Genomic DNA, 70,757 nt, shown 5'->3' with positions numbered 1-70,757 from the left:
GGCAGGAACTCCCAAATACCTCTCAGTCCTTTGTCTTAAAGTTAACGGACTGAACTCTCCAATTAAGCGACATAGACTGTCTAGTTGGATTAAAAAACAAGACCCTTCTATCTGCTGCCTTCAGGAGTTATATCTTGCCCCTAAAAACAAACACATTATCAATGTTAAAGGTTGGAACAAAATCTACCAAGCAAACGGCCCCCACAAAGAGGCGGAAGTTGCAATCGTAATATCAGATAAAATAGACTTCAAATTAAAATCATGAGAAGAGATAAAGAAGGTCGCTACATACTAATTAAGGGATCTCTCTTTCAGGAGGATATTACAATTCTAAATATCTACTCGACAAACAATGGAGCACCCAAATTTATCAAAGAAACACTACTTTCCCTCAAATCCCATATAAATCCAAAGACATTAATTGTTGGGGATTTTAACACACCACTCTCCCCACCAGATAGATCAACTCGGCAAAAACTCAACAGAGAAACTGCAGATCTAAACAGCTGTACAGATCAACTAGATTTAAAAGATATCTACCGAACATTTCACCCAGCAGCATCAGAATACACGTTTATCTCAGCAGCACATGGAACATTTTCTAAAATAGACCACATTTTAGGCCACAAAGCAAACTTGTCTAAATTCAGAAACATTGAAGTTATACCTTGCATTCTCTCTGACCACAAGGGAATAAAATTAGAACTCAATACCAAAACCCACCAAAGAAAGTCTGGTATCACATGGAGGCTGAACAACACACTGCTGGATCATGAGTGGGTCATGGAAGAGATTAGGAAGGATATTCAAATGTTCATGCTATTCAACCAAAATGAACACACAAATTACCAGCTCCTCTAGGACACAGCAAAGGCAGTACCCAGAGGCAAGTTTATAGCTCTGAGCTCCTACATCAACAAATTGGAAAGATCTGAAACCAACAATTTAATGACACATCTAAACCTCCTTGAAAAAGAGCAGCAAGATAAACCCCAATCCAAAAGATTAACATCGTGAAAATGGCAATACTTCCCAAGGCTATCTACAAATTCAACGCAATACCTATCAAAATTCCACCCTCATTCTTCAAGGAAATAGAAGAGGCAATCCAAAAATTCATATGGAACAATAAAAGACCCCGAATAACAAAAACGCTCCTCAACAGAAAGAACACTGCTGGAGGAATATCAAGACCAAATTTCAAATTCTACTATAAAGCCATAGTAATCAAAACAGCTTGGTTCTGGCACAAGAACAGACCTCAGGACCAATGGAATAGAATCGAAAACCCAGAAATGAACCTACAGACCTATAGCCATCTAATCTTCGACAAGGAAGCTAAAACAATAGAAGACAGCCTCTTCAGTAAATGGTGCTGGCAAAATTGGTTAACTACATGTAGAAAACTAAAGCTAGACCCTTATATATCACCCTGCACCAGAATCAACTCCAAATGGATCAAAGACCTTGAACTCAAAGCAGACACTCTGAAAACATTACAGGATGGAATAGGAGAAACCCTAGGTCTCCTTGGCTGAGGCCCAAATTTTCTGAATACAGACCCGGAAACACAACAAATCAAAGAAAGGTTGGACAAATGGGATTGCATAAGGTTGCAGAGCTTCTGCAGGGCAAATGACATAGCTAGCAAGATCAATAGAAAGCCCACCGATTGGGAGAAGATCTTTACTAGCCATACAACGGACAAGGGTCTCATATCTAAAATATACTTGGAACTCAAAAAATTAAACCACCCAACAACAAATCCTCAAAGAAACAACTGCCCAATAAATAAGTGGGCAAAAGACTTAAAGGGAAGCTTCCCTGAAGAAGAAAGAAGGATGGCCAATAGACACATGAAGAAATGTTCAACATCCCTAGCCATAAAAGAAATGCAAATCAAAACAACATTGAGATATCACCTCACTCCCGTTAGAACAGCAAAAATCAAGAACTCTAACAACAACAGATGCTGGAGGGGATGTGGACAGAAAGGAACCTTTCTTCATTGTTGGTGGGAATGTAAACTTGTTCAACCACTTTGGAAAGCAGTATGGAGGTTCCTCAAAAGACTTCACATAGAACTCCCCTATGACCCAGCAATCCCACTTTTGGACATTTACCCAAATGTTTACAAACAAGACCACACTACAGCTACCAGCACAACTATGTTTATTGCAGCATTATTTACCATAGCTAAGATATGGAACCAACCCAGATGCCCCTCAGTAGATGAATGGATCAAGAAAATGTGGTAGGCTGGGAAGGTGGTTCAGTGGTAGAGCACTTGCCTTGCATGCTCAAGGCCCTGGGTTCGATTCCTCAGCACCACATAAGAAAAAAGCTGGAAGTGGCGCTGTGGCGCAAGTGGTAGAGTGCTAGCCTTGAGCTGAAGAGCTGAGGGACAGTGCCCAGGCCCAGAGTTCAAGCCCCACAACCGGACCCAAAAAAAAAAAAAAAAAAAAAAAAAAAGAAAATGTGGTATATATACACAATGGAATTCTATGCCTCCATCAGAAAGAATGACATTTCCCCATTTGTTAGGAAATGGAAAGGCTTGGAAAATATTATATTAAGTGAAGTAAGCCAGGCCCAAAGAAACATAGGTCCCATGGTTTCCCTTATTTGCAATATCTAGTGTAGGTATGAGTCAAGCGGAAAAGGTCAGATAATGTGATGTTAGGAAAACGAACCCTTAAATATGTATTTTAATGTTTTCGTTTCTTTCATGCATGTGTTTCTAATGCATTTATAAGATTATTTCTTTGTTGCTTTTTATGTCCCTCCCCCACAGTGTAACCCCCGCTTTCACTATATTTGATGTCAGTATAACATGTAGAGGAGATGGGGGCAAACAAGTCGTTTAAGGATTTAGGTAGACCTGTTGCAACAATTAGAAGTACAAAATCTCATGTCAAAATCAGCTTTACAATGTCGGTGGGGGGGGGGAGGGGGGTATAATTGGGTGGGGGGAGGGGGGGGCTGGGAAGGGAGGTGAAGGGTAAACAAAGGAGGAGGCTGCAATGCTTGGTAAGAAATGTATGCATTATCCTGCCCATGTAATTGTAGCCCCTCTGTACAGTATGTTCTCAAGTAAAATAAAATAATATTAAAAAAAAAACCAGCTTTACAATGTCGGTGTGGGGGGGGGAGGAGGGGTATGATTGGGTGGTGGGGAGGAGGGCGGCTGGGAAGGGATGTGAAGGGTAAACAAAGGAGGAGGCTGCGAGGCTTGGTAAGAAATGTACGCATTATCCTGCCCATGTAATTGTAACCCCTCTGTACAGTATGTTCCCAAATGAAATAAAATAAAATTAAAAAAAGGAAAATATTATATTAAGTGAAGTAAGCCAGGCCCAAAGAAACATAGGTCCCATCGTTTCCCTTATTTGCAATATCTTGTATAGGTATGAGTCAAGCGGAAATGGTCAGATAATGTGATGTTAGGAAAACGAACCCTTAAATATGTATTTTAATGTTTTCGTTTCTTTCATGCATGTGTTTCTAACGCATGTATAAGATTATTTCTTTGTTGCTTTGTATGTCCGTCCCCCACAGTGTAACCCCCGCTTTCACTATATTTGTTGTCAGTATAGTGGAGGAAATGGGGACAAACAAGTCGTTTAAGGATTCAGGTGGACGTGTTGCAACAATGAGAAGTAAAAATGTCATGTCAAACCAGCTTTACAATGTCGGGGGGGAGGGGGGTATGATTAGGTGGGGGGGAGGGGGGAGGCTCGGAAGGGAGGTGAAGGGTAAACAAAGGAGGAGGCTGCAATGCTTGGTAAGAAATGTATGCATTGTCCTGCCCATGTAATTGTAACCCCTCTGTACAGTATGTTCTCAAATACAATAAAATAAAATATATAAAAAAATAAAATAAAAAAAGATAAACCCCAATGCAGTAGACGGAAAGAAATAATTAAAATTAAATCACAATTAAATGATTTAGAATCCCAAAAAATTATAGAAAGAATCAACAAAACAAAGCGTTGGTTCTTCGAAAAAATTAACAAAATTGACAGACCCTTAGCAAATCTTGTCAGAAAAAGAAGAGAACACACCCAAATGACTAAACTCAGAGATGAGAATGGAAACATCACCACGAAAACAACCAAGATTCAAAACATTATAAGAGAATACTTCTCAAAACTTTATGCTAATAAGTTTGAGAACTTGACAGAAATGGACCTTTTCCTAGCAAATATTGACATGCCAAAACTAAACCAAGATGAGTTAAACCATCTTAACAGGCCCATATCAAGCACTGAAATAGAAACAGCAATAAGAGGCCATCCAGCTAAGAAAAGTCCAGGACTAGATGGTTTTACAGCGGAATTTTACAAGGCCTTCAAAGTATAGGTCACACCAATACTCCTCCAACTCTTCAATGAAATTGAACGAGAAAGTTCACTACCCAACACATTCTATGAAGTCATCATAACCCTTATCCCAAAACCAGGCAGGGACTCATCAAAGAAAGAGAACTATAGACCCATTTCTTTGATGAACATTGATTCAATACTTCTCAACATAATTTTGGCCAACCGACTTCAACAGTTCATCCAAAAAATCATACACCACGATCAAACAGGATTCATTTCTGGGATGCAAAGCTGGTTCAATATACGCAAATCAATTAATATTATTCATCACATCAACAGGAGCAAGAATAAGAACCACATGGTTATCTCAATAGATGCAGGAAAAGCATTCGACAAGATCCAACACCCCTTTATGATGAAGGTTTTGAAAAAATTAGGAATCCATTGAACATTCCTCATTACAATGAAGGCTGTATATGACAAACCTACAGCCAGCATTATACTTAATGGTGAAAAACTAAAGCCATTTCCTCTTAACTCAGGAACAAGACAAGGATGTCCACTCTCTCCACTTCTCTTCAATCTAGTATTAGAATGCCTAGCTACAGCAATAAGACAAGATGCAGACCTAAAGGGGATCCAAATAGGGAAAGAAGAAATAAAACTCTCCCTCTTTGCAGATGACATGATCTTGTATTTAAAGAATCCCATAGACTCCACTCCCAAATTACTCAAGCTGATTCAAAACTTTGGCAAAATAGCAGGTTATAAAATTAACCCCCCAAAATCAATGGCTTTTCTGTATGCCAACAATGAGAAAAGTGTGGCTGAAATTAGGAAAGCAACTCCATTTGTAATAGCCCCACAAAAATAAAATGCCTAGGAATTAACTTAAGCAAAGAAGTGAAGGACCTCTATGATGAAAACTTTAAAATCTTGAAAAAGGAAATCAACACAGAACTTAAAAAATGACAAAACCTCCCATGCTCCTGGATTGGAAAGATTAACATCTTGAAAATGGCAATTCTTCCCAAGGCTATCTACAAATTCAACGCGATACCTATCAAAATTCCAACCTCATTCTTCAAGGAAATAGAAGAGGCAATCCAAAAATTCATATGGAACAATAAAAGACCCCGAATAGCAAAAACGCTCTTCAATGGAAAGAACACTGCTGGAGGAATATCAATACCAAACGTCAAACTCTATTATAAAGCCATAGTAATCAAAACAGCTTGGTATTGGCATAAGAACAGACCTCAGGACCAATGGAATAGAATCGAAAACCCAGCAATGAACCTACAGACCTATAGCCATCTAATCTTCGATAAGGGAGCTAAGACAATAGAATGGAAGAAAGACAGCCTCTTCAGTAAATGGTGCTGGCAAAATTGGTTAACTACATGTAGAAAACTTAAGTAGATCCTTATATATCACCCTGAACCAGAATCAACTCCAAATGGATCAAAGACCTCGAAGTCAAAGCAGACACTCTGAAAACATTACAGGATGGAATAGGAGAAACCCTAGGTCTCCTTGGCTGAGGCCCAAATTTTCCGAATAGAGACCTGGAAGCACAACAAATCAAACAAAGGTTGGAGAAATGGGATTGCATAAAGTTGCAGAGCTTCTGTATGGCAAAGGACATAGCTCCACACAACAATAGAAAGCCCACCGATTGGGAGAAGATCTTTACTAGCCATACAACGGACAAGGGTCTCATATCTAAAATATACTTGGAACTCCAAAAATTAAATCCACCAACAACAAATCCTCAAAGAAACAACTGCCCAATAAATAAGTGGGCAAAAGACTTAAAGAGAAACTTCTCTGAAGAAGAAAGAAGGATGGCCAATAGACACATGAAGAAATGCTCAACATCCCTAGCCATAAAAGAAATGCAAATCAAAACAACATTGAGATACCACCTCACTCCAGTTAGAATGGCAAAAATCAAGAACTCTAACAACAACAGATTCTGGAGGGGATGTGGACAGAAGGGAACCTTACTTCATTGTTGGTGGGAATGTAAACTTGTTCAGCCACTTTGGAAAGCAGTATGGAGGTTCCTCAAAAGACTTCACATAGAGCTCCCCTATGACCCAGCAATCCCACTTTTGGGCATTTACCCAAATGTTTACAAACAAGACCACACTAAAGCTACCAGCACAACAATGTTTATTGCAGCATTATTTACCATAGTTAAGATATCGAACCAACCCAGATTCCCCTCAGTAAATGAATGGATCAAGAAAATGTGGTATATATACACAATGGAATTCTATGCCTCCATCAGAAAGAATGACATTTCCCCATTTGTTAGGAAATGGAAAGGCTTGGAAAGAATTATATTAAGTGAAGTAAGCCAGGCCCAAAGAAACATAGTTCCTATGGTTTCCCTTATTTGCAATATCTAGTATGTGTATGAGTCCAGCGGAAAAGGTCAGATAATGTGATGTTAGGAAAATGAACATTTAGATATGTATTTTAATGTTTTTTTTCTTTCATGCATGTTTCTAATGCATTTACAAGATTATTTCTTTGTTGCTTTTTATGTCCCTCCCCCACAGTATAACCCCTGCTTTCACTATATTTGATGTCAGTATAACTTGTGGAGGACATGGGGTAAAACAAGTCGTTTAAGGATACAGGTGGACCTGTTGCAACAATGAGGAGTACAAGTTGTCATGCCCAAAATGAGCTTTACAACGTCGGTGCGGGGGGGGGGGGGGAGGAGAAGGCTTGGGATTGGGGGTAGTGGGGAGGCTGGGAAGGGATGTGACGGGTAAAGAAAGGAGGAGGCTGCAATGCTTGGTAAGAAATATACGCATTATCCTGCCTATGTAATTGTAACCCCTCTGTACAGTATGTTCACAAATAAAATAAACAAAAATAAACAAAAATAATGGAATTCTTGTGTGTGTCCTTAAAGACAATAAAATAAATAATGGGAAATAGATTTCAAGTCTTTTTTTCAAATGCTTTTTTTTCGCCATTTCAATTTTTTTAGAAGACCAAAACAAAGAAACAAAAGTCTGTTTTAGGAGACCAGAGTATTTAAACTGGGAAATATAAATATGTAGACTTCTTTTTTGGTTTGTCTTATGTACTTGTTGAGTTACAAAAAAAGTGAACATTGTTCATGTTGTACAGGAGGGAAAGTTTGGAGAAAGTAATATCTAGGACTAGGAAGTAGAATTGCTAGCTAGAATGGGACATTGGAGTATGGCTATTGTTTGAGCATAGAATATCAGCCTAGAACTCACAGACTAAGTTCAATGAGAGAACTAATAAAAATAGAATTTACACCTTGGGACTCTTCCCTGCTTGTACTAAGAACCATCCCCTACGTATACCATACTTTAGTGAATTTGTGTATATCTGTATATGACATTGTATATATTTTCTTACATGTTTATAATTTAGATCAAACTTCCATATATGAGAGAAATAGTGTCCTTTGTCTCTCTGAGCTTGACTTATTTCATTCAATATGTTTTCCAGGTCTAGCCATTTCCCTGCAAATGGCATGTTATAATTTTTCCTGATAAATTAATAAAAATTCCATCATGTAATGGAATTTTTCTTGATCCACTTATTACAGTTCAACAAAATGAATACCAAAAAGCTATAACCTGTGTTGTCAGCAGGTGGAAGGGGAGAAGATAGGTCGCGGGGAGAGGGACAGATGAATGGAGAGAGGAAGGCTTGATAAAAATCAGTCAAAATATTCAATGAATATATGTAAAAATGGAACAAGGCAACTTTACAAATTTTATGAGCTTAGTGAGATGGAAGAGAACAATGGAAGACGAGACATTGATCAAGATACATTTTACTCATAAACTGACAGGATAAATTGAAACCCCTTTGTACAGCTACTTTAAGATTTTAAACAATGTTTTGAAAGTATTTGATTTAAAAAGCTGATTTATTAGTGATATATTTTGATAGCTATGAATTTCTTTAGTTCTCCTCTAAGGTATTTTCACCACCTAAATAATTCTGGCTTTTTCTTTCAATACTGCAATTCTGCCATTCCTCTGTGTCTTGACCTGCAGCATTTTTAATGAATCTGCTAAAATTCTAATTTTTGTTCTTATACATGACAATTTCTTTCTTCTTTGTTAGGCTTCAAGATACTCTCTGTCTTTTTTTTTTTTTTTTGTCGGTTGTAGGGTTTTAACCCTGGGCTTGGGCACTGTCCCTGAGCTCTTCAGCTCTAGGCCAGTGATCTACCGTTTGAGTGCCACTTCTGGTTTTCTGTGGTTTATTGAAGATAAGAGTCTCACGGACTTTCCTGCCCGGGCTGGGTTTGAACCATGATCCTCAGATCTCAGTCTCCTGAGTAGCTAGGATTACAGGCATAAACCACCAATGCCCAGCTTCTCTTTGTCTGTTATTTGGGGAGTTGGGAAGCTGGGACGTTATTCCAAGCTATAGGTGTGTGCATTTTGTTTGTTTTATATTTATCTTGACTGGAGTTTTCTGAGTTGTTGAATCTGTGAATAATCTTTTGGGCTGTTAGTTCTTGTGAATATTTCTTCTCACCCTGCTTCCTGTTTTATCTTCTTCTGAAGTTAAAATTACACACACGGGAGACTTTTGGTGCTGTTTTATAAACTTGTCCACTTTGGTTTTTTTTTTCTTCAAGTATACCAATTTTCCTTTTCTTAGTCTAGTCTGTTAACAGGTTTGTTAAAGGAATTCACTATTTCTATCATGCCCAATTGATTCACACTTCCTATCTTTCTTCTAAAACTCTCTATCTGTTCATATATGTTTACCTTTTACACTTAAGAACACTCTGAAATATACCTTAAAGTCAAGTTACAGCCACACTTTGACCACCTGAACAATAAGAAGCTGATGAAAGTTATCTGGTGGCTGCATAACCAGAGCATGAATATCTCAAGCCAGAATTTCCCCCCATATCCTGCCCAAAGGCAGGAAAAGACAAAGCCTGTTTATATAATTAAGGCCAAAGCAATACAAATTGTAAGAAATGTCTGGTAGAGAAAGTAATTAGGGGAGGGAGCTTAGCAGAGTCCCAGACTTTTAGCTCAAATACCTGGACACATTTGTTTCCAAGACATTCCTAGACATCTCTCCACATGTCATATCATACATATCATACTCACAGGTATATATATATATATATATATATATATATATATATATATATGACAGAGCCCAAAGACTTTATTTTTTATTTTTTGTGAGCCCAAAGACTTTTTAGAGAAGGGAAGGCCACTTTTCTCTTTAAGTAGAGAAGGAGGCTGCTGGGGCTTTTCCCATGTAGCCTGCATTCTAAAAAGCAACTTTCAAGCCATCACTGTGTGTTCCAGGTGAACACATCACATTTTATCATCTATGTTTCAACGTGCTCTATTCTTCATACAAGGGCCATCAATTTCTCCTTTGGTACTGCATATCTTGAATAGCAAGTCTATCCAAAGAGCTGAGAAAGTCTGTGCTTTCTTGTTGCTGGTGATGACTGTTTTTTTTCTTTCCTGTTTTTTTTCTTTTTTTTTTATATTTTATTTTATTTTATTTGAGATGATGACTGTTTTTTTACTCTTAGTTGTCCCAGGCCTGGGGATTCTCTTCCATCCTACATAGTGACCATCAAAGAAAGATTAAACAGGTACCCAAATCTACATGCTGCCAGCCATGTATGATTGTTTTGTATACTAGATACTGAAATAAATATTATATACCTGGAAAGGTAAATGCCTTTTATGGCTCTTCTACTAGATAATTAATATGAGCAGTTGGGTAAAATAAGCATTGAGCTGATTGAAATTTTATTGCTATAGTTACCCCCAAATGAAGCATCAACTTAAAATTCCTCCAGTATCGTCTGTTCCTTAGTTTGGAGGTTAGTATGCTGGTAGGGGTTGTTTTTTTCCTCAATAATTCTTCATCCTCAGATTTAACATGCTTTAGTGGAGGTAAGGTGTCTCTGTTTATTATTCATTTTTTGTTTACCTGTAGTGTTATTATTAATGTATTGTCATTTTTGTGGCTTAGTTTATCATAAGGAGGCCTTGAGTCTGATATTTGAGATATGTTTTATCCCCCAGTGATCTTATATATCTTCCTCACTTATAGCCAAATTATTAATGTTATCAGGAGGTCTTGTAAGGGGTCATTTTCCTTCCCCAACAGTAGTATAGTTATATTGGTTTGTCCCAGAAAAAATTCTGCAACCTGTTGTTGGTAGAAATGTAAACTAGTATAGCCACTCTGAAAGGTGGCTTGAATGTTCCTCAAAAAATGAAATATATAAATTTCCTATACCTAGCCATACCACTCTTGAGCATCTACCCAAATCATTACAAATCAGGACACAAAAAAAGACACTTGCACATCCGTGTTCATTGCTGCACTATTCACAATATCCAAGTTATGGAAACAGGCCAAATGCCCTACAACAGATAAATGGATCAATACAATGTATCTATACACAATGGAATTTTACTCAGCCATTAAAAAGAATAAGATTATGTCATTTGCAGGGAAATGGATGGCCCTAAAACAAATCATGCTAAGTGAGATAAGCCAAGCTCAGAGAGACAAATGGCTCATGTTTTCTTTCATACATGGAAGCTAGATCTAAAATATAATCTGACATAATAACTTGTACAAGAATCTAGCAATTCACAAAGTCAGACTAAAGGAGGGTATGCTTACGGGGGGGGGTACTCAAAGATATAACTTCTCTGAACCTTTAAAATACTATTTATCAAAATGAATTCCAGAAAACGAAGGTGGTTTTGTTATTACAGTTTTTGTTGATATTGATGGTGGTGTTTGTTTTGCTTTGGCGTATCTTAGGGGAGTCAAATGAGAATTCAGGGAGAGGGAAGAAAGGTGAATAAACACAAGCATGTTATTCACTATACATTATGTGGAAAATGAAGTATGTAACTTGTGGGCAGGGACAAGAGAGAGAAACGGGGTAAACAAAGGAAGAGGGAACATTGTCTCCAAAAAAGAAAGGTACTCTTTACCTGATTTATCAAATGGTAATATCTCTCAACACCACCTTAATAATAGTAAAGTTATACTTAAAATTTTTCTGCAACCCATAATCAAAATAATATTTTTGCATTTTTGTTTTTGTTTTGTTAGCCCTTTCCTCAACTACAATACGTTTTACTTTTGTCCTAGAGATGACAGCTTGTTTTTCTTTTCTGAAAAACTTTCTGCCATATGGGTATCCAAAATCCCAGACAGAATTCATTTTCCAGAACTGCACTATCTGGGGTTTTGAGGACTCTGATGTCTACCCAAACTCTCTCATAAGTAACCACTAAAGGCATGTCTGAAGAGATGTCCTCATTGGAACAAAATCCTCTTTTGTCTGTGGTCCTCAAAAGCTCTATATGTCCATTCTAGACCATATTTGGCCTTTACAAATTGATATAGAGTTTTTGCTGAATTCTTCTTGCCCTCTTGAATGGTGACTGGCATCTCTTCCTCCCATGTTCTACCAAAGGTAAGCAGGATTCATGCCCAACCCTTGTAGGGATCTGTCTTCTTTAGAATTCAGGCTCCTGGATTGACCTGAAACCTAAATTTTCTGGTAAAATCAAATTTTCTTCTTGTTAGAATGAGAGCAACACTTTCTAGTTTTCTTAGAACACATATTTATTCATATGAAAACATATGAACACATATTTATTCATATGAAAATACTTTAATAAATATTGAATTTTATAGACTGCAATTACTTAACTTTTGTACAGAATTTATCAATGTGCAAATTTTGAAAATAACTTCTGTAATAGCAGTGCATCTTGAATGTCCAGGCATCATTCATCTATCAGTCTATTTTCACAGCTTTAGCACTCAGTTATTTCATATAAACATAGAATATCCATTTTACTATGTCATCTAGGGTTGTATGTGAAAATTAACAACTTAAAATAATTCTATGTTTTGAAAATCATAGATTTGGACAGGGTTTGCTATGGAGTTTAAAATAGCATGACTAATACCCTCACCTTACTTCCCCAGCACAATTGTGTTTCATTTAAAAAAGCCGTCAACTTTACCACCCCTGCATGCTACTAATATAAAACTGCTGATATCTTTAGGGTGTGGATTAAGTCATTCTACATTTCCAGAACTGATGCAGGTGTATCTCTGTGTTTTTGTTACTGCTTTTTTGCTGGTGACTGGGCTGTTCCTATGGGGAGGGAGGGTGGTACACTGTTTTCTTTTACTTACACAGAGGTCTCCATATTCATCAATACCAGCACCTTGACTCAAAATTATTTTATCCTAGACTCTTCTGCAAACAACCCAAGAAGTCAGGTAATAGAATCCTGGACCAATTTCCTATGAACAGAGGAAAGATAAAGAGATGGAAAGAAGAGACTTAAACAGGCTTTTCTAAAAAACAGAACTGAAAATTAGCCTCATTTCTTTATTCATCACAAATCCATTTTTTTAGGTGTAGCTTGTTACTGAAAATAAAGCTCCATTCAAACACGCTGGAAAAAAATTCCCACACTCTGGGGAGCCGGATGGTCTTTTATTTATAAAATTCTATCACTTCAGGATATTATACAAGTTTTAAACAAACAGAGGCCATAATGTATACTGAATTCCAACTGGAAAAGAAAGTATTTTTAAAATGTCAATACTTATATACTCAGTAAGTCAATGAATATGGATGTTATCTTGACTTTAAACAGCTATAAGAGAATCATTGGCTTTTTTTTTTCATAATTAAGAGTGTTTCCTTTTCTCTTCGAGTGACAGGATAAGAGACAAATAACTGTGTCATGTTCACTAAGATGAAGAAATGAAAAGAGAAAAGTGACACATGGGTTTACTACCTTCAGACATGTAAGTATGACATTTGACGTGTCACTACTCAGAGTTCTCAGAGCTATAGAAAACTTTTACTGTCAATATGGAGCATGTCTATCTAAAGAAACAAATGATAGTGAAAGGAGGACCAAAGAAAGGAAAGAAGGGTAAAAAAGAAGGAAGGAGAGGGAGGAAGAAGAAGAAAGGAAAGGAGGGAGGAAAGAAGGAAAGGAGATGGAGGGTGAGAGGAAGGGGACAATAGGAGAGAGGATGGGTACAGGCAAGAGAGCGGAAGACCTACATACAATAAAATTCGAGTTTTGCTAAAAACCCTTAACAAAAGGTTGGGATTTTTCCTTTATTTATTTATTTTTTTGCTTTGTCTACTAGTACCGATACTCAAACACAGGGCCTCATGCTCACTTGACTTGTTTGCTAAGCTGACACTGTTTTTTTTTTTTTTTTGTCGGTTGTGGGGCTTGAACTCTGGGCTTGGGTGCTATCCCTGTGCTCTTCAGCTCAAGGCAAGCACTCTACTGCTTGAGCCACAACACCACTTCTAGTTCTCTAGTGGTTTATTGGGAATAAAAGTCTCAGACATTTCTGCCTGGGCTGGCTTTGAACCGTGATCCTCAGATCTCAGCCTCCTTATTAGCTAGGATTACAAGCGTGAGCCACCGGTGCCCAGCTAAACCTGACACTATACTACCTGAATTCTAACCCTAGTTTTTGCTGGTTACGTTGGAGACAGTATCTCACACGCTTTTCTGCCTGGGCTGGCTCTGAACCTTCATCTTCCAGACCTCAGCCTGGATTAAATCAAGTAAGTCACTGGTACTGGAATCCAAAGCCTTTGACACAGAGGTGGAGCAAGAAAGCCTGAGTAAGATCCTCAGATAATCCATAGGCATAGTGGCTTTTCACTTGCCAAGCTACAGTGCAAGAGCTAAGGAATTTAGATCCCAGTTTTTAAGATGACACAATAAACACACTCAGGCAGGAAAAGAGTTGCTTATTTCATTCCTCTCCCAATACCAAGTTGCTCAGCATGTTTGACGGAAGGAATGAGAATTAAGTCCAGCACTTAGACTTGAAATCCAGAAGCCCTGTGTTTGGCCTCCACAGTGAGGAGGCAGGGAGGAGGGAGGGAGGAGAAATAGTAGCAACTGAAGAGCTGTACACAAGCTAGAGCTCAGACAATGTCTGACCAGCTCTGGTATGGGGCAGAGAGACTTGTGCAGCAAGACAGACCCAAATTTCAAATACATCAATCCTAGCTTTGGAGTGGCCTAGGGAATATCTCTACATACTAGTCGAGAGTGTGAGACAAAAGTGTGACCCAGTTTAGCAGAAGCCCTGGCAGCTAATAGACTACTCCCATCATTTGTACTAAATCTTGGCCAGCTCAGCTTTCATCAGCCTCACAATAGTGCTGTAGAATTCCATAACATTAGGTAGAAACCTGTGTTTGAATAGAATAAATTCACCTTTCAGCCTGTATCACTATTGGCCTGAAAGTGGGGTTCGGTATCTACCTAGACAGTCCTGGTTTTGCACTATGAGATTTAGTCATGGCTCACATTATCATCAGGGTGAGGGTGGGAGGGATGGTCTTCCTTTACCAATACTACCTCACCCTGAGCAGCATAGTTTAAGACCCCATTCACTGGGGGTAGGACAAGGTAGTAAAACCAAGAGTTTGCCTTGGAATCTAGTACTGGGCTGGTGAAACTTCACACTGGAGAAGTCTTAATATCCCTATCCTCAAGCTTGCCTGTGGACAGAGCCTCTGAAGCAGCTCCCAAACAAGGGGAAGCTATGGTCCTAGTCTATCCATCTTCTACTTCAGCTAGGACCACCAAATGCTGGTTGTACTGGCCTTGAGCCACAAGTCTACCTCAACTATAAGCAAACCATACAAGTGTGGGCCTTGGTCTAGTATGCTAGTGTGCTGCTCTTGGTGGGCTATGGGCTCAGAGTATGACATTGCATGTGGACTTTGGGGGCCACAGGTATAACATTAGTGCTAAGTCTGGCCCAACCATGATAATTATGCCCAGAGCTTGACAGAAATGTTCAGTGTCTGACCACAGGCTGATAAATATGCATAAAAGTTCTGGGTCTTCCCTGTCTCCAGAGAGAGGCTTGTAGGGCAGATTACTCTCCGTCTGAGGGTAGTCTCTAAAGAATAAAGTAGTTTTTATAGCCTCTAATTTCCTGGACACTATACCTATGGACATGGAACATGCACAAATACAGATAAAAATATCAAAGTCTATCCCAAGCTCTCATAGGTAAAATATAAGGAGAAAATTCTCAAGGTGAAGACCACAACAGAAAAACAAATGATCCTCATATCTCAGCTTCCTGAGTAGACGATTATAGGCACAAATCAGAGTGTAGGGCATCCCAGGCAAGAACGTCCAAGAGACTTGTCTATGATTAACCACCAAAAAGCCAGAAGTGGAGCTGTGGCTCAAGTGATAGAGCACTAGCCTTGAGCAAAAATGGTCAGTAATAGAGCCTACATCCTGAGTACAAGGCCCAAGACTAGCATTTTAAAAACAAAAGGGAATACAAAAGACAAAAATAACACATGGGAATGATTTAGTTCTTCTGATAGCAGACTTTCAATTGAAGCCATGAAGCTCAGGATAGTGCATAAGACATTTATAGCACGGAAAATCACCCTTTTATTCAAGCATATTATACCCCCCAAAATCTGTGACTCTACCAAAAAGCTTGGAAAATGTAACTTCATCAGTCCTGGCCCCTAAGAAATGATAAAAGAAATTATACAAACAGAAAGAAAGACCAATGACTAATAAAAATTCACAGGAAATATAAAACTCACAATTATGATTCTAGCTATTCAAGAGCTGTGATCTGAGTTCATAGCCAGCCCAGGAAGAAAAATCACAAGACTTTTATCTACAATTAACTTTAGAAATGGAGGAGTGGCTCAAGTGGTAGAGTACCCCCATAAGCAAAAAAAAGCCAAAGGAGAGGTCAAGGCTCTGAGTTCAACAAAGAAACAAATCTCACTAGTAAAAGTAATTATACAAATTCAGAGCACTCTAATATTTTTAGTATTATAAAAATAATATATAAATTTCTCATATCTTTAGCATGAAGACAATAAAAATAACTATATTAGTGTATCAGGTAATAGAAAATATAGAAAAATGTAGAATAAGATTTCCAAAATTCAAAATGTGGGCTAAAAATGTAACTCAACTGGTAGCACATTTGTCTTGGAAGTTCAAACACCAGCATGATCAGAAGTCAATGGGAGATATACTATCAACCAATCACTAGTAGTATATTTTCTTATTAATATATTTTCTGTTGTTCTTTTTAAACTTTTTTTTGACTTGTTTTGTTGTTGTTGGATTTGAATTCTGTGCCTAGTGCTCTACCACTTTGAGCCACAACTCCACTTCCAATTTTCTGATGATTAATTGGAGAAAAGAGCATCAAGGACTTTCCTGCTTGGGCTTTGCTTTGAACCATGATCCTCAGATCTCAGCTTCCTAAGTAACTAGGATTACAGTTATGAGCCACCAGCGTCGAGCTTCTCTTGTTCTTTTGTTCACTTGTTTCTATTCTTATCTCAACATAATTGTGCTAAGTTCCCATCCTCTCAAAATACTGTGTTATAATTTTAAAAATGATTTATAAGACTTCTGGTAACCACAATGTAAAAATCTAGCACACTATCTAAAACTAAGTAAGGACTCAAACACATTTTAGAGTACTTCATGTAACCAGCAATGGAAACTGTGGAAGAGGGAGAAAGGAGCCACAAAGCTAGGAAAGAAGTTACATAATGAAACAGTAAGATTTTTATCTATCAAGAAATACCTTGAATGTAAATGGATTAAATTCTCTGATTCAAAGTTCAAAGCATCGAAAGGTTCAAAAGATTTTTAAAGAGGGCTGGGAAGGTGGCTCAGTGGTAGAGTGCTTGCCTTGCATGCATGAGGCCCTGGGTTCGATTCCTCAGCATCACATAAGCAAAAAGAAAAAAAAGCCAGAAATGGCGCTGTGGATCAAGTCGTAGAGCACTAGCCTTGAGCTGAAGAGCTGAGGGACAATGCCCAGGCCCAGAGTTCAGGCCCCACGACCAGACCCCCCCCTCAAAAAAAAAGATTTTTAAAGAAAGACACAATCATATGTTGCTCACAAGAATCTCATGTCTGCATGGAATAAAACAGGAACCAAAAGAAACTAGGGGTCAGCATACTGATATCAAATCAAATAGAAGTAAAATAAAAACAGTAAAAAGAAACAAGGAAGGTCATTATATAAAATGACAAACAGGTCAATTCAGCAAGAGGAAGTAATTCTGAATATATCTGCACCATTGTTTGAGCATTAAAAAACCTAAAACAAACATTAATAGGACTAAATGGAGTGAAACATCCTAGCACCATGTTATATAGGGGCCTTAACATCTCACTTTCAACCATGTACAGATAATGTGCAGCAGAAAATCAACAAAAAAGTTAGTTAAATCACATCCTTGACCAAAAGGACCTAACAGTTTTTAAACCATTTCATTCCATATCTGAGTGGAAAGAAAACTGGTGTGTCAGAAATACTTCCCTACCTGTCCACAGGGATGGGACCAAGCGGTCAGTTGTAAATGTGGTCACTTATGGGATGAAAGGGGTTAAGGGCCTAGGCTCCCACCCTTCCCAGCGTCGCTGCCCAGGGCTTCCTGGTACATTCAGGTTAGCGCTTCCAATGCCCTCAAAGTATTTATCTTGACATCCGAAGCACGACATGTGAAGTGCCCATCTTCCAGAACTACCTTATTTTCGAGAATGAAAGATAAGCCTGTTTTAATTAAAATTAACACAACTGTCAGTTGCCAAATATCTCCATTGGTGAGAAGTGTAGTTGACTGTTTTAGTAGCGTAAGAGCTGTGTCCGTGGGCGTCCGTGTCACCACACCGTTGAGCTGTGGAATGCCCTGTCAAATTAAATTTACGTTTAAACGTGCCTGTCAGTGTCTAAACATCATACGCCCCGAGGTCAGGCTCCTCTTAGGAATGCTGGGTGCTATCACCACGTTTGATGTTAGACTTTAAAACTTGAAGTTCATTCTTTTGGGGGGAGGGGGAGATATGCTAAAGTATAGAGTTGAGAGTTACCAGTTGGGGAAAATAGCATTTAAAGTGGTAAGTTGTGTTTGGAAAACTGTGTATGAGTATTTTTTTATTAAAAAAAACTTTAAAGGCCAAAAAAAAGAGAAATACTTCCCTCTCAAATTTCTTGTAGTACTACTTACAATTACGAACAAATGGAAACAACAGATGATTGAATAAAGAACTCATGGTAGATACACACAATAGAATACTATTTTGCCATGAAAAACAATGCCATCCTGTCATTTGTAGCAAGCTGGGTACAAAATAGAAAAAGAAGTACGAGAGGATCTCATGCATGTGTGACATCTTTGAAACTTAATTCCATAGTAATTGAGGGGAGAATGGTGGGAAAGTGATGTGGGGCACGGAGAAGGAATGTTGATCAAAGGATACTTAGTTACATTTAGATTAAGAGCAAGAAGCTCTGAAGTACTGTGTGTGTGTGTGTGTGTGTGTGTGTGTGTGTGTGTGTGTGTGTGTGTGTGTGTGTGTGTATGTGTGTGTTACAGTTCTGAAGTCTGAACTCGAGCCTCCTGCTCTCACCTAATGAGCCATACCTCCACTTCCAGCTTTTTACTAATTAAAGATTTTTTTAATCTCTTGGATTTGTCTGTCTTGGCTGGCTTTGAACCACGTTTCTCAAATCTCAGTCTCCTGAGTAGCTAGGATTACAGGCATGAACCACTGGTACTTAACTTTTGGGATACTAGTGTACAGTATGGTGATATAATACATATGTGTGGCATATTTCAAAAAGCTTGAAGAAAGAATTTTGAAAGGTTTCATCACAAAGAAATGCTTGGTAGATAAAAATCTTCAACCTGATTTAAAGACTATGCAATGCATGCATTGAGCATTAACTAATATCCCATTAATAAGTACAACTTTTGTGTATCAATTAAAAAGTATATCAGTTAAAAATGAAAAGAGCTGGGCATATATGGCTCATTCCAATAATCTTAGCTACTCAAGAGACTAAGATTTCATGGTTGTGTTCAAAGTCAGCCCAGGCAGGAAACTCTTGCCTATAGTTAACTATTAATAAGCTAGAAATGGCGCAGTGGCTCAAAGTTATAGAGTATTAGCATTGAGAGAGAGAAAAAAGTCTTGTGTAAACATATTTTTACAAAGTGATATCTCCAAATGCATCCCTCTGCAAAACATTTTATTACATGTCAGTTTTTATGAATTAAGCTAGTATATCAAAGAAATGTGAGCTTTTGTGGAGCAGTTGCAATGATTTGGATGGAAGTGGTGTGAGCTGGAGTACATGGTGGAGGGCCTGATATTCATAACTAGCCATTTTTGTGTGATGGAAACCTTTGTTCCAAGTACCATCAATTGTAAACATTACTATTGAAATTTATACTTATACATTTTTTATTTCTAATGAGATTGGTGGTGAGTTATGGTGTTTTTTTTTTTTATTGTTTTTAGACTAAGATGACTCAAAAGTTTTGACTCAAGGTTTTCTCTTAGGTTCAAACTACAGAAAGAGAAGCATCTCCCTACCCTGTGACCATCTCAGGCTCTGTTCAGCCACTTTGGACTTGGGATGCTGAAATGTATAACCATTTCTTTGACTCTGAACTTTAAGCCATTCTTATTCCTTTGCCTAAAATGCCCTTCTTCCCCAAACCTTCCTTATCCCTCTCCATTCTATCACTCCATTAAAGAAACTTTCTCTTCATAACTCCTGTTCATTTTACAGAGATAGAAAGACAATGATAGAAAGAGAGAGAGAGAAAGAGAGAGAGAGAGAGAGAGAGAGAGAGAGAGAGAGAGAGAGAGAGAGAGAGAGAGAGAGAGAGAGAGAGAGAGAGAGAGAGAAGGGTATGATCACTAAGGAACACTTAATTTTTATTTTATTTTATTTTTAAAATTTTTATTTTTATTTTTTGTGAACATACTGTACAGAGGGGTTACAATTACATGGGAAAGATAATGAGTACATTTCTTATCAAGCATTGCAGCCTCCTCCTTTGTTTACCCTTCACATCCCTTCCCAGCCTCCCCCCGCCCTCCCCCACCCAATTTCCCCCCCCCCCCCGCACCAAAGTTGTAAAGTTCGTTTTTGACATTACCACTTGTACTTCTCATTGTTGCAACGGGTCCACCTGTATCCTTAAACGACTTGTTTTTCCCCATCTCCTCCACAAATTATACCGACAACAAATATAGTGAAAGCAGGGGTTATACTGTGGGGGAGGGACATACAGACAAAGAAATAATCTTATAAATGCGTTAGAAACAAATGCATGAAAGAAAAAAACATTTAAATACATATCTAAGGGTTCATTTTCCTAACATCACATTATCTGACCTTTTCTGCTTGACTCATACATATACTCAAAGATTTTTTTAACAAGGTTTATTTTCTTCAAGTTTTCTCTCCAAATACTATTATGATCTATAATTTTTTTAGTTTTAAACAAACATTCTAGTTCTCAGCCTTACCATTTATTATAAAACTAAATTATTGAACTGTAGTAAAGTAAGAGAAAATTCTATTCACGGTTAGTATTAGAGCTCAAAACTTGGTACACCAAAGCGTGCCATCTTTGTGTGCTGAATATTCTGATCTGAAGATTGAAAGCTCTCCCAATAAAGTATTTCTAGTGCCATCTTCCATCTTCCATTTCCGACCCTGTTTTCTCCCCTGAAAGAAGAACAAAAACTAGAATTATTCCTCCCTAAAGTCAGATATAGAAACTAGAACTTGTATTTTCTAAAGTAAGCCAAAAAACAGTACTTTCATATGGAATTATGAGTCAGACAGATTTCTTGATTCGATAGTAGTAAAAGTTTCATTTCTAAAAATATCACAAAACATAAGCCAATATAAATGTACAATTAATGGAATCAAAAGTATTTTTATTAGATGCCCAATGGGGCATTAATGATATAGGATATAAAGACATAGTGAAAGACAGTTTCCCTTTATGTTCACCACAAAACTATTCCTTATGGTTTTAATACAGATTCAATCTTCACCATTAATTACTTATTTTAAAAAACCTAAAATTTTCACCTCTAGCTTAGAATTTTCTTCCAGCATCTATCTTTTCTAGATAATCACTTAATGTTCTCACAGAACTGCTTGAAATTCCTCAGAATTGGGCTGGGAAGGTGGCTCAGTAGTAGAGTGTTTGCCTTACATACATGAGGCCCTGGGTTCGATTCCTCAGCACCACATAAGCAGAAAAAGCTGAAAGTGGTGCTGTGGCTCAAGTGGTAGAGGGCTAACCTTGAGCTGAAGAGCTGAGAGACAGTGCTCAGGCCCAGAGTTCTGGCCCCACAACTGACAAAAAAAATCCTCAGAAGTATTTCCTTCCATTGCTCAAATTATTCCCTTGAAGACTTTCTCTTCCCCCTACTCTGCTTGGTGAGTCCTATAAAGTATAAACTCTTCCACTCAACCACTGACTGTAAGAAGACATCCTGATTTCTCAGACAAAGAAACCCTATATGCTACCTGGCTGCTACTCTTTCAGACACATCACTACAGTATGTCTATTGGGAAAGTGCTCATCTCTATCTCACTACATATGCTAAATTAGGTCTTCCTGAATTATGATCTGGTTACAGAGGAGTGTGCCAGTTTTCTCATGTATATATTCTCAGTACCAAGTACCATAGCTTTCATTCACTTATCTATAAGGAACTTAATAGTGAAGGATGAATGAGTAAATAAAAAAAATTGACCCTAAAAGAATGTAAGCTATTATTACAGGCTAAATGTGTCTAGAGTTTGAATGCTGCAAATTTATTTACTGATGCAACACTTTTGAGAGGATGGATCCTTAAGAAGTGGTTAGTAATCATTGTTGCTGATATGGGTAGTCATTATGGATGTGGGTTTCTGAAAAAAAAAGTGTGTGACATTCACACCCTCCTTCCCTGTCACATGAATCCCTCATCATATGATACCTCCCGTCAGCATTATGCACCAGACAGCCTCCACCAGATAGTCCTTTTATAATGGACCTTCTAGAACTATGAACCAATCAAATTTCTGTTCTTTATACGTTATCCATTCCATGAAAATTTGTTATAAAATAAGCAAGAAACTAAGACAGCAATGCTATTCTAATACAGTGTATCATTACATTCTTCAATCTTCAAATACTTTTAACTACGATTTATCCAGCATGCATTGTGAAGAAAGCATTGCACTAGTACTCTGATGCAGAGATAGACTCCTTATTCTGAAGTACTTACAGCTTTTTAGTTAGAAAAAAACAACAAAACAAAATCTTCCTCAAATGCAGTATTCAGAGAGCTGTCTAATTTACCACCTGTTTCTCTTTTACAGCTTCTTTTCTTCACAATTTACTTAACTTTTTTTACTTAATTTCAAAACTTAAGTATAATTTCTTAAACAATTCTGTTTCCTTTGTGTTAATGATGTTTCTGTAATTATTCTATAAGTTCTTTAAGGCAGAAGCAAAATCTTGCACATTTTTGGTATTCTACTTCTTTCCCCATCCTCTTCTCATTTCTGTTGAGGTAGTAATCACTCAGAAGGCTTTCAACACATAATTGATCCTTGAGGTTCTCTTCTTTCCTCTACTCTTTTCTCTTTTTTTTCTTTTTTACTGTGTCCTGTCATACCTACCTAATAGTAGAACTTAATATTTCACTACCTTTAAGTATCACAATGGTAAGGCCATTACCCAGGAGAGTACTTACTATCACTTGCTGTCCTTCAATATTCTACATTTTACCTTCCATCCTGCTTTAATTATTATTAGTGCAGCTTCATAATAAAAAAGTCTCCATTTTGGTGATAAATTACATGCTCACTTTAATTATGAGGAATTGTGCTAGAAAAGATTGAGCAGAGACTCAAACACCAGAAAAGGATCCTATCAACTAGGTAACTGTCCAAGAGGATTCAATGAAAATATAGTAGCTCTGAGCTTATTTTTGTCTTATGTATGTTCTTTTATCCCAAAAAATGAGGCATTTGTCCATATTGTGGCCATATTTCAAAATATTGGCAAGAAGAAAATAAAAAGGTAGTTGGGTACCAAAAGCTAATGCCTATAACCAAAGCTAGCCTGGGTGAAAACCTCTGAGACTATCTCCAAAAATTACAAAAAAAAACCCCAAAAACGTTTAGGCTGGTTGTGTAGAATACCAGCTGAGCAAGCAAGAATAGGACACATAAGGCCTTGAGTTCAAGCTGTGGTACCAGTGGAGGGGGGGATAACATAATAAGGGAAAATGACTTTATTTATCATTTGAATATAGATGTAGAATTATTAGGTAAAATAATCAAACGATATATAAATATTTTTGTGTGTGAAAATACCATACAGAGGGGTTACAATTATATGAGCAAGGTAATGAGTACATTTCTTATCAAGCATTGTTGCCTCCTCCTTTGTTTTTCCTTCCCATCCCTTCCCATCTCCTACCTTCCCAACCTCCCTGCCCCCCACCTCCCCGTCAAAGTTGTAAAGTTGATTTTTCGACATAACGACTTGTACATCTCATTATTACCATGGGTCCACCATATAAATACTTTTATGGACAACCAAAATATTAGGATTGAAAGTAAGATTTAATATTAAGATATCTATTGGTATAGTACACTATTTCAACCTATTAAGGACATAATTTATTTTATATTTTATATCCATTCCTACCAACAATTTCATTTAACTTCATAAAGGCTTTGAAGAATTTCTCATTGTGGTGCAGAGCTGGGCAGGAAAACAAACTCTGACTGGACTTTATCCCATATCTCCACTACAGAATACATACATAACCTGTGAGTCAAAGGGCAACAAGGAGCTGGCTTTAGGGAATTGTTTTTAATTCATTGTTGCTCAGGAAAATAAGTGAGCAGGATGCTGCTTCTTGGGAGGTAGTCAGAATAATATTTCAAACTCATAAATATATCCAAAGAAGGGACAAGAGAATTGAGAAGTCAGATCACAAATATCTAGGGACACCATAATAACTGAATCTGACAGTTGTTCAGAAAATCAGAGATCATGTCCTCTCCTCACCACCATGCCCAATGCCAAGATACCAAGGTTAGAACAAGTAAGAATACAAAAGGGATAGGAGAACATGCAAAGTTACAAAGGGAAAGCATTAATGGAAGATTTAACTCTTATTAAAATATTGGTTTTGTACTCCAAAGTGCCATGCCTACTCCGGTGGAGTCTGCTTAGCATGGGAAACCTGCTTTCAGACCTGAGAATGGGGCTTCACAGAGACCTATCTCTGAGAAAGGGACTTCACCGAAGTCTACCTCAGAGAATGGGGCTTCAAAGAGGCCTACCTCCTGGAAAGGCTGGCAAGCCCCTGGGAAAGATGTGTTTCTGTTCCTGTTTTTCTTTTCTTCACTGCATAGGAGTGCCTATTAATCTTTTACTGTTCCTGCTGCTCATTGTACTTACTCATGCTCAACGTTCCCTTATTCAAGGCTCTTTCTTAAGAGTGTTGACGACTCCAACATCTGATGAGTGTCTTAAAAATATGACTAACTCACCAGAGTTAAGTGCTACCCTGAAAGCCCCTCTTATGGAGGCTAGTAGACAAGTCATAAGTAAATATAAAAGTATTGGGGGTTTCATGACATCACTTCAGCAGAAGGAATTGTTTGTAAGAGATTTACAAGAAGCTGTAGGCGTGGCTAGAGCAGAAAGAGTATGGCTACTGGGGACTTTCCTTTAATCATAAAAACATATACAATAGATTCACATAGATATCCTGTAGGTAAGAAAGATGTAGAGGGATATTTAGACCAAAAGCTAAATAAGATTCCTAAAAGGTTGGTAGGTAAAAGATGACAATGGCTTATCAGAGGAAAATGGTGGGATCCTCCATTATCTAGAGGACCCCAGAGACTTCCCCTAAATCCATAGCCTTTTACAGGTGTGTATGATAAGGATGGCACTTGCAGGAACAACTACTTAGGAGAAAGAACTTCCTGTTACTCTCTTTTATTTACTAAGAGACTTGCTAGATCTAAGCCTCCTTGGTGCTTACTATTAAAGAAGGAACAAGAAAGATCTTATGGGACAGTTAAGGCCTCTATAGAAAAAAGTAAACGATTATGTGAAAGGGTTACAGAAAAGACACTATGAGCTTAAATTTGATATATGGCCAGATTTAACTAAGTATACTGAATATCATGATTTTTGGCCACAAATTGGGAACCCTCTAAGCACAATTGCTTAGAAAAGATTTAAAACGTATAAACAAAACTAAACAAAAGTAACTATGAAGTACTAGAGTTCATGCCTTTCTGTTCAGCACCTTGCCCATATGCTCTGGTTAATGGTTAATTGGTGATAAACATCGAAACCCATTGTATTTCTTAAAAATAGAGGTAAAGCCGAAAACAAGTGCCTATCGTCATAGCTCATCATCAAAAAAAAACAAAAAACAAAAAACAAAAAACAAAAAACAAAAAACAAACAAGATCAGGCGACCAGCTGGTGACCACCCAAGAACGAAGCCCTGCAGCAAGATTGTGTAACCTTTTGCCCTTTCTCATGGAGACTTTTGCTATAAAAGCTTGTTATCCTCTGCATTAACTCGCACTCAGCATCCACTCCTCTTGTGTGTGAGTTGTCTGTTTTCCATCTCCTCACCTATTCCAGTTCCTCCACTAGGTGTCCTCCCATGTCCCTACAGAGCCGGTCCGCGGCACCAAAGTCTAACACAAAGTATCTATATAGGGAACTTGAAGCCTCTGGTGTATTGAAAATTATCATAACAAAAAAATATCTCCAGCCTAGCTTACATCTACCTTGATTCATAGCAACAAAGCCCCAGAAGAAGGAAATGCATTCCAGTTTTCAGAGGGAAGATCCTTTACCTCATTCTCCACTGTTCTACATAATATATAGAGCTCTGAGAAAGAAACAAACATTAAAGGCAACTAAAAGTATATCCATGGAAAATAAATGGTTATCATAGTGACTTGAAATATGATATAGATGTTGGGTCAGATAAAAATTTTAAAATAACTATGTTGCCAGGAACTGGTGGCTCCTGCCTATAATCCTAGCTAATGGGAGGGTAATAGCTGAGGACTGGTTAAAAGCCAGCTGGATAGGAATGTCCATGAGACTCCAATTAATCAACAAAGAAGTGGAAGAATAGCTGAAGTGGAAGAATGCTAGCCTTGGACAAAATGCTAAGGACAGTGTACAGGCCCTGAGTTCAACCCTCAGTACCAGCACAAAATAAAACTGTTAGGTTTTTTAAAGAAGATGCCGAGTAAGAACAGCACCATGCACATGGTATTTAGTTAAGGGCTAGGTTTATTCAGTAGACCAGCTGGCACCAGGCCAGATTGGTACTCCACGAGGCTGGCAAAGAGGCTGTCTGTCCCTGGGTTATACTTTATCTAGGGTGGGGTGGGGGGAAGGTGTGGCCAGGTAAATGGAGGTGAGACTAGGTAAGAGGAGCAGGCTGGACCAGATGGGAGAAAGATGTGGCTACATCAGATCCAGATGTGACCTCAGCAAATGTGGATGTGACCTCTTACAGGTGTGCCAGTTGACTAGGTAACACAGGTACTTGGTGGGGTCTGCTTGCCATCCAGGAGCCGACCTTACATTCTAGCCTTTTAATAATCATGGAATAGCGCACAGATTCTCTCTGGCTACTTCCTTCTGACAAGGGGCATAGACATTAAGAGTAAAAGGCGAGAACGTGGTCCCCTTCCAGAGAAGGCAGAGAGCAGAAGCTGTCTCTTGGTAGGCATAAATCCTTAGATGAAGTCTGGAGGAGTCAAGTCTCTTGGATGAGGCCTGGAAGAAGTCTTCTCAGGCAGGGGGCTGGACAAAGATGAAAGGAAAAATATTACTGAAAAGAAAAGATTGGATGTCTATAGCTTGGAGGTGACCTAAGGGATGAGGTAGTGAGGTGTGTGGAGAGGATAGAAGCTGGCTCAGTGTTACTTACCCAGATCTTCAGGGATGTGAGATAGCCTTACCTTGGTAGGCCCAAGGGAAAAATAGGTGTATCTTGAAGTCAGTGTTGGTATAAAGGGGCAGGAGCAGGAGCCCTTTTTATTCTTTGTTTTTGTTTTGTTTTGTTTTTTATTATGAAAATACCGTACAGAGGGGTTACAATTACATGAGCAAGACAATGAGTACATTTCTTATCAAGCATTGTTGCCCCCTTACTATCCCTTCCCATCTCCTTCCCCTCTCCCCCCCCCCCACACACACCAAAGTTGTAAAGTTCGTTTTTTGACCTAATGTATTGTACATCTCATTGTTGCAATGGGTCCACCTATATCACTATTTAAACAATTTTTCCCTTTCCTGCCCTTTTCATTCTTTTTTTGTTTTTGTTTTTTTGGATCCAGTCATGGGGCTTGAACTCTGGGCCTGGGCACTGTCCCTCAGCTCTTCAGCTTAAGGCTAGCGCTCTACCAATTGAGCCACAGCAACACTTTTTTCTTTTTTGCTTATGTGGTGCTGAGGAATCAAACCCAGGGCCTGATGCATGCAAGGCAAGCACTCTACCACTGAGCCACCTCCCCAGACCCCCTCTTTATTCTTGACAGATGAATCCACTGTGGCTGTCCCTTGAGCTTGACTGCTGTGGGGGTGGTCAGCAGAACCTGGTGAGGGACTGTCAACTTATTGTGTCAACCAGATGGATTTAGGGTCTTGAGAAATACTTAATCACCAAGCAAAATTAGGGAAGTGGGAAAGGGGCCTTGATGAGGCTGAGGGAGATACTGATCGGCATGTTGGCATAATATGTGCCTAAGAAAGGTTAGGACAGGAAAGTAGTCTATTATTGGAGTCTTAGCATTGTCACTAGGGAAATTACCTAGGAGGAAAGGTCTTCTATACATTAATTCAAAGGGGCTGAGGAAAGTAGGGCTGTGGGGAGAGGCATGTAAGCGGGTGAGCACCAGGGGTAACAGTTCTGGCCAGGATAGCTGGAGCTCTAGAGAAAGTTTAGTAAGTTGTGTTTTGAGGAGCGTGTTAGCTCTTTCAACATTTCCAGAAGACTGAGGCCATAAGGAATGTGAAGATTCCACTGGATGTTTAGAGAGGATGCCACCTGTTGGGTCACTTTGGAGATGAAAACAGGTCTGTTGTTAGATTGAAGTGACCTGGGTAAGCCAAACCTAGGAATAATTTCTTTAATAAGGATAGAAGCAACATTGTCAGCAGTCTCTGACACTGTGGGATAGGCTTCAATCCATCCTGAAAAGGTATCAACCATAGTTGATACCACAGCTGCTTACATCTGGGCATGTGAGTGAAGTGTATCTGCCAGTCTTTCCCTGGGGTATGTCTCGTGCTTGGTGTATGGGAATGCAGCTGGTCAGAGACCACCCTGTGAGGAGGAAAGAGGACATGTGGGGCAGGTTGGGTAATAGCCTTTAGTGGGGTAGTTAGGCTAGGGCAATGGATTAAAGGCTTAAGGTCAGAGAGAGGCTTGTATCCAATGTGCAGTGCCTGGGAAAGAAAGCTGTCTGCTTGTATCTCAGGAAGAAAAACTCATCCTTCTAGGGACCACCATCCCTGTGCTTCCTGAGAGGCTCCCTAGTGGGTAAGTTCCTTGAGATCCTGTGGTGTATAAGAGGGTTGTATTGAAGGCAATACCAGAAACAAGGGAACTGGAACTTGTCCCTGGAGTTGTCTCTGGACTGCTAGCTTTGCCTCCCTGTCTGCTTTTGAATTGCCAACTGTAATGGCATCCAAGCCCATTTGGTGGCCCCTGCAGTGAATGACAGCAACCTGTTGGGGAAGGGAAGCAACTTCTAAAAGCTTAAGAATAAGTGAGGAATTAGTAATGGGAGTCCCTTTGGTGGTCAGGAAGCCATGCTCTTTCCAGATTGCTGCATGCAAATGGAGAATACGATAGGCATATTTTGAATCTGTATAAATATTAATCTTCTGACCCTTGGCTAAAATTAGGGTCTTAGTTAAAGGTATAAATTCTGCCTTTTGTGAGGTAAGGCTAGGGGGTAGAGGACTGCTTTCAAGAATGGTACATTTATTAACGATAGCATAGCCTGCAACTAGACTTCCTGTACAGGTAGATGTGGAACTGCTATCCATGTACCAGGTGCTTGCTTCAGAACTTTAAATGGGGTGTCAATAGGCTTTGTGAGGTCTGGTGGCTCTAGTAAGGAACCCTTGGTTGCCTCATAAAGAGGTTTGGCCAAGGTAGCAAAACCAGATATCCCAATATGAAGGAAGCCCACAAGTCCCAGGAAAGACAGAATGTCCTCCTTGGTCTGTGGGATAGAGAGAGACTCAATGCAGGCTTTTCTATCAAGAGTAATTCGCCTCTATCTAGGAGTTATGGACAAACCCAACTATGTTACCTCTGGCTTTGTTATCTGTGCCTTGGAAGGTGTCACTCTATATCCTTTTGTTAACATAAAGTTGAAGGGGTCAGCTGTATGTTGGCGAGCCAACACCCACATACTGGAGAACAACACTAGGAGACACCTGAAGAGAGGGATCCTTTGCTAAAGCCTGTCCTAAGAAATGGGGACTGTCTCAGAACCCTTGAGGGAGGGTCAGCTGTTGTGCCCTTGAAGTGTCTGGGTCCATCCAAGTAAAAGCAAAGAAGTTTTGGCAGTTAGGATGCAGGGGGATTGTGAAGAATGCATCCTTGACGTCTAGTACCAAGAAGTGGGTGATACTAGGAGGTATCTGTGAAAGGAGAGTATATGGGTTAGGCACAACAGGATGAATGGGAAAGACTGCAGCATTAATAATGCACAGATCCTGGAATAGGTGATAGGTCCCAACAGGTTTAACTACTGGCAGGATAGAGGTGTTAAAGGGGGAGTTGGTAGGTCTGAGAAGTCCTTGTTTAAGAAGGCGAAGGATGATTGGTTTTAAATGTTACCTGTGTCTAAGGGAAATGGGGTATTGGGAAGTGCTAGGGAAATGAGTAGGGTCTTTAAGTTTAATGAGGACAGGAATATGGTGTCTAGCCATAGGAGTGGAAGTATCCCAGATAAGAGGGTTGACAAGATCTGGAGGTAAAGGGAAAGGTCCTAGTTGGGAGGTTAAAAGTGGAGGTTCATCTAAGGATGAAAGTAGAACAGGTGTAGGCTGTTTGGGGATATGGCATGAGAGAGAGACTTGAAATTTAGAGAGCAAGTCTCTCCCTACAAGTAGGGTAGGACAGTGAGATAGGATTAGGAAGGAGTGTGCAAAGGGGAAGTCTTCTATTTTACATGGTACTGGTTCCATAGTTGGGGGACAGGTAGGTAGCCCATCCACAACCTCCACCGAGATCTGGGATGGAAAAGTCTTGCCTGTATATTGAGATAGCACCGATTAAGTTGCTCCCGAATCCAAGAGAAAAGATATTAACTTACCAGCTACGTAGAAACCCGCCCTGGGCTCCGCCATTGTGATGGTCTGGTGGTTGGGAGCTGGCAGTCCTGGGCAACCTCACTCTGTAGCCAAACAGAGAATCTCTGATGGGTCTGGCTCCACCTGCCTGGGTGAGTGGAGTGGAGGAGGGGCTGGTCTACCTTGTGGAGGTGAGGAGGGGCAGTCTACTCCCCAGTGTCCCTGTTGCCCATACCTTGGGCATGGTCCAGGTGGCAGTCATGATGATGGGCAAAATTTTGCTCAGTGGCCCTTTTGCCCACATTTGAAGCATGTTCTAGGTGGTGCATGTTGGGTGCCTCTTCTCAGAAGAGGCCGGCTGGCAACAGCCAGGATTTTATAGCTCTCCCTCTTATGGGCAGTCTTATTGGCACTCTCTTGTTCTTCTCGATTATTAAAAACCTTGAATGCCATACTCACCAGATCTCATTGAGTTTTTAAAAAACTTTTTCCTAATATCGGGGGCTGATTGAGCAATAAAATGAGTATTAAGAACCACCTTTGCCTCTGCTGACTCTGGGTCCAACCTTGTATAGCACTGGAGCGTTACTGTAAAGTGTTCAAGAACAGCCTAGTTTTCATGGGCCTTTCATTGGTTTAATTTGTCATAATTAACAGGAAGATAGGCTGCTTTTTGAAGGTCAGCCACTGAGCAAGTTATCATCCTATTTCTGCTTTTCCCACCCAGGAGCATCATGTTGATAATTCCAACTGGGCTCTTCCCTAGGCCCAACTGTTGCTCTAACTGGAAAGTTAATATCTAAATGGTGAACATCATTGACATGTGCCTGGGTGGCAGTCCACACCCTTTCCTTTTCCTCAACAGTAAGGGTGGAGGAGAGTATTAGCTATATGTCCTGCCAAGTAAGGTCATAGGTCTGAGCCAGGTTCTTAAACTGCTTGATATAGTTATTAGAATCTTGGGCATAAGATCCCAGCCACTTCTCAATCTGAGTAATATCAAATATTGAGAATGATGCATGCACTCTAATTATACCTTCTGGCCCTGCCACCTCTCGCAAAGGGTACATGGGGCCTGGTGGAGGTTGTATACCACCAGTGCGACACTGGGTGTGAGCTGCAGAGTGCTTGCCTTGCATGCATGAGGCCTTGGGTTCCATTCCTCAGCACCACATAAGCAAAAAGAAAAAAACCGGAAAGGGTGCTGTGGCTCAAGTGGTAGAGCGCTAGCCTTGAGCTGAAGAGCTGAGGGGCAGTGCCGAGGCCCAGAGTTCAGGCCCCCGAATGGACCTCCCCATAAAAAATCAAAAAGAGTGTCAGGCACATCAGGCTCCTGAGGGGGCCCTGTGCTCTCAGAGGTGGGTTCTCCAGGTGCCAGGAGGAGTGGAAAAGCTGGGCTAAATTGGCATAGGAGCAGGTTGTCCCAGGGAGCAAAGAATGGCTGAATATAAATGACCTCAGAATATTTACCATTGTGGCAGCAAAAATCAACAAAATCTCTGAGAATGGCATAGTCAAGTCCCATCGAGAGCAATTATCCAGTTGGTGCTGTGGCCAAACTTGAGTGCCATAATAAATTGGCGTTTCTTGTTGATGCAGTCCTCAATGGACAAGACATCCAGGGAGTGCAGGAGGCATTCTAATGGAGTTTCCTCCTTTGGGAGTGACTTACAACAACCCATTAGAAATGCAAGAGAGAAAAACGTATGAGGGAAAATTTAATGAGTGAAGGAGGGTTTACTGAATGGAAGTGGCATCCCGACTTACCACCAAGGGAGGAGGGGCCAAGCAACCAATCAAGTGTCCTGGGCTCCGGAGGTGACCAGCCTTTCAGTTAAAGGCCTAGCAGGAAGCTGGGCACCTTTGGCTCATGCTTTTAATCCTAGCTACTCAGGAGGCTGAGATCTGAGGATCGAGGTTCAAAGCCAGCCCGGGCAGGAAAGACCGTGAGACTTCTATCTCCAATAAACCACTAGAAAATCATAAGTGGCACTGTAGCTCAAGTGGTAGAGCGCTAGCCTTGAGCTGAAGAGCTGAAGGACAGTGCCCAGGCCCAGAGTTCAAGCCCCACAACCGACAAAAAAAAAAAGGCCTAGCTTCTCCAGCATGGTACCATGTCTGGAGAGAGACTGAGTGACAGAGAACCCTTAGAGAATAGTTCACTCCCCAAAATGTAGAAGTGTGGAGGTGGATGCAGAGGCCAGCAGTGGTGTTGATGTGCTGTGTCCGTCCATAGCAGACTGGTTCGCAAAAAGCCTGTCAGAACTGTGGGTATTCCTCAGAGCAAAAAAAGGGGGGAAAGAAAAAAGAAAAAAAACGGAGAGGAATCCCACCTATCCTGACTTTAAACCCTTCATGGTTTCACTGTGTGGAGTGCCAACCTGGCCTGAGGCCAGCCAGTCTACTGAATAAACCTACCCCTTAACTAAATACCACATGAGTGGTGTTGTTCTTACTCGGCATCTTCTTTAAAAACCTAACAAAAGCCACTATGATGACGAGGTGAAAACATCAAAATGAAAGAATAGATAATATTGCTTGGTGCTAGTGGTTCATATCTGTAATCCTAGCTACGCAGGAAATTGAAATGTGAAAGATCATGGTTCAAAGATAGACTGAACTGAAAAGTCCAAGAAACTCCATTGCAAAGCTGGCATGGAGGTATATCTCAAATGGTAGAATACCAGTGATGCAAGCACAAGGCCAGTAAGCATGTTCCAGGTCCTGAATACAAACCATGGTACATTACATAATAAAAAAAAGATAGGTAATTTTGGCCAAGGAATGGAAATTGAGAATAAATTAAAATATGGGAAATGATAACATGTAAGCTAAGAGGAAAAATATTTTGGATAAATTCATTAGTAAGCTCAACCAAACACACCTCAAGAAAAGTTAGTGGATTAAAAAAGACATTGATAGAAATTGGCCAAATTAGAACACAAAGAGAAAAGAGTAGCAAAAACAGAAAAGAACATGCAAGATCTGTGTGAACATGCTAATTCTTCTAACTTGAACATAACTAAGGCCTCAGAAGAAGAAGAGAGAAGAATAGGAAGGGAAAATATTTCAAGAGCTGCATCATAATTTTCCAAAGTTGCCTGTAATCCTAGCTACACAAGAAACTGATGATAGTAGAATCCTAGTTCAAGGCTAGCATGAGTTCGTGAAAACTTGTATCAACCAACAAGTGGACATATGCATCCCGATTATGGCATGCTGAGATTGAGTATATCATGGTTGCAGGCTAGCGTGAGCAAAAGGTGAGACCCTACCTCAAAAATAACCAGAACAAATAGACTGGAGGCATGACTCACATGGTAGAGAGCCTGCTTAGAAAGCATAAAGCCCTGAGTCAAATCCTCAAACTAAATCACAAATCAATTGAAAAGCCCAAATTCAAATGAACTTAAAACACTCGAAATATATTTTAATAGTTAAAAATGAAAAGTCAAAGATTTGATCTTGAAATAAACCACAGTTAAAGAAAGTAAGTGAAAAAAAGCAGAACAATAAGGATACCAAATTATTTAGATTATTATTTATAGTAACAAAGCAGATGGTTCCAAAACCATGCAAGCTAAAAGATAATGGAATGCAATCTGTTGAAGAAGTAAACTGTTAACCCAGAAGTCATTCCTAGTGAAAACTTCTTTCAACCTTAGAGAAATAAAGTATTATAAGACAAAAAAGTTCATGAGCATTGTCAACAGAAATAATGCTAAAGGAAGCAACAAGAAACTTGCACTGGGGATTCTGTCCATAGCTTTTCTTCACCTCAGTTAGAAGAGGCTCCCCAGGGAAGAACAATGGAAGGGGGAGATAGTGATCAAATAAACTGATATATTGAACTGAAACCCCTTTGTACCACAGTTTAAAGATAATGAAAGTTGAAATAAAAAAGAAAAGGAAAAAGAAGAGGTCCCAGGGTTTTACAAATTCTTCTTTTTTTTCATTTTCTTTTCTTCTCCCTTGATTCTCGACTTTCCCAGCATCCTGAATGACAAATGGATAAGACTAATAAATTTATCCAAAGCAATAAAAATCTCTCATGATTCTTCCTGACTAGAATTTCTCCTAACCTTCCTACAAGTCTTACTAAATCCTGCAGCCACAGCACAAGAAATGGGAAGAATATCACAGTTTGACAGGGACAACTCCTGTTTCTCACCTTGTATAAAATGTAGCTGGCAATTAGTACATCTAAAGAGATTAAGTTTTCCATGTGATTCCGTTGGCTTTTCCTCTATTTTAGAGAGCTTTCATATAATATAAATGGTCCTTATAAGTGCTATGAGCCAAAACTGTACATACATTTACGTCCATTGCTCAGTTTAGTTCTCTACTTAATAATGAGATGAGAGACAATAAGATCCCACCCCACACATTTTTTGTGCCGATCCTTGGGCTTGAATTCAGGACCTGGGCACTGTCCTTGACCTTTTTTGCTCCAGGTTAGCATTCTACTACTTGAGCCACAGATTCACTTCTAGGGGATTTTTTTTTATGGTTTTTTTTGGTGGCTAATAAAGATAAACATCTCACAGATTTTCCTGCCTGGGCTGACTTTGAACCACATTCCTCAGATCCGAGCCTCTTCAGTAGGTAAGATTACAGGCTTAAGCCACCAGCACCCAGTAATATCCCCAATTTTATGAGTGAGGTAATCTGTAACATAGAAGTGTTTCTAATTGTCCAATTGACTTGGTTAGTGAGTACCAGTTACAATTTAAACTCTAACCCAATAAGTCTAATCCTAACCCTGTATAATTAACTACTTCACAATGACTAATGTAAGCTAAATGAGGAAATTGTTACCCAGCCAAATGCAACATATGCCATGGATTTTTTAAAATGCAAGCTAACTGCTTAATTCTGGAAATACTTCATGCTGAGTCATAAGAACCATTACTATTAATCCCAACCCGATGTACCTTTCTCCCAACACATGTGGACTTTGCTGACTGCAGATCTGATTGTTAAACTTGAGATCACAATGATCTAGAAAATTTAACTCAAGGTCAATCCACAAATAATGAGAGCAAGGTTTGATAGCGAAGGAAGTAAATATTGTTATTGAGGACCATGGACATTTATCTTAAGATAAAAATCTAGTTCTAGCCAGGTGGCCTGTCTCATGCCAGTAGTCATAGCTCAAGAGGCTGAGATCTGAGGATGATGGTTTGAAGTCAGCTTGGGCAGTATGATGATTTCCCCCTCTCCCCAAAAGAAAGAATATAAAATGTGAAATTATTAGGAGCAGGTCAAATTAAGCAGATGGACCAAGGAAGAAGGAAATTTAACTGGGACAAACAAGTACCAGGTAACCTCAGAAACATAGGTACAGACCCTGAGAATAGAACCAGACTGGAGTCTGGTCTGACAGTTACTGAAACTTGACCATTTGTATTGATTAAGAATAGGGCTAAATGTTAAATATCAAAGATAAAGGCTTAAGTAGAGAGTTAAGATGACTTATCTCACCTCTAGGCCATTTGGGGAGCTAGTCAATGCTTTCAACCATTTGGGGAGGTAATGTTTTGCTAAGGCTATGACATCTCCATTTCTCTGGAGAAGAGCCCTCCTAACTCACAACCCACTGAGCCAGGTACCTGAACTTCAAAAGAAGGCTTATTTCACCTCCAGGCCTTGGAGCTGGATGCACAGCCTCCATTTCCTGCCTAGGCACCAGGATGTCTGCAGGAAATTATTTGGGCTCAGCCACCTTACTTTACTTTGATGCCATTTGTAATCACTAACTGCTAGTCATGCTTTTGTAACTTGCTTCTTTATCAGTTAAGAAACTGCCACTAACCACCTGCTAGTGTTTTCCTCCCCAACCCCCCCCCCCCCCCACTGACTTTGCCCTTAAATACCTTGAGCTTCATTGCTGGCCTTCACTCTCTTGGTATAGTGTAGGTCAGCTGCCATGGCTAATAAAGGATTCCTAGCCTGGATTGACTGAGTGTTGGTGATTCTTTTTGCCAATGGGATAATGCAGACAGGAAAGTCCATGAGACTCTTATGTCTAATACTAATCAGAAAAAACTGGAAGTGGTACTGTGGTTCAAGTGGACAAATGCTAGCCTTGAGAATAAAGAGGCTGAGACCCAGAATTCAAGCTACAGGACTAGCAATAAAAAGAAAACTACAGGTCTTTCCTGGAAGGTGGGAGGAAAGGCTTCTGAATGAAAGTCCAGCATCTTAATGGATTTCCAAATATGTAAGCTGAGGCATAGCTTTGGGCTAGATGGTCAACTGGCTCTACTTGTTTCATGATGTGCATATGTCTGTCTACAGAGTCCTATTGCGTGTTGTTCTGAAAGTTACTTCCTTCCCATGGTCAGTGAGATAAGGAGAGGAATATAGTCACCTTGCCTAGACTGTGAAAGCATTCTTGAGTTCTCTCACATGGGAAAATGGGGATGAGGAGAGAGAGAGGACTATGAGAAATAAAAAGAAAAAATATGTCTTTTAAAAACTTGTATGACTGGTTAGTTCTTTAGCTAAACCTAGAGCTGTACACACAGTTAAGTGTCCTAATTCTGCAGGACAATGTCATGATTCCCTTTTCACCAATAATGGGTCAGCAGTTTAAAAACCAGCTTTGATTTATTGCATGGGAAAATTTCTCTCTCACATTCATCAATAAAGCTAAATTTTTCTCAAAGGAGCCCTCAGGGAAACCTAAGATATTGGTATGAAAATAGAGTTTAACTTCTAATGCATTAAAAGTTAGAATGTCAACAAGAAAGCCACTGGCTCAGAAAATGACATGGACACCTCTCAGGGAAGCACCTTTCTCTCTTTCCCTTTCTCTAGGCCAGTGACCAAAGAGATGCACTGAGCCCAGAGCAAGTAAACATCCACAGTTCCTGACCAGTGTCTTTGTCTGCTCCTCTCACCACATAATACCAAGATTTGATGAGAAGGTGGAACAAGAAAAAACTCCAAATTTTATTGACTTAATGATTTTACTTCAGAAGCCATAAACAACTCCTGCCATCTGGCCTCATTTTATTTCACCAGAGGGAATCTCAGCCTACTATATATTATATTGTATATACATGTATATATTATGTATAATTACTCCTTTTGAAGTAAGGAGGCTGAGCCTAAATAATTTCTTGCAGCCATCCTGGGGTCTAGGCAGGAGTTGGGGGTCATCCACCCATCTCCAAGGCCTAGAGGTAATCATATGCCTGTAATCATAGCTACTCAGAAAGATATGAGAATCATGGTTTAAAGCCAGCCCAGGCAGGAAAGCCTGCAAGATTTTTATCTCCAGTATCCACCGAAAAAAGGCAGAAGTGGAGCTATAGCTCAAGTGGCAGAATGCTAACACTGAGCAAAAATTAGCTCAATGCCCATGCCCTGAGTTCAAAGCCATCCTTTGAAGTGCAGATGCCTGGCTCAATGGTGTGAACTAGAAGGGACCTGTTTTGGAGAAGTGCAGATGTCATAGCCTTAAGAGCACTTTGCATATAGAGAATGCTCTGATTCTGCATTGATTAACTCTCTAAATGACTTGAATCACCAGCCTCTGAGTAGCCTCTAAGCATACCTTATATGAAAGGTTAAGGCCTATCTTCTCTAGATGGAAAAGTTCTTCTGGTACCTGAGTATGTCCATTTAAGGTCTGGCATCTTCTCTTCATGGTGGGGGAGGGGGGATAACCCTAGGTGATAGGCATACCTGGATCCCTGGAGAAAGAGCTGGCACTTAGCTAATAGGTTGCTGAACCTGTCAGCCCAGTGCCTGGGACTGGGAATGTTCTGTGACCTCGCCCCCTGGCTTGACCCTATTTAGGCATGGAAGAGCATAGGTGGGGGGACACCATTCCATATGTGTCTCTCTGTTCCTGTCCTGTGTCCTGTCTCCTGACTTGTCTCTGGTCAGCATGGCATCCCAATTCAGTTCTCCATCGGAGCTGAATTGGTTTGTTGGTATTGTTTTTGTTCTTTCTTTCTTTCCTCTCTGGCCTGTTTTCTAGCTGTGTTAAGTGTATTTGTGGGCTGCAGGCTTTTATAACAACAAGCTGTCTGCACAATGCTAACTGTGTAATAAAGACTCCAAGATTTCATCTTCCAAAATGTGGCTTCTCTGATAAGTTATCTTGTAATGCCCAGAGACTTGAAGCGCCCAAAAAGACCACCATGCCGGCAGCAAGATTCTGGAATTCTTCCTAAGAAGCCTTGAAAGCAGTGAAATGCTCCTATGTTGCAATAACTCAGAACCTCATTCTGAGTGTTCCTGGCAGAGGTCATTCAGCTGAACACAACCGTGGACTAATTAGAGCCAGAAGTAGGCAGTGCCGTCCATACTGCTGGATGGACAGTGGTGGCGTGCCAAACAACTGAGCTCTAGTTCTCAACACTTTCACAAAGTGCCATAAGTTGAGGTTCAACTTACTGCTCCGGTTGAGTAGAGTGTAGCCGTCAAAACTGGAATCAGTAGCACTCAGGTGAGAAGAACGGGAAGCAGATATACCCAGTCCGCTGGCAGTGTTCTACGGGGACCAGCCTATCTGGCTGCCACGCCTGAATGTTTGCAACCGTGGCAGAGCTAGGCAAGCGCAATTGTGTGTCAATGCAAACTGCATAACCTGGCCAAATTTCACGGGTGTAGAAGAAACCACGGGGGATTTACAAGGAGATGTTCACCCGGAACAGCCGGAGGCTTGCTGGCAGCAAGATTCCGGAATTCTTCCTAAGAAGCCTTGAAAGCAGTGAAACGCTCCTATGTGGCAATAACTCAGAACCTCATTCTGAGTGTTCCCGGCAGAGGTCATTCGGCTGAACACAACCGTGGACTAATTAGGGCCAGATGTAGGCAGAGCTATCCATAGTGCTGGATGGACAGTGGTGGCGTGCCAAACAACTGAGCTCTAGTTCTCAACACTTTCACAAAGTGCCATAAGTTGAGGTTCAACTTACTGCTCTGGTTGAGTAGAGTGTAGCCGTCAAAGCTGGAATCAGTAGCATTCAGGTGAGAACGGGAAGCAGATATACCCAGTCCGCTGGCAGTGTCCTATGGGGACCAGACTATCTGGCTGCGACGCATGAATATTTGCAACCACGACAGAGCTAGGCAGGCGCAATTTTGCAGCCATGCAAATTGCATAACCTGGCCAAATGTCACGGGTGTACAAGAAACCACGGGGGATTTACAAGGAGATGTTCACCTAGAACAGCTGGAGGCCTGCTGGCAGCAAGATTCCAGAATTCTTCCTAAGAAGCCTTGAAAGCAGTGAAACGCTCCCGTGTTGCAATAACTCAGAACCTCATTCTGAGTATTCCCGGCAGAGGACATTCAGCTGAACACAACCGTGGACTAATTAGAGCCAGATGTATGCAGTGCCGTCCATAGTGCTTAATGGACAGTGGTGGCGTGCCAAACAACTGAGCTCTAGTTCTCAACACTTTCACAAAGTGCCATCAGTTGAGGTTCAACTTACTGCTCCGGTTGAGTAGAGTGTAGCCGTCAAAGCTGGAATGAATAGCACTCAGGTGAGAAGAACGGGAAGCAGATATACCCAGTCTGCTGGCAGTGTTCTACGGGGACCAGCCTATCTGGCTGCCACGCCTGAATGTTTGCAACCGCGGCACAGCTAGGCAGGTGCAATTGTGCAGCAATGCAAACTGCATAACCTGGCCAAACTTCACGGGTGTACAAGAAACCACGGGGGATTTACAAGGAGATGTTCACCCGTAACAGCCGGAGGCCTGCCGAGAGCAAGATTCCGGAATTCTTCCTAAGAAGCCTTGAAAGCAGTGAAATGCTCCTATGTTGCAATAACTCAGAACCTCATTCTGAGTGTTCGCGGCAGAGGTCATTCGGCTGAACACAACCGTGGACTAATTAGAGCTAGATGTAGGCAGTGCCGTCCATACTGCTGGATGGACAGTGGTCGGGTGCCAAACAACTGAGCTCTAGTTATCCAGACTTTCACAGAGTGCCATAAGTAGAGGATCAACTTACTGTTCCGGTTGAGTAGAATGAAGCCGTCAAAGCTGGAATCAGTAGCACCCAGGTGAGAAGAAAGGGAAGCAGATATACCCAGTCAGCTGGCAGTGTCCTACGGGGACCAGCCTATCTGGGTGCCACGTCTGAATGTTTGCAACCGTGGCAGAGCTATGCAGGCGCAATTGTGCAGCAATGCAAACTGCATACCTTGGCCAAACTTCACGGGTGTAAAGAATCCATGGGGGATTTACAGGGAGATGTTCACCCGGAACAGACGGATGCCTGCCGCTAGCAAGATTCCGGAATTCTTCCTAAGAAGCCTTAATAGCAGTGAAACGCTCCTATGTTGCAATAACTCAGAACCTCATTCTGAGTGTTCCCGGCAGAGGTCATTCGGCTGAACACAACCGTGGACTAATTAAACCCAGATGTGTGCAGAGGACTAATTAGAGCCAGATGTAGGCAATGGACTAATTAGAGGCAGATGTAGGCAATGTTGTCTCGTGCCAAACAACTGAGCTGTAGTTCTCCAAACTTTCAGAGTGCCATAAGTAGAGGTTGAACTTACTGGTCCGGTTGAGTAGAGTGTAGCCGTCAAAGCTGAAATCAGTAGCACTCTTGTGAGAAGAAAGGGAAGCAGATATACCCAGTCAGCTGGCAGTGTCCTCCGGGGACCAGCGTATCTGGCTGCCACGCCTGAATGTTTGCAACCGTGGCAGAGCTATGCAGGCACAATTGTGCAGCAAGGCAACCTGCGAACCCTGGCCAAACTTCACGGGTGTACAAGAAACCACGGGGGATTTACAAGGAGATGTTCACCCGGAACAGCTGGAGGCCTGCCGGCAGCAAGATTCCGGAATTCTTCCTAAGAAGCCTTGAAAGCAGTGAAACACTCCTATGTTGCAATAACTCAGAACCTCATTCTGAGTGTTCCCGGCAGAGGTCATTCGGCTGAACACAAAAGTGGACTAATTAGATCCAGATGTAGGCAGTGGACTAATTAGATCCAGATGTAAGTGTGGCCACGTGCCAAAGAACAGAGTTCTAGTTCTCCAAACTTTCACAGAGTGCCATAAGTAGAGGTTCAGCTTACTGCTCCGGTTGAGTAGATTGTAGCTGTCAAAGCTGGAATCTATAGCACTCAGGTGAGAAGAACGGGAAGCAGATATACCCAGTCCGATTGCAGTGTCCTAAGGGGACCAGCCTATCTGGCTGACACGCATCAATGTTTGCAACTCACCCTCACCCTAACCATCACCCTAACCCTTAGACTCACCCTAAACCTCACCCGAACCCTAATCCACACCTTAACCCTCACCCTCACACTAGACATCAGCCGAATTCTAATCCTAAAACTATCCCTCAGCCTAAACCTAACCCTCACCCTCACCCTGAACATCACCCTCACGCTAACCCTCACAATAACCTGAAACCTAACCCTAAACGTCAACCTAACCCTAACCCTAACCCTCACCCTTACCCTAACCCTAACCCTAACCCTCACCCTCACTCTGTCACCCTAACCCTAACCCTCAACCTCACCCTAACCCTCACACAAACTCAAAACCTCAACCTAACCCTAACCCTCACACTAAACCTAAACCTCACCCTAACCCTAACCCTACCCTTCAACCTCACCGTCACCCTAAACCTAAACCTAACCCTGTTAGGTGAGGTTGAGGGGTAGGGTAGGGTTAGGGTGAGGTTTAGGTTTAGTGTGAGGGTTAGGGTTAGGTTGAGGTTTTGAGTTTGTGTGAGGGTTAGGGTGAGGTTGAGGGTTAGGGTTAGGGTGAAAGTTAAGGTGAGAGTGAGGGTTATGGTTAGGGTGAGGATTAGGGTTCAGGCGAGGTTTAGGATTAGGAGTAGGGTTAGGGTGAGGGCTAGAGTGAGGGTGAGGGTTATGGTTAGGGTCAGGGTTAGGTTTAGGTTTAGGGTGACGGTGAGGTTGAAGGGTAGGGTTAGGGTTAGGGTGAGGTTTAGGTTTAGTGTGAGGGTTAGGGTTAGGTTGAGGTTTTGAGTTTGTGTGAGGGTTAGGGTGAGGTTGAGGGTTAGGGTTAGGGTGACAGAGTGAGGGTGAGGGTTTGGGTTAGGGTTAGGGTTAGGTTGACGTTTAGGGTTAGGGTTCAGGTTATTGTGAGGGTTAGCGTGAGGGTGATGTTCAGGGTGAGGGTGAGGGTTAGGTTTAGGCTGAGGGATAATTTTAGGATTAGAATTCGGCTGATGTCTAGGGTGAGGGTGAGGGTTAAGGTGTGGATTAGGGTTCGGGTGAGGTTTAGGGTGAGTCTAAGGGTTAGGGTGATGGTTAGGGTGAGGGTGAGTTTTAGGGTTAGGTTTAGGGTTCGGGTTCGGGTTAGGGTGAGGGTTAGTGTTAGGTTTAATGTTAGGATGATGGTTAGGCTGAGGGATAGTGTTAGGGCTAGGGTGAGGGTTTCAGGTTAGTATGAGGGTTAGGGTTAGTATTAGGGTTAGGGTGAGGGTAAGTGTTAGGTTGAGCGTTAGGGTGAGGGTGAGGGGTAGGGTTAGCATTAGGGTTAGGGTTAGGGTTATTGTGACGGTTAGGGTGAGGGTGAGGGTAAGAGTTATGTTGAGGTTTATGGTGAGGGTGAGGGTTAGGTTTAGGGTGAGGATAAGTTTTAGGGAGTGGGTTAGAGTGAGGGTGAAGGTTAGGATTAGCATTAGGGTTAGAGTGAGAATGAGGGTTAGGGTTAGGTTTAGGGTTAGGGAGAGGGCTGGGCTGAGGGTGAGGGTTAGTGTTAGGGTGAGGTTGAGGGTTAGGGTGAGTGTTAGGGTTAGGGTTAGGGTTAGGTTTTGGGTGAGGGTTAGGGAGAGTGCGAGGGTTAGGGTGAGGGTGCGGGAGAGGGTTAAGGTGAGGGTTAGGGTTAGAATTAGGGTCAGGGTGACGGCTAGGATGAGGGTGAGGTTTAGGGTTAGGGTGAGGTTTAGGGTTCGGGTTAGGGTGAGTGTTAGGGTGAGTTGTAAGGTTAGGGATAGAGTGCGGCTTTGGTTTAGTTTGTTTGTTAGGGTTAGGTTTAGAGTTAGGGTGAGGATTAGGGTTAGAGTGAGGGTTAGTGTTAGCGTGAGTGTTAGGGTGAGGGTTTTGATGAGGGTGAGGTTGAGGGTTAGGGTTAGGATTAGGTTTAGGGTTAGGATGTGGGTAAGGGTTAGGGTGAGGGTTAGGGTTAGGGTGAGAGTTAAGGTTAGGATTAGGCTTAGGGTGAGCGTTAGGCTGAGGGGTGCGGTTTGGGTTAGGCTGAGCGTGTGTGTGAGGGTGAATGTTCGGGTTCGGGTTAGGGTTATGGTTAAATTGAGGGTTAGGTTTAGTGTGAGGGTTAGGGTTAGGGTTAGGGTTCGAGTGAAGCTAAGGTTTAGGGCGAGGATAAGGGTAAGGGTGATATTTAGGGTGAGGGTGAGGTTTAGGGTTAGGGTTAGGGTTAGGGTGAGGGTTAGGGTGAGGGTGAGGGCTAGGGATAGGGTTATTGTTAGGGTTAGGGTGAGGGTGAGGGTTAGGTTGAAGTTTCGGGTGAGGGTTAGGATGAGGGTTAGTGTTAGGATTAGGGTCAGGGTTAGCTTTAGGCTGAGGGTGAGGGTTAGGGTTTGGCTTAAAATGAGGTTAAGGATTAGGGTGAGGGTTAGGGTGAGGGTCAGGGTTAGGGTTAGGGTAGGGTTAGGGTTGGGGTTAGGCTGAGGGTGAGGGTGACTCTGAGGGTGAGGGTTAGGTTTAGGGTTAGTGTTAGGGTGAGGTTAATGGTTAGGTTGTGGGTTAGGGTGAGGGTGAGGTTTTGGGTTAGTATTAGGGTTAGGGTTAGGCTGAGGGTGATTGTTAGCGTTACGGTGAGGGTTAGGGTTAGGGTTAGGGTGAGGGAAAGTGTGAGGGTGAGGGTTAGGGTGAGGGTGAGGATGAGGGTATCGGTTAGGTAAGGATTAGGGTTAGGGTGAGGATTAGGCAGTGGGTGAGGTTTAGGGTGAGGGTTAGGTTTAGTGTGAGGGTGTGGGATCGGGTTAGGATGAGGGTTAGGGTGTGTGTGAGGGTTAGGGTTAGGGAGAGGGTTAGGGTTAGGTTTAGGGTGTGTGTTAGGGTGTCGGTGAGGGTTACGTTGAGGGTGAAGGTTAAGGTTAGGGTTAGGGTTACAGTTAGGCTGAGGGTGAGGGTGAGTGTGAGGGTTAGGGTTAGTGTGAGGGTTAGGGTTAGGGTTAGGGTGAGGGTGAGGGTGAGGGTTAGGGTTAGGATTAGGGATAGTTTTAGGGTTAGACTGAGGGTGTGGTGAGGGTGAGGGTGAGGGTTAGGGTTAGTGTAAGGGTTAGGCTTAGGGTTAGGGTGAGGGTGAGTGTGAGAGTGAGGCTGAGGGTTAGGGTGAAGGTTAGTGTGAGGGTTTGGTTTAGGGTGATATTTAGGGTGAGGGTGAGGGTTAGTGTGTGGGTAAGGGTTCGGGTGAGACTGAGGGTTAAGGTGTGGGTGAGGGTTTGGATTAAGGTGAGGGTTAGGGTGATGGTGAAGTTTAGGGTGCAGGTGAGGTTTAGGGGTAGGCTTAGGCTGAGGTTAGGGTGAGGGTTAGGGTGAGACTAAGGGTTAGTTTGAGGGTTAGGGTGAGTGTGAGTGTTAGGGGTCGGGATAGGGTGAAGTTTAGAGTGAGGGTTAGGGTTAGGGATAGGGTTAGGGTCAGGGTGAGTGTTAGAGTTAGGGTTAGAGTGAGGGTTAGGGTGAGGGGGAGGGCTAGGGTTAGGGTTAGGGTTAGGGTGAGGGTAATTGTTAGGATTAGGGGTAGGGTTTGGGCTAGGATGAGGGTGAGTTTTAGGGTTAGGGTAAGGGTCAGGATTAGGGTGAGTGGTAGGGTTAGGGTGAGAGTGAGGGTTAGGGTTATCATGAGTTTTAGGGTGAGGGTTAGGGTTAGTTTTATGCTTAGGTTTAGGGTTAGTGTGAGGTTGAGATTTAGGGTTAGGGTTAGGGTGAGGTTGAGTGTTATGGTTAGGGTTAGGGTTAGGTTTAGAGTTAGGGTTAGGGTTATTGTTAGTGTGAGGGTTAGGGTTAGGGTTAGATTTAGAGTTAGGGTGAGGGCTAGGGTGAGGGTTAGGGTTAGGGTGAGTTTGAAGGTGAGGGTTTTGGTTAGGTTTAGGTTTAGGATGAATGTTAGGCTGAGGGTTAGGGTTAGTGTTCGGGTGAGGGTTAGGGTTAGTGTGAGGGTTAGGGTTCGGGTTAGGTTTAGGGTGAGGGTAAGGTTTAGGGTGAGGGTGAGGGTGATGGTTAGGGTTAGGGTGGCTGTGAGGTTAAGGGTTAGCAATAGGGTTAAGGTGAGGGTGAGGTTTAGGGTTAGGGTTAAAATGAGGTCTAGTGTGAGGGTGAGGGTTAGGGTTAGTTTTAGGGATGGGTGAGGATTGGGGTTAGGATTAGGGTGAGGGTGAGGGTTAGGATTAGTGTTAGGGTGAGGGTTAGGGTTAGGGTGTGGGTTAGGATTGGGTTAGGGTTAGGGTGAGTGTGAGGGTGAGGATGAGGGATAGGGTTAGGGTTAGGTTTAGGGTGAAGGTGTGGGTGAGGGTTAGGATTAGGGTTTGTGTTAGGACTTGGGTCAGGGTGAGTGCAAGTGTGAGGGTAACTGTGAGGGTTAGGTTTAGGGTGAGGGATAAGGTTAGGTTTAGGGTTAGGGTGAGGGTTAGGATGAGGGTTAGGGTTAGGGTTAGGGTTAGCATGAGGGTTAGGGTTAGAGTGAGGGCTAGGGTCAGGGTGAGGGTTAGGGTTAGTGTTAGGATGAGGGTGATGTTTAGGATTAGTGTTAAGGTTAGGGTTAGGATTATTTTTAGTGTTAGGGTTAGGGTTAGGGTGAGTGTGAGGATGAGGGTTAGGTTTAGTGTTAGGGTTAGGGTGAGGGTGAGGGTGAGGGGTAGGGGTAGGATTAGGGTTAGGTTTAGGCTGAGGGTGAGGGTGAGGGTGAGAGTTAGGGTTATGTTTAGGTTTAAGGTTAGGGTTAGGGTTAGGATGAGGTTTAGGTTGTGGGTTAGGGTTAGGGTGAGTTTGAGGTTGAGGTTTAGGGTTAGGGTTAAGGTGAGGGTTAGGCTGAGATTAAGGGTTAAGGTGATGGTTAGGGCGAGGGTTAGTTACAAGGTTAGGGTTAGGGTGATGTTTAGGGTGAGGGTGAGGGTTAGTGTGAGGGTGAGGATTCGGGTGAGACTGAGGGTCAGGGTGTGGGTGAGGGTTAGGTTTATGGTGAGGGTAAGGGTGAAGGTGAATTTAGGATGCGAGTGAGGGTTAGGGTTAGGATTAGGGTGAGGGTTAGGGTGACGGTTAGGGTGAGGGTTAGGGTTAGGGGTAGGGGGAGGGGGAAGGTTAGGGTTAGGGTTAGGGTGAAAGTTAGGGTGAGGCTATGGGTTAGGATAATGGTGAGGGTTAAGGTTAGGGTAGTGTTAGGGTTAGTGTTAGGGTGAGGGTTATTGTCAGGCTTAGGGTTAGTGATAGGTTTAGGGTTAGGGTTAGGGTTAGGATGAGGGTTAGGGTGAGGGGTACGGTTAGGGTAAGGGTGAGGGTTAGGGTTAGGGTTAGGGCTATGGTTAGGGTGAGGGTAAGGTTTAGGGTGAGGGTTAAGGTGAGGGTGAGGTTTAGGGTTAGGGTTATCGTGATGCTTAGTTTGAGGGTTAGGTTTTGGGTTAGGTTAGGGTGAGGGTGAGGGTTAGGGTGACGGTTAGGGTTGAGGTTAGTGTTAGGGTGAGGTTTAGGGTGAGGATAAGGGTTAGTGTGAGGGTTAGGGTTAGACTGAAGTTTAGAGTGAGGGTGAGGTTTAGGGTTAGGTTTAGCGTTAGGTTGAGGTTAAGGGTTATGGTGAGGGTTAGCGTTAGGGTTAGGGTGAGGGTTTGGGTTAGGTTTAGTGTTAGTATGAGGGTTAGGCTGAGGGTTAGGGTTAGGGTTAGGGTGAGGGTTAAGGTTAGTGTGAGGGTTAGGGTTAGGATTAAGGTTAGGATGAGGTAAGGGTTAGTGTGAGGGTTAGGGTGAGGGTGGGGTTACGTTTAGGGTGAGGGGTAGGGTGAGGGTAATGTTGGGGTTAGGGTTAGGGTTAGGTTGAGGGTTAGGGTGAGAGTTAGCGTGAGGTTGAGGGTGAGTGTGAGGGTTTGAGTTAGGATTAGGTTTGGGCTGAGGGTTGGAATGAGTGTAGGGTGAGGGCTAGTGTGAGGGTGAGGTTGATGTTTAGGGTGAGGGTTAGGGTGAGGGTCAGGGTGAATGTTAGGGTTAGGATTAGTTTTAGGTTTAGGATTTTGCTTAGGTTGAGTGTGAGTGTGAGGGTTAGAGTTAGGGAGAGGGTGAGGGTGAGGGTGAGGGTTAGGGTTAGGGTTAGGATTAGGGTTAGGTTGAAGGTGAGGGTGAGAGTTAGTGTTAGGGTTATCGTGAGGGTTAGGGTTAGGGTGAGGGTTAGGGTTAGTTTGAGGGTTAGGGTTAGGATGAGGGTGAGTGTTAGGATGAGGGCTAGCATGAGGCTGAGGGTTAGGGTTAGGGTTAGGCTGAGGGTTAGGGAGAGTGGTAGGATTAGGGTTCAGGTGAGGGTTAGGGTTTGTGTGAGGGTTAGGGTTAGGGTTATGGTGAATGTAAGGGTTAGGGTGAGGGTGAGGGTGAGGGTGAGGTTCAGGGTTATCGTAAGTGTTATGGTGAGGGTTAGGGTGAGTGTTAGTGTTATGCTTAGGGATAGGTTGTGGATGAGGGTTAGGGTTAGGGTGAGGGTTAGGGTTAGGGTTAGGGTTAGGGTTAGGCTTACTGTGAGGATTAGGGTTAGGGTTAGGGTTAGGGTGAGGGTGAGCGTAAGGGTTAGGGTCAGGTTTAGGGTGAGGGTGAGGTTTAGGGTTAGGGTGAGGGTTAGGGTGAGGGGTAGGTTTAGGGTTAGGTTGAGGGTTAGGTTTAGTGTGAGGGTTAGGGTTAGGGTTAGGTTTAGGGTGAGGATAAGGGTTATGGTGAGGGTTAGGGTGAGAGTGAGGGGTAGGGTTGGCATTAGGGTTAGGGTTAGGGTTAGGGTGAGGGTGAGGTTTAGGGTTAGGTTTAGGGTTAGTGTGAGGGTTAGGGTTAGGGTGTGCGTTAGGTTAGGGTTAGGGTTAGGGTGTGCGTTAGGTTAGGGTTAGGTTGAGGGTGACGGTGAGGGTTAGGGTGAGGGTGAGGGTAAGGGTGAGAGTTAGGGTTAGGTTTAGGGTTAGGGTGAGGGTGAGGGTGAGGGTTAGGATTAGTGTTAGTGTTAGGATTTGGCTGAGGGTGAGGGTGAGTGTGAGGGTGAGGGTTAGGGTGAGGTTTAGGGTGAGGGTTAGGGTAAGTGTTAGGTTTAGTGCTAGAGTGAGGGTGAGTCTTAGGTTTAGGGTGAGGGTGAGGGTTAGGGATAAGGTGAGGGTTAGGGTTAGTGTTAGCCTTAGGGTTAGGTTTACGTTTAGGGTTAGGGTGAGGGTAAGTGTTAGGGTGAGGTTTGGGTTGAGAGTGAGTGTTAGGGTTATCTTGGGTGCTAGGGTGAGGTTTAGGGTGAGGGATTGGATTATGTTTAGGGTTAGGGTGAGGGTGAGGTTTAGGGTTAGGGTTAGGGTGAGGGTTAGTTTTAGGGTTAGGGTTAGGCTTAGGGTTATTTTTAGGGTTAGGGTGAGTGTGAGGTTGAGGGTGATAGTGAAGGTGAGGATAAGGGTTAGGGTGAGGTTGAGGGTGAGGGTGAAGTTTAGGGTTAGGGTGTGGTTTAGAGTAAGGGTGAAGGTTAGGCTTAGGATTAGGAGTAGGGTTAGGTTTAAGCTGAGGGTGAAGGTTAGGGTTAGTGTTAGGGTGAGAGTAAGGATTTGGGTGAGGGTTAGATTGAGTGTGAGGGTGAGGGTTAGGGTTATGGTGAGGTTTAAGGTGAGATTTAGTGTTAGGGTTATGGTTAGGGTGAGGTTTAGTGTTAGGGTTAGGGTTAGTGGTAGGGTTAGGGTTAGGGTGAGGTTTAGGTTTAGTTTGAGGGTTAGAGTTAGGTTAGGTTTAGGGTGAGGGTTAGGGTTTTGGAGAGGGTTAGGGTGCGAGTGAGGGTTAGGGTTAGCATGAGTGTTAACTGTGAGGGTTAGGGTGAGGATTAGGGTTAGCATTAGGGTTATGGTGAGGGTTAGGCTGAAGGTTAGGGTTAGGATTAGGGTGAGGGGGAGGGGGAGTGTTAGGGTTAGGATTAGGGTTAAGTTGAGTGTTAGGTTGAGGGTTGTTGTCATTGTTAGCGTTAAGGTTAGGGTCAGGGTTAGGTTTAGGGTGAGGGTTAGGGTTAGGATGAGGGTGAGAGTTAGGATTAGGGGTAGGCTGAGGGCTAGGGTTAGGCTTAGGGTTAGGGTTAGGGTTTGGGTGAGGGTAAGGTTTAGGGTGAGTGTTAGGGTGAGAGTGAGGTTTAGGGTTAGCCTTAGTGTTAGTGTGAGATTTACGGTGAGGGCTAGGGTTAGGGTTAGGGTTAGGATTAGGTTTAGGGTGAGTGTGAGGGTTAGGGTTAGGTTTAGGGTGAGGATTAGGGTTAGGGTGAGGGTTAGGTTTAGTGTGAGGTTTAGCTTTAGGGTTAGGTTGAGGGTATGGGTTAGGGTGAGGGTGAGGGTGAGAGTAAGGGTTACAGTTATCTTGAGTGTTAGGGTGAAGGTTAGGGTGAGGGTTAGGGTTAGGGTTAGGTATAGGGTTAGGATGAGGGTTAGGGTTAGGTTAAGGTTAGGGTGATGTTGAGGTTTTGGGTTAATTTTAGGGTGAGGGTTAGGTTTAGGTTGAGGTTTAGGGGTATGGTTAGGGTTAGGGTGACGGTGAGGGTTAGGATTAGGGTTAGTGTTAGAGTTAGGGTGAGATTGAGGGTGAGGTTTTGCTTTAGGTTTAGGCTTGGAATGAGGGTTAGGCTGAGGGGTAGTGTTTGTGTTAGGGTTAGGGTTAGGGTTAGTGTGAGGGTTAGGTTTAGGGTTAGTGTTAGGGTGAGGGTAATGGTTAGGGAGAGGGCTAGTGTGGAAGTTAGAGTTAGGTTTAGGGTTAGGGTTAGGGTTATTGTTAGGGTTAGGGTGAGGTTGAAGGTGAGAGTTAGGGTGAGGTTTAGGGTGAGGGTAATGGTGACGGTTAGTGTTAGGCTGAGGGTGAGGGTTAGGGTTAGGGTTAAGGTGACATTAAGGATTAGGGGGAAGGTTAGGGTGAGGGTGAGGGTTAGGGTTATGGTTAGGGTTGGGGTTAGGCTGAGATCGAGGGTGATGGTGAGTTTGAGGTATAGGTTTAGGGTTAGGGTTAGGGTGAGGGTAATGGTTAGGGTATGGGTTAGGGTGAGGGTGAGGGTTAGGTTTAGGATTAGGGTTAGGGTTAGTGTTAGGTTTAGGCTGAGGGTGATGGTGAGGGTGAGGGTGAGGTTTAGTGTAAGGGTTAGGTTAAGGGCTAGGGTGAGGTTGAGGGTTAGGGTGAGGGTGAGTGTAAGGGTGAGGGTTTCGGTTAGGTAAGGAGTAGTGTTAGGGTGAGGGTTAGGATTAGGGTGAGACTTAGGGTTAGGGTTAGGGTGAGGTTTAGGTATAGGGTGATGTTTAGGGTGAGGGTTAGGGTGAGGGTGAGGGTTCGGGTTATGGTGAGGGTTAGGGTGTGTTTGAGGGTTAGGGTTAAGGAGTGTGTTAGGGTTTCGGTGAGGGTTATGGTGAGGGTGAGGGTTTGGGTTAGGGTTAGGGTGAGGGTTAGGTTTAGAGTTAGGGTTAGGGTGAGGGTTAAGGTGAGGGGTAGTGTTAGGGTTAGGGTCAGTGTTAGGGTTAGTGTGAAAGTTAGGGTTAGATTTAGGGGTAGGGTTAGGGTGAGGATAAATGTTAGGGTGCAGGTTAGGGTGAGGGTGAGTGTTAAGGTTAGGGTGAGTGTGAGGATTAGTTTTAGTGTGAGGGTTAGGATTAAGGTTAGGTTTATGGTGAGGGTGAGGGTGAGGGTTAGGGTTAGGGTTAGGGATAGGGTTAGGATGAGCGGGAGGGGGAGGGGAGGCTTAGATTTATCATTAGGGTTAGTGTTAGGCTTAGGGTGAGGGTGAGGGTGAGGGTGAAGGTTAGGTTGAGGGTTAGGGTTAGGGTTAGGGTGAGGGTTAGGGATAGGGTGATGTTTAGGGTGAGGGTTAGGTTTAGGTTTAGGGTTAGGGTTAGGCTTAGGGTGAGAGTGAGGGTGAGTTGAGAGTTAGGTTGAGGTTGAGTGATCGGATGAGGGTGAGGGTAAGTGTGTGGTTTAGGTTTAGGGTTAGGATGAGCGTTAGGGTGAAGGTGAGTGTTAAGGTGAGGGTGAGGGTTAGGTTAGGGTTAGCATTAGGGTGAGGATTAAGGTAAGGGATAGGGTTATGGTTTGGGTTAGGGTGAGGGTTAGTGTGAGGACTAGGTTAAGGGTGAGGGTTTGGGTTTGGGTTAGGAATAGGGTGAGGATTAGGGTTAGTGTTAGGTTTTGGTTGAGGGTGAGGGTGAGGGTGAGGGTAAGGGTGAGGGTTAGGGTAAGGTTGACGGTGAAGATGGGGGTTAGGGTTAGGATTAGTGTTAGGGTTAGGTTTTGGCTGAGGGTGAGGGTGAGGGTGAGGGTTAGTGTTCGGATTAGGGTGAGGGTGAGGGTGAGGGTGAGGTTTAGGGTTAATATTAAATTTAGGGTGTGGGTTAGGGTGAGGGATAGGGTTAGGGTCAGGGTGAGGGTGAGGGTGAGGGTGAGGGTAAGGGTTAGGGTTAGTGTTAGGGTGAAGGTAATGGTTAGGGTGTGGGTTAGGTTGAGGGTGAGGTCTAGGGTTAGGATTAGGGTTAGTGTTAGGGTTAGGCTGAGGGTGATTGTGAGGGTGAGGGTGAGGGTTAGGGTTAGGGTTAGGGTTAGGGTGAGGGCTAGGGTGAGGGTGAGGGTTAGGGTGAGGGTGAGGGATTCAGTTAGGTAAGGATTAGGGTGAGGGTGAGGATTAGGGTGTGAGTGAGTGTTAGGGTGAGGGTTAGGTTTAGGGTGAGGGTGTGTGATCGGGTTATGAATACAGTTAGGGTTAGTTTGAGTGTGAGATTTAGTGTTAGGTTTAGGGTGAGGGAGAGGGGGAGGGTGAGGTTCAGGGTTAGGGTTAGGGTGAGTCTTAGGGTGAGGGTTAGGGTTAGGGTAAGAGTTAGGGTAGGGTGAGGGATGGGTTAGGGTTAGGGTTATTGTTAGAGTTAGGGTGAGGGTGAAGGTGAGGTTTAGGGTTAGGATTAGGGTTAGGGTTAGAGTTAGGTTGAGGGTGAGGGTGAGGGTGAAGGTGAGGTATAGGGTTAGGGTGAGGGTTAGGTTTAAGGTGAGGGTTAGCTGTACGTTTAGCGTTAGGGTGAAGGTGAGTGTTAGGGTTACCGTTAGGGTCAGGGTAAGTGCTAGGGTTATGGTTAGGGTGAGGGTGAGGGTTAGGGTTAGGGTTAGGATTAGTGTTAATCTTAGGATTTGGCTGATGGTGAGGTTTAGGTTGAGGGTTATGGTTAGGGCAAGGGTTAGGGTGAGTGTTTGTTTTATTTTTAGGTTTGGGCTGGGGATTAGACTGAGGGGTAGGGTTAGTGTTATGATTAGGGTGAGGGTAAGGGTTAGGGTGAGGGTTAGGGTTATGGTGAGGATTAGGTTTAGGGTTAGGGTGAAGGTTAGGTTTAGTGTGAGGGTTATGGTTAGGGTGAGGGTTAGGGTTAGAGTTAGGGTGAGGCTGAGTTTTAGGGTTAGGTTTAGGGTAAGGTTTTGGTTGAGGGTGAAGGTGAGCGTTAGGTTTAGGATTATGGTTAGGGTTAGGGTTCGGCTGAGGTTGAGGGTGAGGGTGAGGTTTAGGGTAAGGATTAGGGTTAGGGTTAGGGTGAGGGCTAGCTTGAGGGTGAGGGTTAGGGTTAGGGTGAGGACTAATGTGAGTATGAGTGTTAGGATTAGAGTTAGGAATAGGGTGAGGATTACGGTTAGGGTTAGGGTTAGAGTTAAGTTTAGGGTAAGGTTTAGGTTGAGGGTGAGGGTGAGGGTTAGGTTTAGGAATAGGGTGAGGATTAGGGTTAGGGTTAGGGTTAGAGTTAGGTTTAGGGTAAGGTTTAGGTTGAGGGTGAGGGTGAGGGTTAGGTTTAGGGTTAGTGTTATGGTGAGGGTAATGGTTAGGGTGTGGGTTAGGGTGAGGGTGAGGTTTAGGGTTAATGTTAGAGTTAGGGTGAGGGTTAGGGTGAGGGCTAGGGTGAGGGTTAGGTTGAACGTTAGGGTTAGGGTTAGGGGTAGGGTTAGAATTAGGGTGAGGGTGAGTGTTTAGGTTAGGGTGAGTGTGAAGATTAATGTTAGGGTGAGGTTTAAGGTGAGGGTTAGGTTTAGGGTGAGGGTGAGAGTGAGGGTTAGGGTTAGGGTTTGTGACAGGGTTAGGATGAGTGTGAGGGTGAGGTAGAGGGTTAGGGTTAGGGTTAGGGTTAGGGTTGGGGTTAGGCTTAGGGTGAGGGTGAGGGTGAGGGTTATTGTTAGGTTGAGGGTTAGGGTTTCAGTTAGGGTGAGGGTTAGGGTTAGGGTGATGTTTAGGGTAAGGGTAAGGTTTAGGGTTAGGGTTAGGGTTAGGCTTAGGGTGAAAGTGAGAGTAAAGTTGAGAGTTAGGGTGAGGGTGAGGGTTCAGATGAGGGTGAGGGTTAGTGTGTGGTTTAGGGTTAGGGTTAATCTGAGGGTTAGGGTGACGGTGAGTATGAAGGTGAGGGTGAGGGTTAGGGTGAGGGTTAGGGTGAGAACTAGGGTGAGGGTGAGCTTTTGGGTTTGGGTTAGGGATAGGGTGAGGATTAGGGTTAGGGGTAGGGTTAGGGTTAGGTTTTGGCTGAGGGTGAGGGTGAGGGTGAGGGTAAGGGTGAGGTTTAGGGTCAGTGTGAGGGTGACGGTGAGGGTTAGTGATAGGATTAGGATGAGGGTTAGGGTGCCGGTGAGGTTTAGGGTTAATATTAGAGTTAGGGTGAGGGTTAGAGTGAGGGTTAGGGTTAGGGTGAGGGTGAGGGTTAGGGTGAGGGTTAGGGTTAGTGTTAGGTGCAGGGTTAGGGTTAGGATTAGGGTTAGGGTTAGGTTTAGGCTGAGAGTGAGGGTTAGGTTTAGGGTTACAGTGAGGTTAAGGATAAGGGTGAGGGTTAGGGTGAGGGTGAGGGTTAGGCTTTGGGTTAGGGTTGGGGTTAGGCTGAGTGTGAGAGTGATGGTGAGGGTGAGTTTTAGGTTTAGGGTTAGTGTTAGGGTGATGGTAATGGTTAGGGTGTTGGTTAGGGTGACGGTGAGGGTTAGGTTTAGGATTAGGGTTAGGGTTAGGATTAGGTTTAGGCTGAGGGTGTGGTGAGGGTGAGGGTTAGGGTTAGGTTTAGGGTGAGGGCTAGGGTGAGGTTGAGGGTTAGGATGAGGGTGAGTGTGAGGGTGAGGGTTTAGGTTAGGTAAGGATTAGGGTTTGGGTGAGGATTCGGCTGTGGGTGAGGGTTAGGTTGAGGGTTAGGTTTAGGGTGAGGGTTAGGGTTGGGGTTAGGGTTAGGGTTAGGTATAGGGTGATGTTTAGGGTGAGGGTTAGGGTGAAAGTGAGGGTTCGGGTTAGGGTTCAGGTTAGGGTGTGTGTGAGGGTTAGGGTTAGGGTTATGGTGAGGGTGAGGGTTAGGGTTAGGTTTAGTGTGAGGGTTAGGTTTAGAGTTAGGGTTAGGGTGAGTGTTAGGTTTAGGGTGAGGGTTAGGGTTAGCATTAGGGTTACCTTGAGGGTGAGGTTGAGGGTTAGGGTTAGAGTGAGGTCTAGTGTTTGGGGGAGGGTTAGGTTTAGGTTTAGGGATAGGGTGAGGATTAGGGTTAGGGTTAGGGTGAGAGTGAGCATTAGGGTTAGGGTGTGGGTTAGGGTTAGCATTAGGGTACAGTTAGGATTTAGGTTGACCATGAGGGTTTGGGTGAGGGATAGGGTTAGGATTAGGATTAGAGTTAAGGTGAGGGTGAAGATGAGGCTTAGGGTTAGGATTAGGGTTAGGGTGAGGGTTAGGTTGAGGGTGAGGGTGAGGGTGAAGGTGAGGGTTAGGGTAGGGTGAGGGTTAGGTTTAGGGGGAGGGTTAGCTGTAGGTTTAGCTTTAGGGTGAAGGTGAGTGTTAGGGTTACAGTTAGGGTCAAGGTAAGTGCTAGGGTTAGGGTTAGGGTGAGGGTGAGGTTGAACATTAGTGTTAGGATTATTGTTAGGTTTAGGATTTGGCTGAGGGTGAGGGTTAGTGTTAGGATTAAGGTGAGGGTTAGGGTGACGGTGAGGTTTAGGGTTAATATCAGAGTTAGGGTGAGGGTTAGGGTTAGGGTGAGGGTTAGGTTGAGGTTTTGTGTTATTTTTAGGGTTAGGCTGAGGGTTAGACTGAGGGGTAGGGTTAGGGTTATGATTAGGGTGAGGGTAAGGTTTAGGGTGAGGGTTAGGGTTAGGGTGAGGATTAGGTTTAGGGTTAGGGTGAAGTTTAGGTTTAGTGTGAGTGTTAGGGTTTGGTTGAGGGTTAGGGTTAGGGTTAGTTTGAGGGTAAGTGTCAGGGTGAGGTTTAGGGTTAGGGTTAGGGTAAGGTGTAGGTTGAGGGTGAAGATGAGGGTTAGGTTTAGGATTATGGTTAGGATTAGGGTTAGGCTGAGGGTGAGGGTGAGGGTGAGGTTTAGGGTTAGGATTAGGGTTAGGGTTAGGTTGAGGGCTAGGGTGAGGGTGAGGGTTAGGTTTAGGGTGAGGACTATTGTGAGGGTGAGGTTGAGGATTAGGGTTAGGAATAGGGTGAGGATTAGGGTTAGGGTTAGGGTGAGGGTTAGGGTAAAGGTTAGGGTTAGGGTGAGGGTTAGGGTGAGGGCTAAGTTTAGGGTTAGCCTTAGGGTTAGGGTTAGTGTGAGGATTAGGGTTAGGGTTAGCGTTAGGGTTAGGGTGAGGGTAAGGGTTAGGTTGAGGTTTAGGGTGAGGGTGAGGTTTAGGCTGAAGGGGACGTTTAGAGTGAGGTTTAGCGTTAGGGTGAAGGTTTGGGTTAGGATTTAGGCTTAGGATGAGGGTTAGGCTGAGTGGTTGGGTTAGGGTTAGGGTGAGGGTTAAGGTTAGTGTGAGAGTTAGGTTTAGGGTTAGTGTTAGGGTGAGGGTAAAGGTTAGGGTGAGGGTTAGGGTCAAGGTGAAGGTTAGGGTTAAGGTGAGGTTTAGGGTGAGGGATAGGGTTAGGGTTAGTTTTAGGGTGAGGGTTAGGGTGAGGGTGAGTGTTAGGATTAGGGTTAGGTTTAGGGTGAGGGTGAGGGTTAAGGTTAGCATTAGGGTTACGGTGCATGTGAGGTTGAGGGTTAGGGTTAGAGTGAGGTCTAGTGTTTGGGTGAGGGTTAGGGTTAGGTTTAGGTATAGGGTGAGGATCAGGGTTAGGGTTAGGGTGAGGGTGAGGGTGAGGATTAGGGTTAGCATTAGGGTTATGGTGAGTGTGAAGTTGAGGGTTAGGGTTAGAGTGAGGTCTAGTGATTGGGTGAGGGTTAGGGTTAGGTTTAGGTATTGGGTGAGGATTAGGATTAGGGTTAGGTTTAGGGTGAGGGTTAGGGTTAGGGTGTGGGTTAGGGTTAGCTTTAGGGTACGGTTAGTATTAGGGTGAGCGTGAGGGTGAGGGTGCAGAATAGGGTTAGGGTTGGGATTAGTGTTAGGGTGAGGGTGAGTGTTAGTGTTAGATTTAGATTTAGCGTTAGGGTTAGGACTTGGTTCAGGGTGAGGGCGAGGGTGAGGCTGAGGGATAGGGTTACCATTAGGGTGAGGGTTAGGGTGAGGGTGAGGTTTAGGTTTAGGGTGAGGGTAAGGGTGAGGGGTAAGGTTAGGGTTACGGTGAGGTTTAGGGTGAGGTCTAGGGCTACGGTTAGGTTGAGGGTAAGGGTTAGGGTGAGGGTTAGTGTTAGGGTGAGGGTTAGGGTTAGGGTTAGGGTTAGGGTTATGGTGACGGTTAGTTTTAGGGTTAGGATTTGGGTTGGGTTAGGGTGAGAGTGAGGGTTAGGGTGAGGGTTAGGGTTAGGGTTACGGTTAGTGTTAGGGTGAGTTTTAGGGTGAGGATAAGGGTTAGGATGAGGCTTAGGGTTAGTTTTAGGGTGAGCGTTTGGGATAGGTTTAGTGTTAGGATGAGGGTTAGTATGAGGGTTAGGTTTAGGGTTAGGGTGAGGGTTAGGGTTAGGATTAGGGTTAGGGTGTGGGTTAGGGTGAATTTGAGGGTTAGGGTGAGGGTGAGGGTTATGGTTAGGGTGAGATTTAGGGTGAGGCTTAGGGTTAGGGTTAGGGTTATGTTTAGGTTGAGGGTTAGGCTGAGGGTTGGAATGAGTGTTAGGGTGAGGGTTAGGGTGAGGGTGAGGTTGAAGGTTAGGGTTAGGGTTAGGGTTAGGGTGTGGGTGAGAATGACGGTTAGGGTTAGGATTAGTTTTAAGTTTAGGATTTGGCTGAGGGTGAGTGTGAGGGTGAGGGTTAGGCTTAGGTTTAGGTTGGGGGTTAGGGTGATGATGAGGTTTAGGGTTAATGTTAGGGTTACATTGAGGGTTAGGGTGAGTGTTAGAGTTAAGGAAAGAGTGAGGGTTTGGGTGAGCATTAGGGTTAGGGTTAGGGTGAGGGTTAGGGTTAGGGTGAGGTCTAGGGTGAGGGTAAGGTTTAGGGTTAGGGTTAGAGTGAGGTTTAGGATTAGGTTAGGGTGAGGGGTAAGGTTAGGGTGAGGTTTAGATTTAGTGTGAGGGATAGGGTTAGGGTTAGGGTGAGGGTGAGGGTAAGGTTTAAGGTGAGGATTACGGTGAGAGTGAGGGTTAGGGTTTGCGTGAGTGTTACGGTAAGGGTTAGGATGAGGGTGAGTGTTAGGATTACTGGTAGGGTGATGGCTATGGTGAGGGTAATGTTTAGGGTTAGGGTTAGGCTGAGGGTTAGGGTGAGTGGTAGGATTAGGGTTCCGGTGAGGGTTAGGTTTAATGTGAGGGTTAGGTTAAGGGTTAGGGTTTGGGTGAGGGTAATGGTTAGGGTGAGGGTTAGGTTTAGTGTGAGGATTAGGGTTAGGGTTAGTGTTACTGTGAGGGTTAGGGTGAGCGTCAGGGTGAGGGTTAGTGTTAGGGTTAGGGTTAGGGGGAGGTTGAGGTTTAGGGTAAGGGTTAGGTTTAGGGTGAGGGTTAGGTTTAGGGGTAGGGATATGGTTAGGGTTAGATTTAGGGTTAGGGTTAGGGTTAGGGTTATTGTTAGGGTTATGCTGAGGGTGAGGTTGATGGAGAGAATTAGGATTAGCGTTAGGTTTAGGGTTAGGGTTAGGGTTATGGTTAGGGTGATGTTTAGGGTGAGGGTAAGGATTAGGGTTAGGGTGAGGGTGAGGGTTAGTGTGTGGTTTCGGGTTAGGTTTAGGGTGAGGGTTAAGGTGACGGTGAGTGTTAAGGTGAGGGTGAGGGTTAGCATTAGGTTTAGCATTAGGGTGTGGATTAAAGTAAGGGTTAGTGTTAGGGTTAGGGTGAGGGTTAGGGTGAGGACTATGGTGAGGGTGAGGTTTTGGGTTTGGGTTAGGAATAGGGTGAGGATTAGGGTTAGGGTTAGGGTTCGGTTTTGGCTGAAGGTGAGGGTGAGGGTGAGGGTAAGGGTGAGGGTTAGGGTTAAGGTGAGGTAGAGGGTGAGGGTTAGGGTTAGGATTACTCTTAGGGTTAGGTTTTCGCTGAGGGTGACGGTTAGTGTTAGGATTAGGGTGAGGGTTAGGGTGAGGGTGAGGTTTAGGGTGAGGGTGAGGTTTAGGGTTAATATTAGAGTTAGGATTAGGGTTAGGTAAGGGTTAGGTTTAGGGTTGTTGTTAGGCTGAGAGTGAGGGTGACGGTGAGGGTGACGGTGAGGGTTAGGGTTAGGTTTAGGGTTAGTGTTATGGTGAGGGTAATGGTTAAGGTGTGGGTTAGGGTGAGGGTGAGGTTTAGGGTTAATGTTAGAGTTAGGGTGAGGGTTAGGGTGAGGTTTAGGGTTAGGGTTAGGGTGAGGGTTAGGGTGAGGTTAGGGTTAGGGTTAGGGTTAGGGATAGGGTTAGTGTTAGTCTGAGAGTTAGAGTTAGGATTAGGGTTAGGGTTATATTTAGGCTAAGGTTGAGGGTTAGGGCTAAGGTGAGGTTACGGATTAGGGTGAGGGTTAGGGTGAGGATGAGGTTTAGGGTTCGGGTAAGGGTTAGGGTCATGCTGAGAGTGAGTGTGAGGGTGAGGGTGAGGGTTAGGTTGAAGATTAGGGTTAGGGTGAGGGTGAGGGTTAGGCTTAGGTTGATATTTAGGGTGAGGGTTAGATTTAGGGTTAGGGTTTGTGTTAGGATTTGGGTTAGTGTGAGGGTGAGGTTGAGAGTTAGGGTGAGGGTGAGGGTTCCGGTGAGGGTGAGAGTTAGTGTGTGGTTTAGGGTTAGGGTTAGGGTGAGTATTAGGATTAGGACTAGGCAGAAGGTGAGGGTTTGGGTTTGGGTTAGGAAAATGGTGAGGATTATGATTAGGTTTAGGGTTAGTGTTACGTTTTGGCTGAGGGTGGCTGTGAGGGTGAGTGTAAAAAGGTGAGGGTTAGGGTGAGGGTGAGTGTTAGGGTTAGGATTAGTGTTTAGGGTTAGGTTTTGGCTGAGGGTGAGGGTTAGTGTTAGGATTAGGGTGAGGGTTAGGGTGACGGTGAGGTTTAGGGTTAATATTAGAGTTAGGGTGAGGGTTAGGGTGAGGCTTAAGGTTAGCGTTAGGGTGAGGGTTAGTGTGAGGTATAGGGTTAGGGTTAGGGGTAGGGTTAGGGTTAGGGTGAGGGTTAGAATTAGGGATAGGGTTAGGGTTAGGGTTATTGTTAGGGTTAGTGTGAGGGTGAGGGTGAGGGTGAGGGTTAGGTTGAGGTTTAGGCTGAGGGTAAGGGTGAGGGTTAGTGTGAGGATTAGGTTGAGGGTTAGGGTGAGGGTGAGGGTTAGGGTTAGGGTTAGGGTTGGGGATAGTCTGAGGGTGAGGGTGACTGTGAGGGTGAGGTTTAGGTTAAGGGTTAGTGTTAGGGTGAGGTTAATGGTTAGGTTGTGGGTTAGGGTTAGGGTGAGGTCTAGGGTTAGGATTAGGGTTAGGGTTAGGGTTAGGCTGAGGGTGATTGTGAGGGTGAGGGTGAGGGTTAGGGTTAGGGTTAGGGTGAGGGAAAGGGTGAGGGTGAGAGTTAGGGTGAGGGTGAGGGTGAGGGTTTCGGTTAGGTAAGGATTAGGGTTAGGGTGAGGATTAGGCTGTGGGTGAGTTTTAGGGTGAGGGTTCTGTGTAGGGTGAGGGTGTGGGATCGGGTTAGGGTGAGTGTTAGGGTGTGTGTGAAGGTTAGGGATAGGGTGAGGGTTAGGGTTAGGTTTAGGGTGTGTGTTAGGGTGTCGGTGAGGGTTACAGTGAGGGTGAGGGTTAAGGTTAGGGTGAGGGTGAGGGTTAGGTTTAGAGTTAGGGTTAGGGTGAGGCGTAGGGTGCGGGGTAGTGTTAGGGTTAGGGTGAGGGCTAGGGTTAGGGTGAGGCTTAGGGTTAGAGTTAGGGGTAGGTTTAGGGTGAGGATAAGGGTTAGGGTGAGGGTTAGGGTGAGGGTGAGTGTTAAGGGTAGGGTGAGTGTGAGGATTAGTGGTAGGGTGAGGATTAGGGTTAGGGTTAGGTTGAGGGTGAGGGTGTGGGTTATGGTTAGGGTTAGGGATAGGGTTAGGGTTAGTGTGAGTGTGAGGGAGAGGGTTAGGTTTAGGATTAGGGTTAGGGTTAGGGTTAGGTTTCGGCTTAGGGTGAGGGTGAGGGTGAGGGTTAGGTTGAGGTTTAGGGTTAGGTTTAGGATGAGGGTTAGGGTTAGGGTGATGTTTAGGGTGAGGGTTATGTTTATGTTTAGGGTTAGGCTTAGGCTTAGGGTGAGGGTGAGGGTGAGGTTGAGAGTTAGGGTGAAGGTGAAGGTTCAAATGAGTGTGAGTGTCAGTGTGTGGGTTAGGGTTAGGCTTAGGGTGAGGGTTAGGGTGATGGTGAGTGTTAAGTTGAGGGTGAGGGTTATGGTTAGGTTTAGCAATAGTGTGAGTGTTAGGATTAGGGTTAGGTTTAGCATGATGGTTAGGGTTAGAGTTAGGGTTAGTGTGAGGATTAGGGTTAGGGTTAGGGTTAGGGTTATGCTTAGGGTGAGGGTAAGGGTTGGGGTGAGTTTTAGGTTGAGGGTGAGAGTTAGGGTAAAGATTAGGGTTAGGTTGAGGTTTAGGGTATGTGTTAGGGTTAGGGTTAGGTTTAGGGTGAGGGTGAGGGATGGGTTAGGGTGAGAGTTAGGGGTAGTGTTAAGGGTAGGGTGTGGGTGAGGGTGAGGGTTAGGTTTAGGGTTAGGGTTAGACTTAGGGTGAGGGTGAGGGTGAGGGTTAGTGTTAGGATTAGGTTTAGGGTTAGGGTTAGGTTTTGGGTGAGGGTGAAGTTGAGGGTGAGGGTTACGTTTTGTTTGAGGGATAGTGTTAAGATGAGGGTTAGGGTGAGGTTTAGTGTTAAGTTTAGGGTTAGGGTGAGCCTAAGGTATAGGGTGAGGGTCAGGGTGAGGGTGAGGGTTATGGTTAGAGTTAGGGTTAGGGTGAGATTTAGGGTGAGGGTTAGGGTTAGGTTTAGGGTTAGCGTGAAGTTTAGGGTGTGGACTAGGGTGACGGTGAGGGTTAGGGTTATGGTTAGGGTGAGCGAGAGGGTTAGGGTTTGTATTAGGGTTGGTCTGAGGGTCAGGGTGAGGGTGAGAGTTAGGGTTAGGGTGAGGGTTAGGGTTAGGTTAGGGTTAGGGTGAGGGGTAGGGTGAGGGGTAGGGTTAGATTGAGGGTGAGGGTTAGGGTTAGTTGTACGGTTAGGGTGAGGGTAAGGGTTAGGTTGAGGGTTAGGGTGAGGGTGAGGGTTCGGTTTAGGGTGAGGGTTATGGTGACAGTTAATTTGAGGGTTAGGGTTTGAGTTTGGTTAGGGTAAGGGTGAGGGTTAGGGTGAGGGTGAGGGTTCGGTTTAGGGTTAGAGTTATGGTGATGGTTAGTTTGAGAGTTAGGGTTTGAGTTGGGTTAGGGTGATTGTGAGGGTTAGGGTGAGGTTTAGGGTTAGGGTTAGGGTAAGGGTTAGGGTGAGGTTTAGTGTGAGTGTAAGGGTTAGGGTGAGGGTTAGGTTTAGAGTGAAGTTTAGAGTGAGGGTGAGGTTTAGGGTTAGGTTTAGGGTTAGGTTGAGGTTAAGGGTTAGGGTGAGGGTTAGGGTGAGGGTTATGGTGAGGGTGAGGGTTCGGTTTAGGGTTAGGGTTACGGTGACAATTAGTTTGAGGGTTAGGGTTTGAGTTGGGTTAAGGTGAGGGTGAGGGTTAGAGTGAGGGTTAGGGTTAGGGTTAGGGTAAGTGTTAGGGTGAGGTTTAGTGTGAGTGTAAGGGTTAGAGTGAGGGTTAGGTTTAGAGTGAAGTTTAGGGTTAGGTTGAGGTTTAGGGTTAGGTTTAGGGTTAGCTTGAGGTTAAGGGTTAGGCTGAGGGTTAGGGTGAGGGTTTGGGTTAGGTTTAGTGTTATGACGAGGGTTAGGCTGAGGGTTAGGGTGAGGGTTAGGGTTACTGTGACTGTTAGGGTTACGATTAATGTTAGGGTGAGGGTAAGGGTTATTGTGAGGTTTAGCGTGAGGGTGAGGGTTTCAGTTAGGGTGAGGTTAGGGTGAGGATTAGGGTTAGGGATAGGGTTAGGGTTAGGTTGATGGTTAGGGTGAGGGTTAGGGTGAGGGTGAGGATGAGTGTGAGGTTTTGGGTTAGGATTAGGGTTAGGCTGTGGGTTGGAATGAGTGTTATGGTGCGGGTTAGGGTGTGGGTGAGGTTGAGGGTTAGGGTTAGGGTTAGGGTTAGGGTGAGGGTGAGGTTGAGGGTTAGGTTTAGGATGAGGGTTAGGGTTAGGGTGAGGTCTAGGGTGACGGTGAGGTTTAGGGTGAGTGGTAGCGTTAGGGTGAGGGTTAGGTTTAGTGTCAGAGATAGGGTTAGCTTTAGGGTTAGGGTGAGAGTAAGGGTTACGGTGAGGGTTACGGTGAGAGTGAGGGTTAGGGTTAGCATTAGGTTTAGGGTGAGGGTTAGGTTTAGGGTTAGGGTTAGAGCTAGGGTTAGGGTGAGAGTGAGGGTGAGGGTTAGAGTTAGAATTAGGGTTGGGTTTACGGTTAGGCTGAGGGTGAGTGTGAGGGTGAGGGTTAGGGTTAGGGTTAGGGTGAGGTTTAGGGTTAGGATGAGGGTGAGTGTTAGGATTATTCGTAGGGTGAGGGCTAGGGTGAAGGTGAGAGTTAGGATTAGGGATAGGGTGAGGGTTAAGGTGAGTGGTAGGATTAGGGTTCTGATGAGGGTTAGGTTTAGTGTGAGAGTCAGGGCTAGGGTTGGGGTTTGGGTGAGGGTAAGGGTTTGGGTGAGGGTTAGGGTGAGAGTGAGGTTTAGGGTTAGTGTGAGTGCTAGGGTGAGGGTTAGTGTTAGGCTTAGGGATAGGTTGTAGATGAGGGTTAGGGTGAGGTTTAGGATGATGGTTAGGGTTGGGTTAAGGGTTAGGTTTTCTGTGAGTATTAGAGTTAGGGTTAGGGTAAGGGTGATGGTGATCGTAAGGGTTAGGGTGAGGTTTAGGGTGAGGGTGAGGGTCAGGGTGAGTGTTAGTGTTAGGGTTAAGGTTAGAGTGAGGGTGAAGGTTAGGATTAGGTTTATGTTGAGGATTAGGGTTAGAGTGAGGCCTAGGGTGATGGTGAGGATTAGAGTTAGGGTTAGGATGAGGTTTACTCTTAGGGTTAGGGTGAGGGGTACCGTTAGGCTGAGAGTGAGGGTAAGTGTTACAGTTAGGGTTAGGGTTAGGGCGAGGGTGAGTGTGAGGGTCAGGGATAGGATTAGTGTTAGTGTTAGGGTTAGGGTTAAGATTAGGGTTAGGGTGAGTGGTAGGTTTAGGGTGAGTGTGAGGGTTAGGGTTAGGGTTAGGGTTAGGCTGTAGGTGAGGGTGAGGGTGAGGTTGAGAGTTAGGGTGAGGGTGAGTGTTCAGGTGAGTGTGAGTGTTAGTGTGTGGGTTAGGGTTAGGCTTAGGGTCAGGATTAGGGTGACGGTGAGTGTTAAGGTGAGGGTGAGGGTTAGGATTAGGGTTAGGTTTAGCATGAGGGTTAGGTTTAGAGTTAGGGTTAGTGGGAGGATTAGGGTTAGGTTTAGGGTTAGGGTAAGGTAAGGGTTAGGGTGAGGTTTAGGTTGAGGGTGAGATTTAGGGTAAGGATTAGGGTTAGGGTGAGGTTTAGGGTATGTGTTAGGGTTGGGGTTATGGTTAGGGTGAGGGTGAGGGATGGGTTAGGGTTAGGGTGAGGGTTAGGGTTAGGGTGAGAGTTAGGGTTAGTGTTAGGGGTAGGGTGTGGGTGAGGGTGAGGGTTAGGTTTAGGGTTAGGGTTAGAGTTAGGGTGAGGGTGAGTGTGAGGGTTAGTGTTAGTATTAGGTTTAGGGTTAGGGTTAGTTTGAGGGTGAGGGTAAGGTTGAAGTTGAGGGTTAGGTTTTGTTTGAGGGATAGGGTTAGGATGAGGGTTAGGGTGAGGTTTAGGGTGAGGCTAAGTATTAGGATGATGGTTAAGCTGAGGGTTAGTGTTAGGGTTAAGGTTAGGGTAATGTTTAGGGTGAGGGTGAGTGTTAGGGTGAGGGTGAGGGTTCGGGTGAGACTGAGGGAAAGAGTATGTGTGAGGGTTAGGTTTAGGGTGGAGGTGAAGGTTATGTTTCCGGTGAGGGTTCAGGTTAGGGTTAGGGTGAGGGTTAGGGTTAGGGTTAGGGTTAGGGTGAGGGTGAGGTTTAGGGTTAGGGTTTGGGTTAGGGTGAGGGTTAGGGTGAGGCTAAGGGTTAGGGTGAGGTTTAGGGTGAGGGTCAGGGTTACGGTTAGTGTTAGGGTTAGGGTGAGGATTAGGGTGAGGGTTAGGTTTATTGGTAGGGTGAGGGTGCATGTTAGGGTGAGGGTGAGGCCTAGGGTTGGGTTTAAGGTTAAGGTGAGTGTGAGTGTTAGGATTGGGGTAAGGTTAGGGCTAGGGTGAGAGTGAGGGTGAGGGTTAGGTTAAGGGTGAGTGTTAGGGTGAGGGGTAGGGTTAGAATTAGGGTGAGGGTTAGGTTTAGTGTGAGGTTTAGGGTTAGGGTTAGGGTTTGGGTGAGTGTAAGGGTTAGCATTAGTGTTAGAGTGAGAGTGACGTTTAGGTTTATCTTGAGTTTCAGGGTGAGGGTTAGGGTGAGTGTTAGGGTTAGTGTTAGGGTTAGGGTTAGTGTGAGGTTGAGGTTTAGGGTGAGGGTTAGGTTTAGGGTTAGGGATAGGGTGAGCGATAGGGTTAGGGTTAGGGTTAGGGTTATGTTTAGCGTTATGCTGAGTGTGAGGGTGAGGGAGAGAATTAGGATTAGGTTTAGTTTTAGGGTGAGGGTGAGGGTGAGGGTAAGGGCTAGGATTAGGGTTAGGGTTAGGGTTAGGCTGAGGGTTAGGGTTAGCGTTAGGGTGATTGTAAGAGTTAGGGTTAGTGTTAGGGTGAGGGTGAGGGTTAGGCTGATGGTGAGGGTGAGGGTGAGGTTGAGGGTTAGCATTAGGGTTAGGGTTAGGGTTAGGCTGAGGCTGAGGCTGAGGATGAGGGTGAGGGTTAGGGTTAGTGTTAGGGTGAGTGTTAGGGTTATTGTTAGGGTTAGGCTTAGGGTGAGGGTTAGGGTTAGTGTGAGGGTTAGGGTTAGGGTGAGGGTAAGTGTAAGGGTAAGGGTGATTGTTAGGGTGAAGGTGAGGTTTAGGGTTAGGGTTAGGGTTAGGGTTAGGTTTACGTTGAGGTTTAGGTTGAGGCTTAGTTTTAGGGTAAGGGTTAGGTTGAGTGTTTGGGTACGGGGTAGGGTTAGGGTTTGGGTTAGGGTTATGGTGAGGGTGAGCGTTGGAGTTAGCGTTAGTGTTAGGGTGAGGTTGAGGATTAAGGTTACGTTAGGGTGAGGGGTAGGGTGAGGGGTAGGCTTAGGGTTAGGTTGAGGGTTAGGTTTAGTGTGAAGGTTAGGATTAGGGTTAGGGTGAGGGTAAGGTTTAGGGTGAGGGATAGGGTGAGAGTGAGTGTTAGGGTTAGCATTAGGGTTAGGGTTATGGTTAGGGTGGAGTTAGGGTTAGGTTTAGGGTTAGGGTGAAGTTGAGGGTTAAGTTTAGGGTGAGGGTTAGGGTTGGGGTGTGGGTTAGGTTAGGGTTAGGTTGAGGGTGAGGATGAGTGTTAAGGTGAGGGTGAGGGTAAGGTTGAGAGTTAGCGTTAGGTTTAGGGTTAGCGTGAGGGTGAGTGTGAGGGTTAGGATTAGTGTTAGTGTTAGGATTTGGTTGAGGGTGAGGGTTAGTGTGAGGGTGAGGGTTAGGGTTAGGGTTAGGGTCAGATTTAGGGTTAGGTTTAGGGTAAGGGTGAGGGTGAGGGTTAGGGTTAGGGTGTGGGTTAGGGTTAGTGTTAGGTTGAGGGTGAGGGTGAGGGTGAGGTTTTGGGTGAGCTTGAGGGTAAGGGTGAGGGTTAGGATTACGGTTAGGGTTAGTGTGAGGTTATTTAGTGTTAGGGTTATGGTGAGGGTGAGGGTGAGGGTGAGGGTAAGGGTTAGTGTTAGGGTGAATGTTAGTGTTAGTGTGAGGATTAGGGTGAGGGTGAGGGTAAGGTTTAGGGTGAGGGTGAGGGTTAGGTTCAGTGTGAGTGTTAGGGTAAGATTTAGGGTTTGGGTGAGAGTAAGGGGTAGGGTGAGGGTTAGGGAGAGAATGAGGTTTAGGGTTAGCCTTAGGTTTAGTGTGAGTGTTAGGGTGAGGATTAGGTTTAGGGTTAGGGTTAGGTTTAGGGTGAGGCTGAGGTTTAGTGTTAGGGTTAGTGTGAGGGTTACGGTTAGGGTTAGGGTTACTGTGAGGGTAAGGTTTAGGGTGAGTGTTAGGGTGAGAGTGAGGGTTAGGGTTATCATAAGTGTTAGGTTGAGGGTTAGTGTTAGGGTTAGGCTTAGGGATAAGATGTGGATGACGGTTAGGGTTAGAGTTAGGGTGAGGGTTAGGGATAGGGTTAGGGTGAGGGTTGGGATGAGGGTTAGGGTTAGGTTTAGGGTTAGGGTTACTGTGAGGACTAGGGTTAGTGTTAGGATTAGGGTGAGGGTGAAGCTAAGGCTTAGGGTGAGGTTGAGGGTGAGGTTGAGTGTTAGGGTGAGTGTGAGGGTTGGGATTGGGGAAAGGTTAGGGCTAGGGTGAGAGTGAGGGTTAGGGTTAGGGTAAGGGTGAGGTTGAGGTTTAGGGTAAGGGTGTGTATTAGGGTGAGGGTTAGTTTTAGGGTTAGGGATAGTGTGAAAGTTCGAGTTAGGTTTAGGGTTAGGGTTAGGGTTATTTTTAGGGTTATGCTGAGTGGGAGGGTGAGGGAGAGAATTAGGATTAGGGTTAGGTTTAGGGTGAAGGTGAGGGTGAGGGTAAGGGTTAGGATTAGGTTTAGGGTTAGGGTTAGGCTGAGGCTGAGGTTTAGGGTTAGGGTTAGGGTGAGGCTAAAGGTTAGGGTGAGGGTTAGGCTGAGGGTGAGGGTTAGGCTGAGTGTGAGGGTGAGGGTGAGGTTGAGGGTTAGTATTAGGGTTAGGGTTAGGGTGAGGCTAAGGATGAGGGTGAGGATGAGGGTGATGGTGAGGGTTAGGGTTAGGGTTAGGGTGAGAGCGAGGGTAAGGGTTAAGGTGAGGGTTGGGGTTAGGTTTAGGGTTAGGGTGAGCGTTAGACTGAGGGGGGGTTAGGGTTAGGGTGAGGTTTAGAGTTAGTGTGAGGGTTAGGGTGAGGGTAAGGGTTAGGGTGAGGGTGAGGGTTAGGGTTAGGGTTAGCTTTACAGTAAGGTTTAGGGCGAGGGTTAGGTTTAGGGTTAAGGTTCTGTTAAGGGTTAGGGTAACGGTTAGTGTTAGGGTTTGGGTTAGGGTTTCGGTGAGGGTGAGGTTTAGAGTTAGCATTAGCGTTAAGATGAGGGTGAAGATTAAGTTTAGGGTTCGGGTGAGGGCTAGGTTGAGGGGTAGGTTTAGGGTTAGGTTGAGGGTTAGGTTTAGTGTGAGGGTTAGGGTTAGGTTTAGGGTTAGGGTAAGGTTTAGGGTGAGGGTTAGTGTGAGAGTGAGGGTTAGATTTAGGGTTAGGGTGAGGGTTAGGGTTAGGGTGTGTGTTAGGTTAGGGTTAGGTTGAGGGTGAGGGTGAGGAAGAGGGTTAGGATTAGTGTTAGTTTTAGGATTTTGCTGAGGGTGAGGGTGAATGTGAGGGTGAAGGTTTGGGTTAGGGTTAGGGTGACGGTTAGGGTGAGGGTTAGGGTTAGAGCTAGGGTGAGGCTGATTCTTAGGGTTAGGTCTAGGGTGAGGTTTAGGTTTAGGGTGAGGGTTAGGGTGAGTGTTAGGGTTAGGGTTAGGGTTAGGGTCAGGGTTATGTTGAGGGTAATGGTTAGGTTGAGGGTTGGGCTGAAACTGAGTTTTAGGGTTATCGTGAGTGTTTGGGTGATTTTTAGGGTGAGGATTAGGGTTAGGTTGAGGGTTAGGGTGAGTGTGAAATTTAGGGTTAGCCTTAGTGTTAGTTTGTGGGTTAGCGTGAGGGTTAGGTTTAGGGTTAGGATTAGGTTTTGAGTGAGGGTGAGGGTTAACATGAGGGTTAGGTTTAGGGTGAGATTTAGGGATAGGGTTAGGGTTAGGGTGACGGTGAAGGTTAGGGTTAGGTTTAGAGTTAGGGTGAGGGTGAGGGTGAGGGTTAGGGTTAGGATTTGGTGAGGATTAGGGTTAGGGGTACGGTTAGTGTTAGTGTTAGTGTTAGGGTTAGGGTTAGTGTGAGGGTTAGGTTTACGGTTAGTTTTAGGGTGAGGGCAAGGTTTATGTTGAGGGTTAGGTTTAGGGTGAGGGTTAGGGTGAGGTACAGAGTTAGCGTTAGTGTTAGGGTAAGGGTTAGGTTTAGGGTTAGGGATAGGCTGAGGGTGAGGTTTAGGTTGAGGGGTAGGGTGAGTGTGAGGTTTAGGTTTAGCCTTAGGGTTAGTGTGAGGGTTAGGGTTAGGATTAGGTTTTGGGTGAGGGTGAGGGTTAACATGAGGTTTAGGGTTAGGGTGAGGGTTAGGGTTAGTGTAAGGGTTTGGGTTAGGGTGAGGGTAAGCGTTAGGGTTATTGTGAGTTTTCGGGTGAGGGTTAGGGTGAGGGTTAGGGTTAGCATTAGGGTTACTGTAAGGGTGAGGTTTAGGGTTAGGGTTAGGTTGAGGGCTCCTGTGAGGGTAAGTGTTAGGGTTAGGGTTAGGGATAGGGTGAGGATTAGTGTTAGGGTTAGGGTAAGGGTGAGGTTTAGCTTTAAGTTTAGGGTGAGGGTTGGGGTTGGGTGTGGGTTAGGGTTAGGTTAAGGGTAAGGGTGAGGGTGAGGGTGATGGATAGGGTTAGGTTTAGGGGGAGGGGTAGGGGCAGGGGGAGGGTTAGGGTGAGAGTGTGGGTGAGGGCAAGGGTTAGGCTTAGGCTTAGGTTTAGGTTTAGGACTTGGGTCACCGTGAGGGCGAAGGGGAGAATGAGGGTTAGGGTTAGGGTTAGGGTGAGGGTTAGGGTGAGAGTTAGGGTTAGGGTGATGGTTAGAGTTAGGGTGAGTCCTAGGGTGATGGTGAGGGTTAGGGATAGGCTTAGGGTGAGGTTTAGTGTTAGGTTTAGTATTAGTGTTAGGGTGAGGTGTAGGGTTAGCGTTAGTGTGAGGTTAAGGTTTAGTGTGTGGGTTAGGGTTAGGGTAAGTTTTAGGATGAGGGTTAGGGTTAGGGTGAGGGTTAGGGTGAGAGTGAGGGTTAGGTTTAACAAGAGTGTTAGGGTGAGGGTTAGGGTTACGGTTAGGGTGAGGGTGAGCGTTAGGGTGAGAGTTTAGGTTAGGCTTAGGTTTAGGGTTAGGGTGAGGGTGATGTTTAGGATTAGGGTTAGGGTTATTGTGAGGGTTAGGTTTAGGGTTAAGGAGAGGGTGAGGGTTAAGGTTAGGTTTTGGTTGAGGCTGAGTGTTAGGGTTAGGATTAGGGTTAGGTTTAGGGTCAGGCTGAGGGTGAGGTGAGGGTGAGGGTTATGGTTAGGGTTAGGGTGAGGGTTAGGCTTAGGGTTAGGGTGAGGTTGAGGGTTAGGGTTAGGGTTAGGATGAAGGTTAGAGTGAGGCTAATGTTGAGGGTGAGGTTTAGGATGAGGGTTAATGTTAGGGTGTGGTTTAGGGTGATGTTTAAAGGGAGGGTGAGGGTTAGGGTGGGGGTAAGGGTTCGGGTGAGACTGACGGTTAGGGTGTGGGTGAAGGTTAGGTTTAGGGTGAGGTTTAGGGTGATGGTGAAGATTACGGTGCGGGTGAGTGTTAGGGATAGGGTTAGGGTGAGTATTAGGGTGAGGGATATGGTGAGACTAAGG

Source organism: Dipodomys merriami, unplaced genomic scaffold (assembly GCF_024711535.1).
Source record: "Dipodomys merriami isolate MVZ:Mamm:240054 unplaced genomic scaffold, mDipMer1.0.p SCAF_57, whole genome shotgun sequence".
Lineage (NCBI taxonomy): Eukaryota > Metazoa > Chordata > Mammalia > Rodentia > Heteromyidae > Dipodomys > Dipodomys merriami.
Note: the sequence above shows the minus strand (reverse complement) of the source record.